At 40.4% G+C, this 72,089-nt stretch overlaps 4 protein-coding genes across 7 annotated transcripts; 2 read left to right on the forward strand and 2 right to left on the reverse strand.

The window, feature by feature from the left end:
- The first annotated feature begins 7,354 nt into the window (after positions 1-7,354).
- LOC122868950 (somatostatin receptor type 2-like) lies at positions 7,355-14,340 on the forward strand. 2 transcript variants are annotated; one of them, XM_044181414.1, is made up of 2 exons: positions 7,355-7,740; positions 9,593-14,340. In XM_044181414.1, exon 2 carries the CDS (start codon positions 9,640-9,642, stop codon positions 10,750-10,752), a length of 1,113 nt encoding a protein of 370 aa, XP_044037349.1. In that variant the 5' UTR covers positions 7,355-7,740; positions 9,593-9,639; the 3' UTR covers positions 10,753-14,340. The 2 variants fall into 2 exon arrangements, with proteins under 2 accessions (XP_044037349.1, XP_044037350.1); XM_044181415.1 differs by lacking the exon at positions 7,355-7,740 and adding an exon at positions 9,163-9,186.
- Positions 14,341-14,528: 188 nt separating this feature from the next.
- LOC122868948 (ubiquitin carboxyl-terminal hydrolase 22-like) lies at positions 14,529-41,530 on the reverse strand. Of its 2 annotated transcripts, XM_044181412.1 has the most exons (14): positions 41,033-41,530; positions 40,118-40,150; positions 27,018-27,150; positions 25,179-25,292; positions 24,976-25,077; positions 23,818-23,984; positions 22,165-22,324; positions 21,503-21,608; positions 19,828-19,986; positions 18,581-18,707; positions 17,714-17,805; positions 17,176-17,238; positions 16,556-16,705; positions 14,529-16,473 (listed from the first exon to the last, which is right to left on the reverse strand). In XM_044181412.1, exons 1-14 carry the CDS (start codon positions 41,150-41,152, stop codon positions 16,431-16,433), a joined length of 1,569 nt encoding a protein of 522 aa, XP_044037347.1. In that variant the 5' UTR covers positions 41,153-41,530; the 3' UTR covers positions 14,529-16,430. The 2 variants fall into 2 exon arrangements, with proteins under 2 accessions (XP_044037347.1, XP_044037348.1); XM_044181413.1 differs by lacking the exon at positions 40,118-40,150 and having other exon boundaries at positions 41,033-41,528.
- A 6,216-nt stretch (positions 41,531-47,746) lies between these two features.
- Positions 47,747-51,667, forward strand: med9 (mediator complex subunit 9). 2 transcript variants are annotated; one of them, XM_044182282.1, is made up of 2 exons: positions 47,747-47,901; positions 51,169-51,667. In XM_044182282.1, exons 1-2 carry the CDS (start codon positions 47,858-47,860, stop codon positions 51,386-51,388), a joined length of 264 nt encoding a protein of 87 aa, XP_044038217.1. In that variant the 5' UTR covers positions 47,747-47,857; the 3' UTR covers positions 51,389-51,667. The 2 variants fall into 2 exon arrangements, with proteins under 2 accessions (XP_044038217.1, XP_044038216.1); XM_044182281.1 differs by lacking the exon at positions 47,747-47,901 and adding an exon at positions 50,811-50,970.
- A 588-nt stretch (positions 51,668-52,255) lies between these two features.
- On the reverse strand, positions 52,256-53,711 carry LOC122869355 (dexamethasone-induced Ras-related protein 1-like). Its single transcript, XM_044182280.1, has 2 exons — positions 53,324-53,711; positions 52,256-53,199 (listed from the first exon to the last, which is right to left on the reverse strand). The coding sequence occupies exons 1-2, from the start codon at positions 53,592-53,594 to the stop codon at positions 52,676-52,678; spliced, it is 795 nt and encodes a 264-aa protein (XP_044038215.1). The 5' UTR covers positions 53,595-53,711; the 3' UTR covers positions 52,256-52,675.
- Positions 53,712-72,089: the final 18,378 nt, after the last annotated feature.

Here is a 72,089-nt window from a genome sequence, read left to right on the forward strand (position 1 = left end):
AAGTAGCTTTCCAACCTTCACTATGTGATACAGTTACAAAAGAATAGGCATTTAATAGTCTGTTTAGGAAGTAAAAGAATGGTAAGTATGGGTGTGAAGGTGCAGCGGCAATTTTCCATTGTCTGAAGGGAGCTCTGCAATCCACATAATGTGCTGTTTAGACTCAGAGGCGCTGGAGATGTAAAATGACAAGTGAAATCAAAACAGAGCCATTGTATGAACAAAGACCCTTTGTTTATCTGCAATAAGTGCTGATTCAAAGATTATAACTCCTGAGGGGGGATGTTGCCAGACACCACACGGTGAGTCACAGACGACCAAGCAAGGTGGTCGGTGCCACTGACAGCTCATTCAGGCATAGCCCACCTGAGAAATCTAAGCTGACGCCTGCCTCCCTCTATGACCTACATTATCTATCATCTCCAGGCTCTGAAAAAAAGACTGAAAACCAATTTTGGCTTCATGGGATTAGAAAGCTGCACATAGAGGCCAGGAGCTCCACTACTTGGCCTGTACTCTCACATGCACTTGTAAAGCGGAAAAGTGCTCCTGTCAGTGTTCTCTTAAGATGAAACAATTGATACCAACACTCATATCTGTCCGTTAATTATGTAGCTACAGCCAGGAGACATGCCGAGAACATAAAGTGACGGATAGTATGCCACTCTTGTTCTGGTGGCATAAGCCAATTCTGAGTGGTACGCTACTTTGACAAGTGGTATGCTACTGGCACACTGGACTATAAGCTGTTGTGTGCCACATGAAAACAGTATGCCACTGTTGTTAAAGAAGAGTGTAGTACACTATAGTAAAGAATCACCATAAGCCGCTGGGGAGTGGTATGTGTCAGTGAAAGAGGAGTGACGTATCGTTTACATGTGCCATATGCAAAGCGAAGAGCAGCAACATACCACTAGTCAAAGTGGCAAACCACTAAGAAACTGACATCTGACATTAAAACAACAATGGCACACCACTGGTATAGCAGTGAAAAGTGATATCTGTCATAGCAACATATCATAATCAGCAGTGGCATTTGTCAATAAGAATGCCAGTGAGAAGTGGTATTTGACAGTGGAACATGAGTGCCATTAGCCAGTAAAACAGTAGCAGAATACCAAAAAAACAATCAACAGTGGTATAGTATACCATCAGCCACTTTTTGATCTCTGCACTGCTGGAACCTGTTAGGTTAGTTTAGCACAAAGACTGGAAACAGGGGAAACAGGCTAGCCTGGCTCTGTCAAATAATAACAAACTACTTCTTGGCTCTTAAAAAACAGAAACATCAAGGCACAAATGGCAAGTCACTAACTGTAGCCCAAACAGAAATAAATGTCTTGCCATTCTAATGATTAATTCCACTGGTTCAAATTTTCTACAGGTTTGTTTTTTCAGGGCCAAATTCACAGGACCTAAGAGGTTTTCTGTTTACCAGAAATATAAATGGTTATTGTCATGTCTCAGCTACAACCAGCAATTAATGTGAGTCACAGTTGTGAGTAAGAATTCAGAAAACTCTGTCTGAAGGCTGACATGAGAAGTGGATGAAAGCTATTTCAAGGCCATTTTAATCTATACCAAGAAGAAAAAAAAATGTTGACTACTTGGAGGGAAAATCTGGTAATGGGTCAACATTCAGTACTCTACACTGTCACTAACCCTGAAGACATACTACAATAAAGAATTTGAGATGCCAACCCACATACATCTGAAAGGTCATGAGCTGGCTGCCAAGCTCAGACATGGCACTAATCTTGAAGTCTGAAAATAGTATTGAGTATTCAACGGCTTCATTTACATTTTAATTAGTATGTTCCACTGGAAATAAAACGTGTATGCATAACCAAAAGGAAAATGAAATTAATATGACTCAAAAAGAAAAACACAAAGTGGCACCCAAAATAGAAATTTGGAGTCCACAAGGCACCAAACAGCACAATAAAAATTTATTTAAAATCGTGGCTTTAGATGTTCTGGTCTCTAATGTGTTGTCTTAGTCATAAAGCACGTTTTCTGTTTTCTGCTTTAATGCTTTGAGAATAAATGTAATGAAAGAGATTTACTGCCTGCGATTGTTTCAAAAATGGGAATTGAACCTGAGAGCCTTAAGAAGTCTTGTGGCACGATCTGTAGCAAACACAATCAATCACCGTTAACAGCCTTGAAACGAGCAGTTCTTTAGCTCCCCTGCAACAGAAACAACAGAAGAGTGAGCAGCGGCTGCTTTGCGTGCCAGATAACAGGTTGAGACAAGCCTCTGAGGCTCTGAGAGCACAGTTACAGCCAGACCAGGAACTGACCAGATGTCAGCTATTATACACAAACAGGTGACAAGAGGTAGAGCAGTGATTGTGTGGACATGCTGCTAAATTCAACTCCCTTCACTGTTCCTGTTATTACGGCGTATGCTCAATTACAAAACAAGTGTTCATTACATTGGAGCTGCAACTGTGACTAAAACCCCATGTTGATGTTTTTGGCTTACATGTACTCTACAGACATAACTGTAAGGCAGTTTCTGCAAAAAATAATATAAAAACTCACCAACCTGTCAATGTTTGATTTAATCCATCACACCACAGGCAACATTAACATTGCTAATTAGCCATTTAGCAGTTTTCACAACACAGAACACACAGGGGTATACATTGGTACTTCCTCCAGCATTCCTACTATTGCAGTATCATCTCAACTTTACCCACAAATTCAATCACAAACTCATTTATAATCCAATTTTACATGAAGCAGTACAACCACGCAGATTAATGTGTAATTAATTTGGATTTTACATGCAGATTTGTCAAGTGGCATATGTACATCTATTGTGGAAAATGTGGAATTAGTTATGTTATCTATTAAGAACCCAGATTTGCAGTAAATCTAGCCTGATTCCTCCTCATCATTCAGATGTTTTGGCTCAGTTTACAGCATAGACACAGACTGTTTGGTCCCAGTTTGGCGATCACGTGCAGTTTCACATCTGTACCTGCTAGAAAGATGAACAGCACAGTATCACACCGTGGTTCATGAAAGCTTATGGGACGTGCCCTAGATATGTCACACTCATAGACAGGAACCTTTTAATTTGAACTCCATTTCCTTCAGGAATCACCCCTGCTCAAGTTCCCAACATATCACATCTGCAGGGGTGTGCAAAATAACAGCTACAAAAAAACAACACGGTCAAAATCACACAAAGATGAATAGCAGTTTGTGCCAGCTTTAAAGTACAGTGGGACAGTCTGTCACTAAATATATTGTATATGTTTATGTATTTTTAAGTGACTTATTGGCAACTAACAGCATTTCAAAGACACCACATAGTAAGCTAAATATCTTAATACAAGGTCCACTTACCAGCTTTTTCAAGAGGTTTCAGCTACATCTCACAGTTGTGAAAGTGCTTATATATGAGGGGGCGATCGTAACTCCGTTCTGTGTTCAAGGGTGGTATTTGGCTGATGAAGACCATGACATGCAGTTGAAAGCTTCAGAAAAACCTAGAGAGTAGACATGGACTTTCACACTCAAGCCAGCAAAATAATTATACGTGGAAAGTAGAATAGTCTTAAAATAGAGAGAAGACAGAACTGGTATTTATGGAGGTTTAATGAGACTTTTTGACTTATTGATTTTTTTGAATAACCACTGTCGTTTATGTCAGAATCTAAGACTGACGGGGCAAAAAAATGTATATAAATGTCAAGAAGAGGTGTGTTGGGACAGTGTTTCAGGGGCAGGTTACAAAAGCAGAGATATGAGGATAAAATTAATTTAACATAAGACTACCATAAGGCATATTTCTGCCTCTCTTATTGCTCGCTTTTTGAACAGAGCAACTGGAAAAACATCAACAGTGGACCAGAATCACCCAGTCACCACAACAGTGTCTCCTAGGAGCTAGAGTTAGCCTCAGCTGGCTTTATCACAGCAGCCAGACTCGTTTTGTGTAAATAAACGGCAATGTGTAAAAAGTACACACAGACTACAAGTTGGCTGAGGCTCATGACTGAGACTGCTTTTTTTGATGAATCACAAAGGAGTAGCAAAATTGTTAATTGTTGTTTTCATACTGTGGCCACAGAAGAAACTCTGGTTGGCTGAAGAATTAACAACAACAATAACATTAATATTAATATCAACATTTAAACTTTATAAAATTTATACTTTTCTAGATCAGTGTGCAAAATACACACAGTTTATTATGTACACCTAGCTAAAACTAATGCAGTCTAATACAATAGTCCTGCAATAAATCCTCCTTCATGAAGGTTGTAATGTTCAGTTTTCGTTGAAACTGTATTATAGAGGAGTCAATACAACTGTCAGTATAATGCAATACAATTCAACAGAACCACAATTAGTACCATTATTTTCCATTTCTTTGTACGTGACTGACCATGCTAAGAAGATGACTATTCCTTTATATGCACAGATGCCAGCATAATAATAATAACACAACATAATGCATGAGATGGAAGAGATTTGAATTCAATCCAAGACTATCTTTAGCTTTCAAACTGTGAAGGGTCACGATGTAGTTGATTGTAGTTGTAGTTGATTAACATTTTGATGACCATTTAGCCCCAAAGGGGCATGTGTCATTGCAATAAATTGGACAGAAAAAATATACAAAGTGACTCACTCAACAGTAATATCACATGAGGTGGATGGAAGGAGCAGCCCATGGGAAAAACATTAACATATAGCATCTCCAAAAAGAGGACAACCACTACATCTATGATAGCATGAAACCTACATTATGGAATGTACAGCACCTATCTGACAAAACACCCACGGTAGTAAAAAAGCAACACCAAGACATAGGGCTTTGATCCATTAAATCAAAATCCAACAACTCTAAGTCGTATACCTGTCTTAATTAATCTGAAAATGAGAAAAGTTTTGCTTGAGGCCACTGAAGAACATAATACCATTGTTCTGTGCTAGCATACTGCAGCAATACCTTTCAGAATACCTGGTTAATTTGTTTCTCTCATAGCAGAATCCTAACAAAAATGCCAAAAGCATCAGTAGCATTCAGTGAATATTTTGCTGTTGCCTCGGGCTACTAATTGTTTGTCAATTTACCCTGGCTGGATGTATGATCAATGCTTTCAATTCAGGGCCTGAACCTGAGAGGTGCTTGTACATGCCTTTGTAATTAGAAAAGACCTGAGTTTCAAGCTCTCACTTGCATTATATCACCCCTATCAGTTAAAGTAACACAGAACTAATCAACCCAGGGAGCCATGAAGATTTCACGCAAGACAGCAGCAAAAATTTATATTGCTTTAGATTACCCATATTGTATTTAGCACAAAATCAAGTTGATGGGTCATTGATTGTTCTGTGTGGCAAGATAACTTCTAATAAATTACTGCTTTCCCTTCTTAATCTGTTTAATTTCCCCTTCGCCTCAACCACGCAGGGTTCATGTCGACACAAAACCTCCACACAGAGAGGCAGAGAAACCACCGCTGACTCCCATCGATTTGCACAATTGTCTCTCTCTGACAGTTAGGTGCTAATTTTCCAGCTCTCATTTAATTATTTTTTTGGCCAAAGAATTATGTGGAATCGCTCAGTGTTCAGTGGGCTCAAGTGAACTATAAAGACAAAGAACAGTAACAAGCATCTATTGAAAATACTGTACTCAAGTACCTTAATTCAGCTGAACTGCTATTTATGAAAGTAAAGTAAAGTATGGGTTTGATGTAAGTGACCCATTATCAACGCTTTTTTTAGTCTGATCTCAAACAAGTGACTGCTTATCTCCATCAACAATTAGGCGAGAGAAATAAGATGTTATCTGACAGATTCTATCACTTGAATCAACTTAATAAGGATCTACAGGTCAGGGATAAAAGACTTCAAAAGAAGCTGACCCTTCTGTCTGCTGATTTACATAAAGGCTTCACTTCCTACACTATAACCCGCTCCTCACCTGTGGTAACTGGAGTGATAGAGACTTCTTGGAGGCACTGAACTTCAGCATCCTTACTGAGGTGATGAGATGTGGGAAGGACCTTTTGACTTTTGATGATGCCTAGGAGTTTGCAGTGACAGCTAAGCAGCTGATTCCATGAGACTTCCAGCTTGAATGATTTGACATTTAGTCACCAGATTTAGATAATAAAAAAGTCACAGCAGCTGCTGGCTCAGTGGCCACAGCTGCTGCGGCAACACATCCACCTCTATGCAGCGTTAAAGAAACTTGGGCAGCATCCCAATCGTATGCCATAATATTGGTCAATGCCCCCATACAGTTGACAGAAACAAAATGCTTAGCAGTTTGAAGTGCCAATAAAACTCCATAAATCTCATATACATATAACAACCTTCTGTCGAGCATTTGCTACTAAAACACATACACTCTCTCACACACACACAGCAAATGTCAAATGCAACTTAGTAGGACAACATGCTACATCACAACTTTCTCTTCACTGTCAAAACTGTTTAATCCATTCATTTGGTCTACAAAACTTGCACTTGCATAATCACAACAACCAATATAGCAGTTTGAGAGATAATGAAATGTAACTTAGCTGTACAGCAAATTGAACTACACTTGTACCAGCACACAGGAATGGATCGCTATTAGAGGGTGAAGGGCTGAAGTGTTGAAAAACATTGACATGGCCTCATTAGAGGCCAAACTTGCTCCGATGGATAGGCCTATGTGGGATTTCCGCGGCGCGTAATTTGAGTGCTGCTCGGCATCTTTGCGCTCAGCGCTGCCTCTGATGGCTGGAAGCTAAATTGAAGGTGATGCTGGAGCGTGGACTTGCAATAGAGCTTCTGGCCACCAGTGGCGTAGGTGTATGTCTTGGGTCAGAGGGATACCTTAACTTTGGAACTTACCAAAGGTCCAGAAGGCCGACAACAGGGTCAAAAACGGATTTTCATCTGTAACTTTGATAAATGAGGGCAAAAGGTGTGACTTTGGCACTAATTGGCTGTTACATTTTGAAAGTGCACATGTTCAAAGGGAATATAATTCTTGATTTCCTGGGTTTTACAACACAGTGTCAATTTTATTCAGCCATTACCACTGACCCTCTTGTGAGAAAAAAGTCAGTGTGAAAACTGCCAAAACACGGACTAAGCATTTGGCTGGATTATTGGAAAAAAAAGAAATACTGAGCCTTGATCCTGACGTGCCAAAAAGGCCTACTATGTTTTCATATTGTTAACGGTTGTCAGTTTAAATTGATATATGTATATATATATACTTCATTTTCACCTCGTAAAAATGTTCAACACGCAATAATTTTTTATCAAGATGCCATTAAAATGTCTTCTCTGTTTAACGTAGCTTAAGGACTGGATATCTGTATCACAGCTGAGACAGCCTCTCTTGCGTTCAGAGGTGAGTCGCTTCAGCACCTCCTCAGCGCTGTTCACGCGCGTCCTTCAGGATATCCGCGCTCTCCGTCTGAAGCAGCGACAGCGCGCATCACATCACGAGCGCATCGGAGCTTTGTGCAGAGCCAAGCAAGTGGCGTTTGAATTTTATTTACTTGTCCTCTTCTCCTCGCCTGTCACGCAGGCTACATTATGAGATTATTAAAAGGAAAATTCACATTGCAGAGATGCTTTTCCACTTCGATGCCGGTGAGACAAACTTGAGGAATATTTGAAGATGAAGATGATGAATCTGTCCTAAAGACTGAAATACTTTCATCCTTACTGAAGTGGCGTAGTTTGTAAATAGTGAAAATCCAGTTGCAGGTAAGACGATACTTGATTTACAGTAGTGATTGGTGAATTGGCAAAGATGCACATGTCAGTAGATGTACGAAGATAACATTGCCAGATTAATGTAATTATTCCATTAAAATTAAGTTGAACAAATTTTCCAAATTGAACATGTTGGACATTTTAAGCATGGTAAAATCATATTGTTCTTGCATGTGTATTGAAACAAATGTGATTTCATGCCACAAACTCCTCAGCTGGGTCTGTACAGAGTTTGCTAACATTGTAAATGAAATTCCTTGACTTGACTTCAGTCTTACTTTATTTTCCATAAGCTGGATTTGCATGATTAACTCCAGCATGTAATAATGTATTCAGCTGAATATCCATCTTCTACCTTTTAGCTGCTAAAAGCTATTTAGTTAGAGCAGAATTCATGGCCTTGAGCAGTGAAGAAGAAAAATACCACATGAAAAAAAGCTAAGAACTTATAGCCAATTTATTAAAATAGCATTTCACCAGTTATTCTGATGGCAAACCACATTTTTCACTTTCTTTGGACTGTGCTGGCTCTCTGTTCTGTTTTTTACAGAAAGAACCTGTTGCACAGTATGCACACTAACTCAAATACAGCAATTTAACAGTTCACAAAATATTAGTCATACCAACAGTGATCAGTGACTTGTGATTTATTGTTCACCTCAGCAGCAGAGCTACAAAGTGCTTGAAGAGGGCATTATGTTTTATTTCAGTGGTCTGTCTCTGTAGGAATAATTAACTATCTTGTTTATCATAGGTAACACAAACAAATTCTGTTACATTACATAATAGTTTGTCCATCCACCTGACTCAGACAACGCTCATTTATAGACAAACAGGCGATGTTTTCACTGAGCTCAAACATCCTCTTTACTAACATTTGGTCGCCTATTCGCCAAAAACAAGACTCCAGGCAGTGTCCACCCTATCCTGCTGCCATGGTGAAAATGATAAACTAGCATAATAAAACCTCTTATGTTATTGGCACCAAACTAAGTTGTCAGACCATGTTTGCCTCCTGTGCTTTGGCAGTGACAAGCACTTCAATCTGACTGTGACGAGGCTACTGACTGTACAGTGATTCCCCTTATTCAATTACTTAGGCTGGGATTAATTTACATCCATGCCCAGCCCCTAATAAATTGAAAAAAATGTGTCAGCAGAGAATTCATTGTAACCCAGTCACAGCTGATAATTTAGCAACATGTGAAGGGCAAGTATTTTCCCAAGGAGAGCTTATGACAATATGGCGTGCAGAGTGATTTCCCTTGGTAGCAGTGCCTGACCAAATAAACACACAAGGAATATCTGGCCTCAGGCACTGATCCTGAGGTTCTCTTCTTTGCACATGCTATCAGTCTGTTCTGTTCTTGAGAAAGAGGACTGGCTGGCCATGAGGATGATTAGAAAAAGGACATTTTCTTTTTTTAAAGGACACAAGTAAATATACATCTAAAAGTGCTGTAAAGAAAAGCTTTTGTTCTGACTGATAACATGGATTTATGTCACAGAGATTATTGTATTGTGTCACTCATGCGCAGTGTTGCAATGCATGTGATAGCTACTCGTTACATTCAGATCAATTGGTTCAACAGACTAACATCTGTCAGCAAGTGGTCTGAATAGAGGAAGGAAGAGAGGTCACATTCAATATCTGATGAAGATAATGACTATGGATCTCACTTTTCTTCTTCTGGAAAGCATGAAATCAATATCAAAATACAGATCAAGTGGAATGATTGTTTTATTCTCTGTCAACTAGCCCATAACTGTCAGGATTGTAAAAAATCATTTATAATAAAAGGGTATTTTACACTGTTACTGACATAAGTCTTTTTGTGTGCAGGTGAGATGCCATAATCCATTTGAGACAGAGAGAGACAGTGAGGTATCATGGACTCCTGGATCTTCCCATCGTCCCCTCCGAACCTGTCGGAGCACCTCATGTATGATAGCTTCATGCAGGGCAATGAGTCCGACCTCCATGGGAACTACACAGACCACAGCTTCAACAGAACCAGCACGGTGGTCATCACCTGCATGTACTTTCTGGTTTGCACCGTGGGGCTCTGCGGAAACGCCCTCGTCATCTACGTCATCCTGCGCTACGCCAAAATGAAGACAGTTACCAACATCTACATCCTCAACCTGGCAGTGGCTGACGTGCTCTTCATGCTGGGCCTGCCATTTATCGCCATCCAGTTGGCGCTGGTCCATTGGCCATTCGGTCCTGTGCTCTGCAGGGTGGTGATGACCGTCGACTCCCTAAACCAGTTCACATCCATCTTCTGCCTGATGGTCATGAGCATCGACCGCTACCTGGCTGTGGTGCATCCCATTAAGTCCACAAAGTGGCGCAAGCCACGCATGGCCAAGACTATCAACTTAACAGTGTGGGGGGTGTCGCTGATGGTTAACCTGCCCATCGTTATCTACAGCGGCGTCATCACAAAGCACGACGGCTGCTTCTGCACCATCGTGTGGCCTGAGCCTCAGGAGGCCTACTACACAGCGTTCATGTTCTACACCTTCATCCTGGGTTTCTTCCTGCCCCTCATGGTCATCTGCCTTTGCTACTTGTTCATCATCATTAAGGTGAAGTCCTCAGGCATCCGTGTGGGCTCCTCCAAGAGGAAGCGCTCAGAGAGGAAGGTGACTCGGATGGTGTCCATCGTGGTGGCAGTGTTTGTCTTCTGCTGGCTGCCTTTCTACGTCTTCAACGTCACCTCGGTGACGGGAACCATCAGCACCACACCCATCCTGAGGAGCACCTTTGCTTTCGTGGTGGTTCTAGGATACGCCAACAGCTGCGCCAATCCCATCCTGTATGCCTTCCTGTCGGAGAACTTCAAGAAGAGTTTCCAGAATGTTCTATGTCTTAAGAAAGTGGGTGGGCTGGATGAGGTTGACCGCAGCGATAGCCGGCAAGATAAGTCTCGCATGATGAATGACCCCACGGAGACCCAAAGTACTCTGCTGAATGGAGACCTGCAGACCAGCATCTGAGAGGAAGGTTATAGGACTCCCATACACACACACACACACACACACACACACACACACACACACACTCATACAGACTGACATCTCTGTGAAACTAATAACAGTCAGCTCTTATCAACATCTGTACGGTCACATCAGAGAGGATGAGGACATGATTAAATATTAAACAAGGAGTTCACAGAGAAACATGTCCCTTGTTGAGGAGGACAAAGCACCTACAGAAATTATGAATAACAACATGTGGAACTGCACTGTTCCTCTATCTGCCTTTGACACATTGTTGGGTTTCCCTGGCTGTAAACAAATCCATTATAACATAATCAGAAGTTCATACAGGTGTTTGCTCTGTGCTGTAAATGAAAATGAAATCTGTTTGACTGTTTGTTCTCAGTATATTGATTCTGAGGTAAGGCAGAAGGGACACCAACACACTTACAAATGGTCCCCTGGGTGACATGAATTTTCCCTGGAGACCCAGGATTATATACATAGTTTACAGCAGAGGGCATGGGCCAAGTTTCCATACTCCTGTATTGTGTAAAAATAACAGCATAACAGTGTGCTCATATGGTGCAAAACAACATACTGTTGTTAAAACTGGCAACCTTATCATTCCTCTACTTTTCTTCCTGTCTTGTTTGCAGGTTATTTTCTCTGGAGGGTGGTTTGACTGTAAATAACTGTACAGAAAATGGGCAAAGAGACAGAGGGGAGACAGAGAGTCAGAAGATTTTATATTTAGTGTTATTTAGTTTCAAAACTCTAAATCTGACTTGTGAATAAGTAATGATTATTTTCAGACACAGTACGTAATGGATGTCAGTGCCATTGATTCTTGTGTTTGGTAGTTTACAGTCTGATTTAATGTGTGACCAGTTTTACTTGTGATAGAAATGTATCAAATGTAAATGTGAATAACAGTGTTCAGCAGGCAAATATTTTGTACTGTGTCACTCGCTGCTTCATTATAGCTACATGCATAATTAATATTGGCTCAGTCAATATACCGAGCCAGCCTCTAACCAAAATGCTGCTAAGATGTATAGAAATTCACACTATTATAAAGTAATTTCACTGTATGCCTGTTTCTACTGGACTGAATTTCTGTTGGGATCTGTTCTTTGTCACAGCTTATTTACCATTATTTATGTATATCATGTAATAATGTTGCTGTCATTGTTTGCAGTTGTTACAGTAATGGCTTTTATCAAAAATGCCAGACTGCATGATTCTAAATGATTCAATATGAATGCTGAGTAGTGGCTCAGCTTCATCTTTTTATGTCATCTGAGAGCATAAAACCTGCTCAGATAATAATGATTTAATAATAATGATTATTTTACTCTGTTACTCTCCCTATATTTGAATAGAGTTATAAGAAGCAGATGGGTTGCTATCCTGGACGTAGTGCAATGGGATTTAAGCTGGATTTAAAATATTTGTGTTTAAACACATGTTCAGTTTATTGTTATTTCACTGTGTTGTACAACAGAAAACACTGTTTGGTAACTGTCTGTTGAATTTTGATGTGCTGTTTCCCTGTTTTCTTTGACTTTGCGAATATAAGAGGCTTAGCATGTCCCATGCTGCCTCCCATTGCGAGCTACTTGTAAACACTTTGTATGCTGAGGCTGAACCATCCTCCTTTTATAATCCGTGGCATTTGGGAGGCCACATTTCAAGTGTGGTTTCTGTCCCCGGGTGTCTGAGAGATGTGAATTTGCGAAGGGCTAGAACACTTATCCTCAAGAGGCTCTGGTGTTCCTTTATTATCATCACCGCGCTGCTCCAGGAGTCCGCAGTTCATCCTGCCATCCTGTGACTCCCTGTCCGTTGCCGTAGTCAGATTACTATCTATATAAGTTATTAAACTTTTACCCTACATGTGCAGGTTCCTTCATACACACCAAAGCCAGTGACAGATTATGATTAATGTGAAAAAGATTCCTGAGTGTGTGTGTGTTGCAAAAATGTGAGGTAAAATATATGTCACTATTGATATTTAAATATATATATTCAATACATACAAACCACTCTAAGCATGTTGTTTTGAGATATATAACTTCTTCATGTGTTAGTCTTGCATGATACACAGAAGCGCGCACACACACACACACACACACACACACACACACACACACAGACACACACATTGTGAACCGCTATATCGAATATTGAATCAAATATCCATATCCAATCTCTGTCTCTGCAGTTCTGCTGAATTTGTTACCTGGACTGTAACGTCTTATTACTGCTGAAAGACATGACACACCTCTAGTGTCCTATATTTCCATAGTAACAGTGACCAAGAGTGTTGGCCCCATGGTTACATTCATTAGCATAATAGAAATAGAGAGATGACTTTGGACATGAATTATGAATGTAGACATTGTTCAGATGCCAGAAAGAAAAAATAAATAAATAAAGGCTGCATCCACCGAGCTGTGAAACCAAACACCTCAGTTACATTAAACCTGATTAAAATGTATAGTTTGTGTCAGTGTGCAGTAGCCTACAAAATGTAAAACCAAACCAAACACCTTGCTTTAGTGTATCATAATAGCAGATATTAGAGAACACAATGGCATACTGGCCACACTGTTAGTTAATGCAGACTGGACATGCATAGGTTGTACAATATCATCCAGCTGTTGTAGAGTTGTTGTAGTAATTATGATTCTGGCAAATACTTTTCTTACAATAATGATTGTAGTTTATTTTTCATCTTTCTTAAACAGCTCCATTTCTTAAGACTATATTGCAGATTTTCTACTTGGTATTTGTTCCATTTGTGTTTTAGTTTAGCATGTTTTTTATGAGTCTTAATTTAATTGCTCAAATGTTATGTTAAAGGTTTTACTGTTTCCGTAGAAAATTTGCATTATTTATGTTCTTCCAGTTCCTGTTCTGTTTGGTTACACTGAAAGACCAAGTTTGATGGAGCAAACTAAGATTATGTGTAGTTGTGCTGAAACTAAATAAAGTAAGAAATAAGTTACATATAGTATTTTTTCTTTTGGTGCAATATTATGAAAAACTAATGCTAAAAGATATGAAATATTTAAATAAAAAGACATTTTTTTTAATGAATGGTAAAATACTGTATGTTTACATTATATTAAAAGTTTGGATTTCCCATGACAATTATTTCCAAAATAATTACAAGTCATTACAAATCACACATGTTGAACAAATTTAAGCTTGTCACATGTAGTCTTTTAGGTAATATTAATGTCTGCTGCTAATTACTGTAGAAACGCACAGCATGTTATAACAAACGTGTGAAAACAATTCTTTTATGACTCTCATGTATACATTCCTTTTCCTTTCATTTTCTCAGTCTGGAATGTGTTTACATACTGCATTGCACACAATCTTAAATGCAGGTTTGAGTTTTATTTTTTTCAGACTGTATCTAAGATTCTTGATTTGACCACAAAGCGGCACCATAATCAAATGTGTAACTAGTGCTGCTCCACAGCCAGAAATCCATCAGAGTTTTAGTAGACAGGTGAGAGTGCATGTTTGCAAATGTGTTTCACTGTATTCAGTCTATCAACTATTGGTTAATAAAAGGTTATGTGTCCTTTACAGTGCTTTCTTGTTCTATCATGAGAGTACACTGGCAGTAATATAAGGTCCTTATATTGCACCACTCAAGGGAATGGTATGGGTCCCACATAGAGACACCACAGCACTTCAATTCTAGGAAATACGTTATATTGTCCTTATGAAGGTAAGGATGGATGGAAAATTAGACAAAAGACAGTACATACACATTCCAGTTTTGTTCTGAGTTTAATCACTGAAACGGATAATGAAGCTCTCCTCTTCCTTTTCGTTTCAGCTGCGTCCCTGAATGTCCTTGGGTGGCCTTAACTGCTCCGTGATACATCAAAACCATAGTGCGACCACTTTACAAGTCTTTGATTTTACTCTTCAGAAACCCTCCGTTGCCCTCTAGCTGAGGTTCTGCAGCAGACCAAAGGATATGCATGTTTGTTTTCAATTACAGAGCAGCTAAACAACCAGGGGTTGTGGTTTTTATGTGGCATTACTTTGTGATAGGTTAGAGCCCTCATCTTATACATGAGTGAATATTTTTTATACATACACAATCAGTGATATTCAAACAAAACAGACCACAACACCCTGATGTGTATGTGCATTATCTAAAGTCTGACTTGACACCATACTGATTGAATAGAGCACTGGGTTTACTGCACTGCAGAGGCAAGACACACCACCAACCACACTGGTCTACACCAGCCACACAGTTGCCATGGAGAAGATGATGGATACAGAACCAGGCTGTGGTCGCACAGTGCCCAGATACGTGCAATGTGTTTTACCCTCTCTCTCTCTCACATGATCGTCTTCCCATCCCCAAACTAGAGAACAAAAATCATGATGGGCAGCAGGCCTTGAGGCATTACTGAGGGCAATTTTTCACATATTATAAGATCATGAGAGCCCAGTCGCATGCAGTGTTGTTAAATGGGCTTTTTTTTTTGCACAGAGCATTCAAGGTGTTAAATGAGGAGAGACCACAGCATTCTCACATATTATAGGACCTCATCTGGAGTTCATGTATGAGTCTTTCTCTTCAGAATGCCATACGAAACCCAAAGCTCACATTCAACATACAATTCATAAACAGCAAAAGTGAGCCAATTTAATCATCACCATCATTATACCAACAATTCCACAAGAATGAAAGTATAATACGTCCAAAAACATTTTCAGTACCAGAACAGCGAGGGACATATGACTGTACTGAAAACTTTTAAAAAAAGACAATGAAAAGAACAGTAAACAAAAACTCAAAATTCAATGAGTTGCTAAAAAAATAGATATTCCCTGCCCTCAACCAGACTTAAAAATAAAACAATCAACACAGTAAATAATGGAACATGAGCACACTCGGGTCCAAATCTGCTTAGTTTCCATGGCAGCACTTCCCCAGCAACTGGCAAAGGCAGCGTCTCTAAGCTCTCCCATGTTTTCTTTGCTCTTAAAAAATAGATATATACTAGATTCATACAGTATTTCATAACTAAAGTCACAAATGATAAGAATCATAACCATACCTTTAAAAATGTTCTTGCAAAGTTCATAATACATTGATTCTATTCTTTTTTTTTTGCGTTCAGTCCCATATGCATATGACAACAAACTGTCCTCCATCATGACTAAGTTAAATGCTTGGTCAGTTGAAACGAGAGCACCATGGGAGATAAATGGAGGCTGTGTGAGGGGGGGTGAAGGGGGGGTCAGAATACTGTAAAAAAAATCCAGATGTGCCCAACCAACATAACGGTCAGTCACGCTCAGACTGTGCCCCTGCAGCAGGAAGGAGAAGGGATAGAGAGGGATGTGGGGCCTCTTCCTTCTGCCCATGCCTGGAACTGACGACGCCAGACGCTTCCTCCTCCTTCTCTCCTCTTCATTCAGTTTTGTCAAGTAGATGCCAAGAAGTAGCTCAGTGCTTGTTTTTGTTTTTTTTCTCTTGAAAGGTTGCATGATTTCACACGTCTTTATTTTTGTCCTCCAGAACTGGAGGTGCAGACTGGTAGTCAGAGAGTTTCAGGTAGGTTTGTGTGTTTGTGTTTCATCCTGTCCCCAGTCCCTTGATTCTCTCATTAGAAGCAGTGGTTCTTCATGCTCCGTGGTCACAAAGACTACTCATACTCAAGGAACTGTTTATGGTAGAATAAGAGATACCTGGGGGGAGAGAAACATTCCATTTAGATTTTATACTCTGTAACATTTTGTAGCAATGCTAATGTCTTGTTTCCATTCTTACCCTTCACTATCAAGTACATCCTTAATGCTGGCCTTGGTGATTATGGCATCATCACATTTGAACCACTGGTCTTTGTGCTGGCGGATGAAGCTGGTGTAGTGGCCACTCTCTAATGTGCCTTGGTGGTTGACCACCGCAAACAAGGAATACCTGGAAATAAAAGAAGATGTGAATTTGTCTTTGTTTTGTTGTCTGACTTCACATTAACACAAGTATCTCATAAAGCCCCATTATCCTCCCCATACATGGGTGCCTTCATTTGTCTTAAACCCCCATACTGTTGCTCTTTCAGGGTCTTTTCTTGTGTATTAGCGGCCTCATCAAGGAGCATACTGACTCTTGTCTCTACTACAAGCAACCTGTCAATGGTATTAAGACAGTTAATTCCCCGTAAATGTCCTGGAAAATTAAAGCTATTGCAACTGCCATGGATGAAGAAAACTAAGCAGCTTTTAATAGGCTTCAAATTGATTTCATTTGGGGAAGTCACAGCCGGATGCTTCAGGTCATTAGCATGTGCTGCTGTGCGAGAGTAGAAATTTATACTATGTCAGTGCTGCTGTGAAGTGACAGTGTTAATAAATCAGTTTGCTGTAATACATGTTTTCCAAGGTACTCACTTATTGTCGTTGTTTATCACATCAACCGTCTGCTGATACTGCCCATTCATTCTGCTCTCTTTACTGCAGGAGAAAAGAATACCAAGATGTTAGCATATATAATGCTGCATGTACACGTAAACATGCTACACTGGCACACAAATCCACTAGATGGCAGAATTATCCTATCTATGAAAGCTGATATCCTCCCTGCCTGCACCTCTAATGATCTTTCTGTCTCTTAACAGGGCTGAATGGATGCTACTGCTAGGGGTGGGGCAAGACTGCTGCTGCATGGTCTACTGACACTAGTATATATTTATAGGGAGCATTTAATAATGCTGTTTTGGCATAGATGCAGATGTGTCCGTACAGAGTATGTATTGTGTATCATACAGTATGTACATGTGCAAACATTAAAATGTAATAAACCAATTAAATAAGCTGCTCCAGGGTTTTTAGAAACTTCTGTGTTCATTTATATCTGGATGTGAACACTGGCAGGACAAGATTCACTATTTGGGGTAGAGAAGCTAAGGGCTGCTAGGTGGAGGCTTACCTGGATGCCATGAAGGGTGTCATGTCCAACTCTAGAGGGAAGGAAACATATGTAGTGATCTTCCTCCGCAGTTTTGCAGAGTGTTCAAACCGCTGGGGATGGCCAGAGATGGAGGATAAGCGGGGGGGGGAATGGAGAGAGAGAGTGGGGAGAGGACACATATTTAGAAATAACAGGCATCATCATTACAACATACAAAAAAAAAAAACAGCTAGCGAAAAGTGAAAATGCATGATTTCCATCCTGGCTGTCACACACTTACGCATTCATAACAAGATAATAACAGGCTTGGATTGATCTAAGACGATCTTCTTGCAGCCTGTTCTTATGAATATCATAAATACATAATGGGCCTCCAATACTGTTATGATAAATAAAACATGGACAGTGGACGACTGTACGAGTCATTAAAATCAGAGGTGTCCTGGGACACTGTGTGAATAGGCTACACAGTAGGAGGTAGTGCACCAACAACTGAATCGAATTATGAACACATCTACGCAGAAGCAATGTACCAGACAGCTAAGTGACTGCAAAATCTGAACTTTGCCTCCATCAGATGTAAGACTGCATACACAGGACAAAATTGATCATATAGTATGGCATGTAAATATATCTATATATTGCAATACGATGCAGATGGATGCAGTTATAAAAACAAATTAAAATTAAATAGGATAAAAAAATAAATAAATAAAGCATTTGGATGACTGTTTGAGCCACATCACAGCTCTATTTAAAAGACACTACTGTATTGGCTGTTTTGGAGTAAAATCTCAATGTACCCTTAAAATAATTCAATTGTCAGACAGTGACTTATAATATAACAAGTGATAACTGGCAGCACGTAGTCACTGGCTGACTCACTTTGAGATGGAAACATGCTACGATGGGGAGCTTCTTCATTGTCAGCTGTTTGGTGGACTCCTGGTAACTATGGCAACCACCACACTTGATTTTGGCACTGCTTCCTAGATGCTCGGGCCGTGTAAACCTGCAGAGACAGGGTTGGAATAAAAGAGAAGAACAGTGGGTGTGTAAGAGCAGAGAACATGTGGACAAACAAGAGAGAGGAAGTGAAAACTGGGGAACAAGAGGAAGAAAACTATTATGGTTATATTTTCCTTTACACCCCACAACACATAGTTCTAGTCCTATGACTGACATGAATTGGATCTGAAGATGTGTGAGGGCTTGGGCATCAAGTCTGCCTGCAGAGTTTTGGTGCAGCCATTGTGTATGTCAGCCCACCCAACCCAGAGCCCTGCTAGTATTGCCAACGCTTCTATCACCACGGCAACAGCAACAACCAGTTCTGTACCTTTAAGAGACTTGCTGCAGCAACTAGGGGTGTGTGAGGAGCTGCAGTAAAAAAAAAAAAAAACAAGGGAAAAAAAAAAGAAAAGTCGGAAGGAAAGGAGGCAAGAGAAAGAGAGGGGGAGGATGAGACAAATGCGAGAGGTAGAGAGTGAGGGCACGGGGGAAAAGGAATTAGATGGAGAGGGGAGGGACTGAAATAAGATAAGGAGAAAGGGAAAAGAAATTGCAAGAATGAAGAAGGAGTAGAGGAGATATGAGAGGTCACACCTGCTCTGCCAACCTGGTGACGGCTGAAGATGAGATCCAGGGATAAAAGGACACCATATGTGACCCCTCGTACAAGTGGAGGCATGAATGAAATTTATTTTACCACAAGTGGAGACGATTGATACCCATGAATTTGGAGAGGTGGAGGAAGGGATAAAGGACAATAAGCCTATTGAAAGAAAATAAGTAGAAATTGGCAGTACCTCGTTTCCTTTCCAAATGTCATGAACATGATTCATTTTTAATCTAACAAAGTTTTAACACTGTCAGTGTTGTGTATCAGCGCAGAGGAACAAAGATAGTAGTACTATACATGAAACACGGCTGACCTCTGTTTTGTTTTTTTTCCAAGAAGCTTCTCTGATTTAGCATATTCTACAACCTAGATAACTGGGAATTTAGTTTAGACAGATGTAAAACAAATAAAAAAAATAAAAAGCATTAATAAAAAAAACACAAAGAGAAAGGAAAACCTGACAGGCAGAAAAAGACAAGCTATCTGGTGTCAGCTGAGACTGAAGCTGTACCTGCGTAGGCAGTCTGTGAGCGTGGTGGATCCTGACAGGTGGCTCTCTCCATTGACTGTGCTGCCATCCCCTCCAGGGCTGAGGGGCCAGAAAGGTGTGGATGAGCCAGGAAGGTCCAGACTGATGTCCCAGAATGGATCTATCGTTGTGGAAACCCCACTAGAAAAAAAGAAAGAGAAGGGAGTCAGTTTACGACGTTTAATAAATAGAGTGTGGTTATGTGTAGGTTTGTTTGTCACTTATTACAGTTCATGATGAAATCATGATGACATAGATGGCAATACATACGCTTAAATTCACACAACCTCTGAAGATTGTGATAATGTTTTTGTGTAAGCCTGCTGGAAGATTGAGTGTGTGAATGTGCATAATTACCACACTGTTCTCCAGGTCCATTTACAATTCAATGAAGCGTTACATCAAATTGGCTTTACATAAGGAATTTGTATTATTACATCCCTATGACTGTGATGACTGCAGCCCGGGCAAAATCGAGGCTTCCAGTGTTGAACGCATGCAGTATACACAAATATATACGCATGGGGGATGGGCTACTGCACATTATCACTGTTAATTAGATGAGTGGTGGTGCTGTAATACCCGGTGGTATCAGCAGGTGGCTATTAAGGCAAATGGGCACGTATTTATGATGGTGAGAGAGCAACCCCGCAGTAATATGGCAATATGGTACCATTTTTGTTCAAAAGACCTTGGGGGATGCATTTTCTGTTGCTTAAGGCCTTACCGATTCTTTTCACTGTGGAGGTAGGTAACATCGCTTGGCGTGTCTTTGTCGTATATGTAGTCTTGACACACAAAACAATATATTCCACCTTATAATAAGTCTATTGCTGGAAGCAGGAAGGTGGAAAAGAGAGGGACAAAGAGAGGCTTGGCTTGCCTGCTAGTTTGGGTGAGGTGCTTTGCAGTTCAGTGCAGCGTGCTAGTGTTAATGTGACAGGACAGCTCTAGGGGGCAGGCAGGCAGGCAATGCTTGGGTTGTGCTGCTGTCTAGACAACCCCCTTACAGCAGCTCTGCAGGGACCGGGTCTTTAAATAAGAGCAGTGGAGAGGACACAACCAGTGGTTCACCCACTCTGGGAGGACGGGTGGTGTCCACATCGATCAGCCCAGCGGTGAGAGGCAACTACGGCATCGAAGGACAACAAGGATAGATGAATGGATGAATAAGTAAATGTAGGAAAAGAGGTAGAAGGGGTATAGGTGGTGATGTGATGCTCCATCAAGATGAATGGACAGCAAACATCTCAGGTGGGAGATGGTGCAGTCCCTCATTCGTCCAGGAGTGTTCCATCGTAGAAAAGGTTTCAGTCGTAGTCATCTGGACACTGTTTTCAAAATCAAGACGTTTCGGCTCCCATCCGGAAGTCATTCTCCATAGTGGAAATGGTCTGAGAACTCAGAAATTTAAGCTAATCTGTGTTGCTTAAGCCCTGCCCTCAGGGAAGAGTCTTCCTGAGTGTCTGCTGTTTACTCTGCCTAGTTTCACCTGAAACTGACCTTCTTTTGTTTCCATGATGGCCCAGTAATCAGGCCTATTGTGACTACGACTGAAACCTTTTCTACGATCTCAGGTAGGACTTTCCACTTTTCCAAATTTCCTTTGCTTCTTTACACTTTTTCACCAAAACACTAGACAGACACACAAACTTACTGGCAAACTTGACAGGTAACATCTGATTGCAGGCCCCCAGTGAAGATTTGGTCAATGATGCAGTTACAGTGGTTTGGATTGTTGGCCTTCTTCCCGTTGTCGTCTCCTGCGAAACACAAAGAGCAGAAAGTATAAATACACACACAGATAACACCAACAACCTCTTTAGCACCTCTGAAGGACTCTGTCTGGCCCTCTTTCTCACTTTAACATTCCCCTGCAGCAGAGCCTCCCTGCCACTTCACAACTCTCTGGATTCCCTATAGCTAATCGAAGCAAGCCTTACTGCAGGGTCTGTGGGTGAGTCAGCCTGTCATTGCACTGCTGCAGGGGCCTATTGACATTCCTCACACTGCTTGCTGTTCCCCTTGGTACACACCATTGTCAGTCTCCTTCAGTATGTTTCCAGTGATGTAAGGCACTGTGCTCTGTGAGTAGATCTAAGGTGCAACCCCACATGCTGGATCAGAGACAGTAGGTGGCCCAGTCCCAGACACACTCCTCTCAATCTGGCCTAACAGAAAATATCAAACGCACATGCAAAAAAAATCTAGAGTAAACCCTTTAAACTTACTGCATTTAAAGACAACATACTATGTTGTTTTTACTCCAAATGCAGTATACACACTGGGAATGATATTTTGATTGGTTATATAGCTTACTGATGGTGTCCCCTTTGCAGTGCCTGTGTAGTACATCCAACGCTGCGATGAGGAACTCGTGGGCGTCTTGCTGCTCATAGCCTGCGAGGTGACGTGCATGAGTCCACACCAGGTGCAGCAGCCGGAAGGGAATGTGGGGCGAACGGTGGCCCGAGTAGAACTGAGAGCATGTAAGAAAGATGGGAGAAGTGGGGGGATAGGGGATAGGGGTTAGCCTATTTTTCCAGGTGTTACTGGGTGCATTATATTTTATCACCTCTTTGCCAGTCTCATAGCTACATTGCTCAACGTGATCTATGATTCATTGTTGAACCCGTAACACAAATGTTCTGTCAGTCAAGGTGATTTTCTGACTCTTTAAACCGCTACTTTCATCAGATTTGACATGTCACCTAACAGCAACAGCTCTAATGACATCTATAGAGAGGAGAGGTGTGAGGTGCAAGACAGAGAAGACATAGTGGCTGGAGAATGGGAGCGTTTGGAGCAAAACCATCTATCTGTGAAGTGTTGCAGAGTCTTTGCCATGGGAATTCGAGTGAGTGACAATCCAGGTCAGGGTCAGGAGATGCTGGTAAGAAAGTAACAGAGCGCAAGAGTTGGCAGGGTGCAAATATCTACAATGAAGTTCCAACCAGAGCTCATTAATGCCACAGAGGGCTCTCATTTCTCGACACGTAGATGTCGCACACGCCTCGCTTTATTCTCCACATCTCTCTGAAATCTGATTGAGCTGTGAGAGGGAAAAACATGCCACGCTGACGTCTCCAGAATCTTACTGCTCAGTTTGAAAGTGGTTGACAAACGAAAAAACGAAATGAAAAAACGCTACAAGAGGAGGAGGAAACGGGGGAGAGAGAGAGGAGAGAGAGTGGCTGATCAAAGCGGGTGGCGCCTCTCACCTTCACATCTAAAAGGCTCTGTTTGTGTATGTGTGTGCGCACGCGTGTCTGCAGAGTCAGAAGACAGCTTCTGATGACAATATGGAGGCGGGTTAAAAAAGAATGAAGGAAGAGGATGGAAGTAAGCAATGAAATTCGAGAATGGGGAGAAGACATGGAAGTACAAAGACGTTGGAATGATACCGTGTATGTTTGTTAGTGCGTTGGGGAGGGGAGGGGAGGGGATGATGACTCAACTCATTATAGCACCACTTGCCATCTGTGGGCCCATATATACTGGGAAGTGAGAGGGTGTAAGAAAAAAGCGAGGCAGTGTGGGAGCAGACCAGGCAGAAATTACATAACATTCAGGGCCGACAAGTTTGTCAGATGTAAAATGCTAAACTTCTGTATCAAAGATCTGGGGTTAAAAAGGCTATAAATGGCTGTGGAACATAATTCGACTCATCATTCATTGACTGATCAGGTTCAATAAAGGTATAATTACTGCGCTCTGCTCATTCATTTGTACGCGGCTCTGTACATTCCTTTCAAGCAGGATTTTTCCCTCCTCCCTCTTTGGACTCGACAAAAGAGCGCAACAGTGACTCAGCCTTCTGCAGTGGGTTACACTGCGAGAGAACATTCTGTATTATATGGTTGTTAAAAAACTCTCAAATTATGGCTCATTTTTAATCACAAGTTCTTCTTTTCTTTGCGGGATTAAACAAACCTATGTAACAAGTTCACACACGCAAACTGTGGATCATACCTCCTGAAAGAGCTGCGACATCTCACACACAAGACAGGAGTTTGATTGCATCTCGCACTTGTGTCTGTCGGAGAGAAAGAAGTCTCGCAGCAGCGGTGTGTGTGTTAGGGCCTGAACAATACAGTTCATGAAACATGTGTTGCCCAGGTTTATTAACCCTCGTAAACCTGCAGGACAAGAGGAGACAAAGAAAAGTGTGAGAACAACATGGCAATGAAGACAAAACATGACATGATTCATACTGCTGGCAATGGAGAGAATGTGAATCACCAAAATTAGAGAGCATACATTTATTGGTAACCAAAAGAACCACACATATAGATAGATATTTTGATAATTAATTAATAATTTAAGTAATTTATGAAGCTAAAATGCCAAATATAACCTAGTTACAGATTCTCAATTGTGAGAATTTGCTGCTTTTCTTTGTCTTATGTGATAGTAGACTGGATATCTTTGGCCCCCGGAGCAGACCCCAAAGCTGTGAATGGATTAATTTAGAGTGAGAAAGTAAAGCTACAGTGCTCCAGTGATGGCCAGTAGAACAGGTGAGACAGAGCAAGGTCTTGGGTCTAATCCATTTGGGCAAAGCTTCGTTCTGGAAGAGAGGACTCAGCAAGAGCTGTAACACTTCAGACTGGTCCTGGTGTGCGCACACACGTAAACACACACAGTCTACTGCCCAATCAGGGCTACTGACCAAGCTCTTTAAAGATACAAGGGAGTGGAGGATGGCAGGAAACAGCAGGCAGAGGGAAAAATACAAACAGCAAAAGGACATGTGCAAAATCAGAAACACAATAGAGATAGCAGGAAAAAAAAACAAAGCAACAGATCACTGAGAAAACAGTACAGAGATAAAACAAGTTCTGAGGAGACACAGAGACAAATTCAGACCCGTTGTGGTGTGCGTCTATCACAGAGGGAACACTGTGTTCTGCCTCTTGCTGTGCACTGCCTGTGGGGCTGCCTGGTCCTGTTGACCTTGGGTATCACACTTAAATGCAAGAATAACCCCAAGTACACTTGCGCCATAGGCACATGTAGAAACACACACACACACACACACACACAGCTATAAAGAATCCCTACAGCACACACACACACAGTCTAAGGATGAAAAGCTGCGCAGACTGAATAGCGCAGTCTATTGCCCACCTATGGTACAGTTTGTAGTGATTTTCCTCCGCTTTGGATTGTGTCGTAATAATTCTAGCTCCCTCTTGGTTGGCTCCCATGCTGTGTATTTCTCCCCTATGCCTGTGGATACAAAGAAACACAAATGTGACGGCACTGAAATATCAGGTGGCCTTGTTTCAAAAGCTGCATTAAGTTCTCTGACAGAAAACAAAATGCTATACCTTGCAATTTCCAGGCTTTCCTCTGTTCCTCTTTGGCAATCTGCTCCATGTCTTTGTCGTATATGTAGTCTTGACACACAAAACAATATATTCCACCGTATAATAAGTCTATTGCTGGAAACACGAAGGAGGAAAAGAGAGGGAGAAAGAGAGATTGAACCATAATTACAAATAGATTTTTCCACCACAGTATCACACAATGGGTTTTATTTTACTGTCCAACCTCACTGGCAGCCAGCCTCAAGACAAGTGCTTTCTCTGCCCTGCATTTTCCACTCACTGCAATATGTCTCATTGCTTGCACTAAACAATTATAAGATATGTGAGGGAAGCAGTGATGGAATAGTTGTATTTGTCTCCCACCCCCACCTGGGCTTTCAACTAACACACCAGCCTCTTCCATTCTAAAACTCCACGGCAACAATACCTCAGCTCTGTTGCCGTGACAACCTATTTTTAGCTTAACCGGACATTTTCTGTTTTTGGTGCTACCCACACTGAGAAAGTGAGCTAATAAATCATGTAGAAAACCTGACTGGTGTATGTTATGTTGTCATCACAGTGCCATGTTTTGTGTGTGTGTGTTTCTTTGTGAGATAAGAGAGCATACAAAGAAAATCATGTGGAAAAAATTAAAGACATTTGAAAAGCATGATCATCTTTCCATGTCATCGTTCTTTTCTCTGGTGAACCATGGCTACATTTGGAAACTTTGCACTGAATAGGATGCTCCTCTCTGGACAGCATCAACAACCCAGTTAAGAGAGAAAAATGAGAGCAACATTAGTGGCAGCGAGAGGAAGAAGATATAGACTATGACTACTGCACAAGACACAGATAAATATTGCTGACTTAAGTGAAGGACGAGAGCAAAAAATGAGAGGACAGGGAGATGGAAGAAAAGAAGATGTGAAAGGTGTCCAGAGAATGAGGTGGCTAGAAAAAAGGACAGGAAGAAGACATGAAAGGAGTCCTGAGGAGTGAGGTTGTTAAGAAAAGGAGATGAAAAAGATGTAAAAGGAGTTCTGAGAAGGGAGCTTGCTATCTAGCAGTCTAGCAGACAGGGGAGTTTGGATTAATTTGATTAGAGGTGGAGAAGTGTCAGAGAGGCTCCTGCGGAAAGCTCAAAGCTAATTAACGCTGTAGCTGTGCACATGAGGTGTGTGTGTGTGTGTGTGTGTGTGTGTGTGTGTGTAACCAAACTGTTGAAATGCATTAAAATCAATTAAAGCCATTCAGACAACTACGAAGCCACCCTACTGTCTCCCGTTTCCATATTTAGTTGTCCTTGTCAGGGTAATATCAAAATCTTGCTCATTAGTGTCATTGTCTTATTTAGACTAATTAGGATGTAAGGATGAAGCTAGGCTTTCTGGTAGCTGTGGATTAGAAATGTCTACCCCTCCCCTGCTGCTGTATGAAGGGGAGTGTACTAACTTAAACCCATGACATTTGACTGGATAAGGCGTTCCCACCAGAATGGTAATATTCTGCGGTTAGAGTGAGGTTCAGCTCCCTGTCTGCTCAGAGGAGGAAGTTGCCCAGAGTAATGCTGTAATCCCTCACTGATAATAGCTGATGCTGCAGTGGGCCACAAGGGTGCATGTGAATGTGAGGACTGACTTGAGAGGACTGAGCCTTTGACATAGGGAGGGACAATATATTGATATTATCATTTGTCAACTAACTATTTTAGCTCTATTTCTTAAGATTTTTGTTTTAATATGGAGAATTATGATACACAATTTGATGTTTTAATTAATACTACAAAGCAATTAGTTAATTCTGATTGGCTCCAGAATCATTTCTTAAAAAGTTATGAGTGAGTGCTTGGCTTACCTAGATTGTGTCTCTTGTTTTTTGCGTGCTCGTGGATGTGTTTCTTCGTAAAACAGCCGAAAAAGACGCAGTAGAGACAAGAGTGGAGTCGGTTCAGGTGGGCGCCACACATGTGACAGATACACGACTTGGCCTGGAGGGAAAGACCCAAGGGAGAAAGGGGGTTGGGGAAGGACAAGGGGATAAAGGAATTGAGAGCAAGAAAGGAGAGGGCAGTCAGTGTGGTGAGAAAATCCTTTGCAGCAGGACAGAGCCCTGAGCTATATAATGTAGAGTGGTGTAGGCAGACAGAGTGGAACTCCCTGCCAGCTGAATTTGATTTCTATCTTCCAGTCAGTCACACAAACACTTCAGAGGACACAGTGTTTGAATAGACCTGATATGAAGACAGACTAAAGATTGCTGGGCCTGTTGACAAATCCAGTGCAGTTGTTCACACAGTCCAGTCGCTCTCTAACACATGCAGGGCATGATGGGATTTAATGTTTGGCAGGCACACTGAAGAAGGCAAGCAGAATCTGTCTGAAGCACACAGTAACAGCGGCTGGAGTTTATTCAATTGGTGTGACTACAGCACCCAGAGGGAACTGGAGAAATTGAAGATTAGAATGCCTGACATCTTCGGCAAACCTGCAAAAATGAGCCCTACAGGGGCTGCACAGGGGCATAGGTCCCCCCGCCTTATGCATAGTTCAAATTACGTTTGGTGGGTATGCTGTATATACGCAGGGCTCGACAGTTTCACTCACCTTTGCGACTAAAACTAGATGTCTGCGAACTGTAAAATGTATTTAGGAGCACATGTGCGAATAAGAAGCATTACAAAATTCAGCCCAAGAAGTCTATTTTTTTTTCAGCAAAACACAACAACGACAATAATAGTAGTCACTGTGCTGAACCAATGTTGCCTGCTGAAAAAAAATCACGTGATCCACTCGTTAGCGCAAAGAGCACTTTTTCCTACAACAACAACAACAAAAAAAAGACATCAAGAATTAAGACGCAGTGAGCTAGATAGATAGCTAAAGTTAGATAGCAACATACTGAAAGTATGAAGCCTATTAGTCATTATTTCAAAAGAGAGTGCAAGAGAAACTGAAGTTTCGGAAGTTTAGACTGAAACAGTCGACAGCGAGGAGGAGATGAAGGAGATGGAAGAGAAAGGTGATGAAGTAACGTTAACTGAAGCCCCCAGGGGCGATACCAGTTCATCCTCCACTGCAGGTAGGAAACAATTTTAACCTGCAGTTTTGGTGTTTAGAACTAAGAACTACTTTATTATAGAGGTGTTCATACCGTTCATACAGTTTATACTGTTTATACCATTTTTAAAGCAGTTTAAAGTAAAAATAATTAAATTATTAAATAAATACAGTTTGAAACAGAAATAATTCAAAACCTAGTGTACTTTTTGTATTCAAATAAATTAAAATCATTTTGCTTGTAAATGTCTCCTTGTATCTCTTTATTAACGAAAAACATTATTTGATACATTTTCATTGCACCCCTAAAGTTTTTATGCGCTCCTAAATTTTTCAACTTTGGAGCATGTGCTCCTTGGGGAAAAAAGTTAGCATCAAGCCTTGATAAGTAAAAAAATGTGCAACAACTGTGAGAATGGGGAGCCCAGAGAAGGGTTGTTAGTCTAGCATGAGTGCCCATGACCAACGAAATGTAAGGGAGAGAAAAGATGAACTGAACAAAGACTGGTAGATAAATATGGACATGGTGAACACTGTCACAAATTTTGGCGAGAAATGTGATACAGATGCTGTGTGTGAGTGCAGGCTCACATGTACATGAGCTTGAGTTTTAACAACTGCATTATGAAGGCATCAAGACCACAGCTGTCTAAGAGTGCTTACATTTAACACACAACCCCCATCCTCTCTAACAGGTTTCACAGAAAAAGCATCCAAAAAACTCTCAAGCTGATAAACACAGCAGCATAGGCCTCACAGACATGCAGGCAATATGGCTGTATAGCTGTGTACAGACTGTTGAACCTGGAGCCTTAATTGTGGTGGAGCTGTCTGAGGTGACACTGTCTGAACACCGCAATGGACAATACGATAGTAGAGAGCTTCAACAGCAGGTCTACTGGAGAGAGAGAGAGGAAAAAAGAAAGATGTGGATGTGATGCCCGGCACAAGGTAGTATTAGGAATAGTCCCAAATCCATTTCATTTTGACCCTCTAAAAAATGTACAGCATGCAGATTGTATACTAAAATGCCACGGTCATTTTAAAAACAATTTGTACATCAGTAAATGCAAAATCTTTTAGCGGTGATTATGCTCAATGCTTTCATTGAACAGTTCTGTTGGTGACGTGAGTGGAAGTACAGCAGAAAGTAGTCTGCAAGCCTGCTTTTTAGAGGGAGAAATTGAGAGGAGTAATAAGAGAGGAAAGACAGAGTGATCGAATCAAAGCCTTTCAGGGTGCAGATCTGCCGCAATGAGTCGCCCACTCATAGAGAGAAGGCAGAGGGAAAGGAGGTGTGAAGCAAAGGTGAAGAACTAAATGAGAAACTATTGGCTGGAGAGATTTTCCAGTTTTCAGTTTCTGGTACACTGTGGGACACTATCTCGTAAGACAGACTCACAGACTCCTACACACCTAACTTAAGCTACTGGACTTGAACTCAAATGCCCTGTACTCTATTGTCTGCCTATTGCTATCTTTTGACTAGAGATACAATAGTATAACCTGACACCATCTGAACAACATTAAAGCGTATTGTTGCAGAGAAATAAAAGAGGCTGTGTTGTCAGTTTCACTTCATCCTCTCTCTCTGTGCAATGGGATGACTAAATAGCTAAAACTAATAAATTATGTGGTATAATAAAGCAATGACTAGCTCATGAAATAACTTAACGGATGACTCAAAACCTCATCATCCAAGACCACAACATTTTAGGTTAATTTTATAAAGAAGCTTTGTTCGAGAGCTAGTGGTTCCCACAAGAACAAACACAAATGTTGCTAACAAAGGATTTGCAGTATATACTCAAATAATGGTTGGAAGTGGTCAGTATAATGAGGCCAATGTTAGGTTATTGGTCTTAACTATGCATAAATGCTTTGTGTTCTAATAAACTGCATGCATCCAAATGCATTGCCAAATAAAATTCTGTATCTATCACTCAAGACATCTGTGACGTAAATTTTTGTTCGAATTTCGAAAAGATTAAACTAACTGTCCATCGCTAATCCACATCATCCTGCCAGTCATGAAGTTTTTAGCCACTATTGATTTCTATTGCCTGGAGCTTACGCTCATTTTTACTTTTTAAAAAAGGTATACAGTGGTGTGAAAAAGTGTTTTTTTGCATGTTTGTCACACTTAAATGTTTCAGATCATGAAACTAATTTAAATATTAGTGAAAGATAACACAAGTAAACACAAAATGCAGTTTTTAAATGAAGGTTGTTATTATTAAGGGAAAACAAAATCCAAACCTACATGGCCCTGTGTGAAATAGTGACTGCCCCCTGTTAAAACATAACTGTGGTTTATCACACCTGAGTTCAATTTCTCTAGCCACACCCAGGCCTGATTACTGCCACACCTGTTCTCAATCAAGAAATCACTTAAATAGGACCTGCCTGACAGAGTGAAGTAGACCAAAAAAAATCTTCATCTAGACATCATGCTGAGATCCAAAGAAATTCAGGAACAAATGAGAAAGAAAGTAATTGAGATCTATCAGTCTGGAAAAGGTTATAAAGCTATTTCTAAAGCTTTGGGACTCCAGCAAACCACAGTGAGAGCCATTATTCACAAATGTCGTAAACATGGAACAGTGGCGAACCTTCCCAGAAGTGGCCGTCTGACCAAAATTACCCCAAGAGCGCAGCAACGACTCATCCAAGAGGTCACAAAAGACCCCACAACAACATCCAAAGAACTGCAGGCCTCACTTGCCTCAGTTAAGGTCAGTGTTCATGACTCCACCATAAGAAAGAGACTGGGCAAAAATGACCTGCATGGCAGAGTTCCAAGACGAAAACCACTGCTGAGCAAAAAGAACATTAAGGCTTGTCTCATTTTTGCCAGAAAACATCTTGATGATCCCCAAGACTTTTGGGAAAATACTCTGTGGACTGACTAGACAAAAGTTGAACTTTTTGGAAGGTGTGTGTGTGTCTCATTACATCTGGCATAAAAGTAACGCTGCATTTCAGAAAAAGAACATCATACCAACAGTAAAATATGATGGTGGTAGTGTGATGGTCTGGGGCTGTTTTGCTGCTTCAGGACCTGGAAGACTTGCTGTGATAAATGGAACCATGAATTCTGCTGTCTACCAAAAACTCCTGAAGGAGAATGTCCGGCCATCTGTTCGTGACCTCAAGCTGAAGCGAACTTGGGTTCTGCAGCAGGACAATGATCCAAAACACACCAGCAAGTCCACCTCTGAATGGCTGAAAAGAACATAATGAAGACTTTGGAGTGGCCTAGTCAAAGTCCTGACCTGAATCCTATTGAGATGCTGTGGCATGACCTTAAAAAGGCAGTTCATGCTCGAAAACCCTCCAATGTGGCTGAATTACAACAATTCTGCAAAGAAGAGTGGGCCAAAATTCCTCCACAGTGCTGTAAAAGACTCATTGTAAGTTTGCAAACGCTTGATTGCAGTTGTTGCTGCTAAGGGTGGCCCAACCAGTTATTAGGTTTAGGGGGCAATCAGGGTTTGGATTTTGTTTTCCCTTAATAATAACAACCTTCATTTAAAAACTGCATTTTGTGTTTACTTGTGATATCTTTGACAAATATTTAAATTAGTTTGATCTGAAACATTTAAGTGTGACAAACATGCAAAAAAAAAAAAAAAAAAAAAAAAAAAAATCAGGAAGGGGGCAAACACTTTCACACCACTATATAATAAAGCTCGTTGTAAGCAATTGTGGAGTAATTATGTTAATTTCTTTAGATTTAAAAAATATATCCATTCTACCTACAGTCTTATTTTTCCCTGGCAGATCTTCAACAAAAAAATTGTTTGTGATGGTACGGATCTGAATCTTGTGTCATGGCATGCTAGGGATATGGGTTTTACATGAAACACCAGACATATGCTACTATGCGCTGCCGCAAAACTCAGTCAGGTCTGTGTTTTGACTGAGCATTAGTAGGTATAGGCTAGATTGTGATGACATTGCAGTAGCAGGGATATTCGGGGTCACAGACCCTAAGCTCTGTTTTTATTCTGTCAGCTCTGAAAGGGGGTGTGTGAGAGAAGAGGTAGCACCAAAATCAGCAAGGGGTGCTTTTCCAAGAGGGATATATGGCAAGTGATGGGAAGAAACAAAGGGATTAATTGTCACTAAAACCAAGATCAAGACAGACATTTACAGGAGACTCTTTGAACTTTTATGGTAGAGGTTTTGTCATTAACATGCAAAGAGAAAAGAAGGGAATAGAAGATAAAAAGAGAGTGAAGCAGAACTTGTGTTTTCAGAGTCTAAATGAAACCCTACATGTGCTAGCAAAAGGTAAAAGACAAGCCACAGGTTACGTGGAAACACAGGTGAGTTCAACTGAATTCTTAAATATATCTCTTGGTTGCCTCTAAGTCTATCCTACCTAAGCAGTGATGTTAGTCCCCACTCCTCCTCCATTGCACCAGGACTCCAAGTCAAAAACAAGTAATCCTGCCAACGCCACGCCTTGCCCTCCTCCTCACTCTACCCTGCCTCAACACCCTATTCCACCCCACCCCCCACCCCAGCTTCTCTGTGCTCTCTTTCTCACCATGGTTCACAGGCTGTCTATTCCTCAGTATCAGCAGTCCTGCTTTTATCTGTGCCCAGGGCTTTTAATGTTCTATTAGATAAGCTATTGATCAGCCACTGGCTCAGATGACTGGAACAAGTGTTGGACAGGTAGCAAGCTCACGTTCGTGCTAGGCTGCATCTCCCATCTGGGATGCGCTCTTTGAGGCAAGTTAGGCTGGGTTCCATGTCCAGAGGAATGACCTGCTAATGTACAAAGCTGTTGATTGATGGAAGAACAGATGCAGAAAGGCATTAGCTGGATGAATAGATCTCCGATACATCTTTAACGTGAAGATAGCATTACACGCTTTGTGGGTCTACTGAGTCTGTGAGTGGCCGTTTGCTAACAATGACCAAGGTCCAACAACTACAGAATGAATCTTCAAATGTTCTAGATCTACCTGCATACATATAAATCTAAATAAAGTAACACCCATACTCAGCTTCATCTCCTCCTGCATTCTTTCAATCTGACTGCATTATTCCTCCCTCAGCATTTAGGTTAATGCATTCATATATTCAAACAGAGCCAGTAATGTGATGAGCTGTAACTGAGGAGGAGAGAGAATGATGACGACAATTATGATGTGGACAAAGGTCTGGCTCTACTGAGCACGCTCCTGCTGCTGCAAAGAACAAACTGGGGAGGGGAGGGGAGAGAGAGTCAATACAGAGTAGAGGGCACAACTATATGAGAGCAGTGACTCACCGTGCTGCCTCACACTCATAAGCCTGTACATTCTTTACACACACACGGCTTGTGGCAGTTCTGCGTGTCTTCTTACATACCGACACACTCAGACATTGTTAGACATTTGCTATGAGTACTCAGACACACTTACATACATCCACCTAGTTCTTTCTGATTCTATATCTTATATGAACAAGCCAAAGGAGGCTGGGGAGGGAGACTAATAGTGATGCTCCAGAACCGTGCTGCTGACTGACCCCGTGGGGCTGCAGCCTGTCAGTGCTTTGGCAAGATGATGTTGTTACCCCCATCCCCCATCCCCCTCACTCCCCACTATCTCCACATGACAATGCCTGGCCTGCAAAATGCAGTCTCACTAAGCAGCCCTAGAGACATACACAATATGAATTTTACTCTCTTCTCTTTTCACTTCCGTCCTCCATGAGCTCATTATAACCTATGTTGACAATGACAAGCTGTGTGGTCCTTGCACGAGAATGTATTCCCACTTCATCCAAATGAATCAGAGTTGTGGGAGAGATGAGGGATTGTTGGGGTGTTTAGTTTGGCCTCATACTGTCACACACTTCTATAAGGACATTATAGCTAAACCCAGAGCCCCAGCCTATGGAGTCTGGCTTCTTGCCGTCTTCAGGAAAATAAATAAAACGGAATAAAATGCAGATGGAGCAGAACTAAATTGATATACTCACGTTGGAGAAGCTTTGATAAAAAATGTAGCCTAATGTTTCTCAAAAGGTTTGTGCAAGCTGTGTAAGTTGATGGGATAAAGCGGGGTTTGCAGCACATGGGATGGCTCTGCATAGGCGTGCATGTGTGAATCTGATTAAGATCACTTGATTAAGGAGAGATAGGTGGTGTTTCTTTCTTGATTTCCAGAGATCAGAGGGTTTAGGAGAAAAAAAGAAGAGGTTTCCACTCCCTAAAGTACAGTGAAAAATTATGGTTTATGCAAAAAATTTGGTGTGGTACTAATATTATGTTGTGAATGATTATTTGGTCCCAGACGGGCGACCTGTATCCATATACACATGTTCAGAGCGGGAACAGAGGAATACACACCAAATACACATGTTTAGAAAACTGCCATACTGCCTCATAAAGGAGTTGTGAAAAGTCACAGAATGTCCGCTCATACAAGAGCACCAAGCCAACATTTATCCAATTCACCAGTGTGTTGACTGACCAAGGCTGAAAAAAATAAATAAATCAAGTACAAACATTGACAAACATGAAGGGCAAGAGTGAAGATCATGCAGACAGCAGTGTGTTTGTGTTTGTCTGCACAGATGGTTAACAGTTAAGCTCCAGCTTAACAAAAGGATGTGTGATCATTTGTCAAACATTGCAGCTACCAGATGTCCACAACCACCCTGCTCCACTGAAAGGAAACACACACATTGAAGAGGGACCACTGATGTGACTGACATCCATAGCATAGAGCTTCTGAATGGTCCCTTTGGACTCAAATCTCATCAGATGACAAGTTGATTTCTTTTTCATCCCCATAGCACCAATCAGGATCCACAGAGCCTTGAACATTGCCTCCAGGAAAATCTATGAGCACTACCTACAGAATAGAGGCACAGTGGAGCTATTAGTGCACTACAGAGTATTTAAAAGTGAGTATATATAGAGCAGACCTAAGTAATAAAATATCTTGCAAAGGACAGAGAACCATTTCCAGACAAAATGTCTAGTCCCAAGAAAAGCTGTCACTTGGGCCCAAGGTTTTAACAACGGGGAATAATTGAGTGTCCACACTAGAAGAGATTGATTGCCTTTTGGTTTTGGGCTTGGCCGGCCCCTGGAGAGTGACTGACAGCTCATTAGCCAGATGGTGGTACTAAGGGAGGGCTGGACAGCAGCCTCATTGGCTGGCTCAGGCCATGACCAGCATGCTTTGTAGCAGTGATGTCTTTCCAGAGCCTGTTGGGCAGTCAAATGAGAAGTACCGTCTCTAGTTGAAGTGAAGGCAAGGAAGAGAAATGGTCAGTGGGAGAGATGGAAGACGGAATCAGTCAAAGTCAACTTGTCTAGATAGGAGGGGCTAAGAGGAGAAATGAATGCAGTTTACACAGAGATGAGCATAATCAAAATGCAAATCATGTTCGTCCCATGTCACACAAATTCTCAAATTTAAAACTAACCCTTACCGAGCCTTATAAGCTTACATGGTCATTGCACATACTAGCTATATTAAGCTATAGCCCCCTGCTGATTTATAGGCCGGGGTATCTCTGTAGCACCACAATGCTTTGTTTTTAATGGTATGTTGTGACACATTGTACCTTTATCAAAGATTGCAGCTCCTGCGATTTGGATAATATTTCGATTAATTAATCAAGTTCAGCCCCAACAACTACAGCGTTAAAATTATGAAAAGATAAACAATACAAGCATTTTTTTGGCATAAATTTAATGGGATGATCAAGAGGCAATGAGACCGTGGGCTGAACTAAGTCTGCAAATAGAAAAAAAGCAAAAGCAAGGAAAAGGAGGAAAACAAAGTGTGGGAGTGAGCGCAGAAGAGGAACAAGCAAGGGCTATGAAGAGGCTGGAGGAATAGATCCTGATGCTACAAACGTATGCTGTTGAGTCAGGGTGCAGGCCTGTGATGTGACGGGAGACAGATCTGACAAAGAGATCTGCTCACAGCACAGGAATCAGCTACTCTCTGGCTTTAGTCGTGCCTCAGTGCATTGTGTGTGTGTGTGTGTGTGTGTGTGTGTGTGTGTGTGTGTGTGTGTGTGTGAAGTGAAAGAACAGAAGGGAGAAGAGAGTGACAGAACGAAGGAAATGTGTCATGCTTCAAAATATATCCGTTTTCCTACCTCTGAAATTCCCAGCAACATCTAGCAAACGGTTTCTTTCTCATGTTCCCTCATCACATGCAGAAGGGGGGTTTGCAGTTGTGGGAAAGGAGGGGGGGGGGAGACGACATAGATCCTCTGATCATATATGATTTATCAAAACTAGAAAATAAAATAAAAAGTTGCGTTCAGTCAGCTATCTGATCACAACCCTTAACCCTTTAATCAAAGTGACAGCAAATTCTTCAAAGCAGTTATGGCTGTAAAATTCTGCCAACCCCACCCTCCCTGCTTTCATCTCGCCCAATTTCCACTCAACCTAAGATAATGGCTCTGGTTTAACTGCATGGGAGATTCCTTCATGGTTACAGTGTTTTAGTAGACATAAAACCTTGTCTTACAGATAGTAAACAGAGCCAATGCTGCTGGATGTAGCAGCACACAAAACAAATAATCATGACCTTCATGAATATTCACACTACCCCTCCACCAGCCAGTCACAAACTTTAAATTATGAAAACGACTGGAGTTGGGCCTAAAGAGTAATGAATTCAACTGTTAAAAGCAAGGGCAGGTTTCTATGTACGAGCTGTGTTGACATCCTTGTGCAAGTCTTCTTAAATGGCACTTGGCAATTTTGTGGAACAAGAATCTCAATTAAGAGAGGAAACATAAGATATCTGTTCAGACAAAGGATCACTAAGGCTCACATGCCATACTCAAGCAATCGCTCATTTAACAGATTAAGAGACAGGGGTCAAAGTAAAGACTCTGGAAAATAGAAGGGGAAGTACATCAGAAAAATAGTTCCTCCTATGCAATCTGAAATGTTGCTGATTTTTGTAACATGACACAAACTGACAGTGGGTGTCACCCCTCTGGCTACATGGTATGGCCAATCAAAACCTTTCTACTGACTGACAGCCCTTGACATGTAGCATACCTCAACCAGAACAGAATATAATGAATATAGATGCACACTCGAAAAATCATGTCAGAGTTATTAGTCTGGATTTAATATCCATTAACACTAAAGATAAAACACTGTATACTTGTTTATTCTTGCCATCTCCCTTAGTGGAACATCTTTAATACACTGCTTAATTTGCATTTAATTGTTTTTTCCATGGAGCATTTGTGTCATATACAATTATAACATTATTTAGATATAGTTAGTGTTTGTGCACACAGGACAATTAAGACATGTTTACGCAAAAGGACATTTGACATCACCAAATTAAATCCATCATTTATGGCTGACACTTGTGTGCCAGTTCCAGAGTACACACTCTCATACATTGTGTTAGTGTAAACCTACATGCTCATCCCAAGCGAATGGGACATTTCATCTAGGACCAACATGCCAAAGAATTATTATCCTAATGTTTACTAATCAAAGATAGCAGATCCCAAGCCTGCTGATGTCTGATGTCATCTCTGCAAACTGCTATCTCTGACATTCATTCTGCCATTTGTTACCCATGTGGGTTATAAGATTGTGTATGCAGAGCAGGTGACAGATTTTCCACTAATGTTCCTGCACATTGCCTGGGAATTGATTTTAGCTTGAGGTAGAGAGGATGACAGCTTGCAGGGAGGCTGCTGAGGACAGACTATAGTAAAGGAAAAAAGCATTGAGGAAACAAAGAGAAGGTGAAAAACAGCAATTCAGGATGAAAGGCACTGGCTAATGACACCAAGCCTGAATACAATGTCAAAACACATCTTGTCTATCTCTCAGTCTCTGAATGGCAACTTCTATGTATAATGTGCCTCTTTTACTACAGCACTTGCCATGTATTTGCCAATATTGTACTAAGACAAATATGCTGTAAGCAGTGCAGTGATAAGCTCTTGTTTTATCAACCATGCGAACATTCAGAGTACCCCTCAAAGCCACTGTCATCTATTCAAATAACCATTTTGACAAAGCAAGGGCAGATGCGGCATTTGTATTGCACAATGTTATCATACCAGGATGTGATGTTAAAGGCACCTCGTCTTCTAGCTCATAATTCTGAACAAAAACCAAGACTGCCTTACCTCAGGAGAGTGCACTCCCTGTGTACTACTGAAGCAGCACTACACCTGCTCTGCATGTCAGATTAGTTAGGTGGTAAAGAGGCTCAGTGAAGGGGGTGTAAGACACAAGACACATACTCCCATATAGCCATCCTGAAGTGCAATTAGACAGTAGAGAGAACACTTCATTCAGGATATATATATATATATATATATATCTCATTTTGTGAGGCAAAACTGACTTTAAAAGCCATTTGGCAGTCAGCTTAATTGGTCAACAACTATTCAGTAATGCAAGAGCATGACCACTTTCTAGGCACAGTCTTTCAAAGCACAGCAAATGGAGAAAATATATACATAGCTGCATTTCTAGCATAAATTAATAAAAACAAAGGCTTTTCCTTCTCTTTTCACGTGCATCATAGCCCAAAATAAACCTGTAAATGTAATTATATATCTAAAATTTCACTATTAGACACAGTGCTGGTATTTTACAGCAATTTTTCAATGACAGAAACATAGCAAGGCCTGTTGTCAGTTATGTAAGATTAATTCAAGATTCCAAGGCCACAAGTGTATTGTGACGCAGTGACATGTGAAACGAACTAGGTGGTGCTCATATGTAAGAACAAAAAATTGATGAAATGGACTGAAGGGCTAACGCAATCCAGTCTAAAAGTACCAATGATAGCTTTTAAGTGTACAGAAACTTGCTAACAACAGCACAACCTAAATGGTTTCAAAGCAATATTGTCTTTTAATGCCATCTAACCTTGAGGACTATGACAGCCAGTGGGCATCAGACATGGTGGACTGTTATTCATGCAGCATGTCCGCAAGTGCATGGCACGGTAGAAAAACAGGGAAGAGAAAATTCACCATTCACCTCATATATTGTCACTGTGTTTCTCTCAACATGGCAGAGACAAAACAGTTTTTGTCAGAGGTAAATCTTAGATGACAAATGGTGGTTGTTGCTAACGCACTGGTTGTGGAAGACATCATCTTGGCAAAAAAGGTAGCAGTGTGAGGTTGGCAGGGATGACACAGAGTGTGAGGCTTTGAAAACTGATACAGAAATAGTTCTCCCAAAAGTAAGCAACAGGCCAGATAACAGATAAACACACCTACGGGGGCTGAGCAGAACATTGTGAATTGCTTAGGAATGAGCAATGACCAGTCTTATTACTTATTATTGACAGACAGACTGAGCTTCCGTTGATTTAATTCCTGTCAGGTAGAGTGTGAGAAAGAAACGAGACAGTCGAAATTAGCATTCAGTAAATGCTGGTAAAATTGTTGCAGTGTCACCCACTGATAACCTTTTACAACTGTCTCGTACATTTTCAGATGCTCTCTTACACTCTCTGATGTGCTTCAGGGTGTAAAAAGCATCAATGAAGACAATGCGAACACTGTGCTCAAACCAAAGCATGTCAATACAACACTGTATAAACAAAAGGGTCAACCATCTTGCACTAGCTATTTGCTTTGACATGCCCGCAACGTAACTGAGCTATGCTTTTGGCTGTTTTGCTCATTGTCCACCCTCCCACCTAGTAATCTTACTGGCTGTAAGAGTGTATCACAGCAGATATGCGGATGGGGCTGAATTCTTCCGCTACGTAGGTTTACATCTAATATTCAGCCCATTAAATGAAAAGGCACTGAGGCACACAGATAGGTGAGCAAGAGGAGAGAAAGCAAGCCAGCTAGCTCTTATTCCTCTTAAGTATGTCAGTGAAGATGAGGAGGGGATTAGCATCAACTCACCAGCTCTGTCCATCCTGCATTACTCGGAAGCACCTATTTTATCATAATGACATAAAAACGTATGGCATAAGAGAAGCATGGATTTCTTGTGACAATAGTCAACCTACTAATTGTTCCTAATCCACAGTGAAATTGAAGCTTCTAGGTTTTTTAAAATGAACAGCATTGCACAAAAACAAAACAAAAAAACAAAACAAGTTTATGTTGACAAACAAAAAGCAAGAGAACGGGTTGGAAAGTGAAAGAAACTGCAACACAGTCCAGTGATGACATCATATTGTAGAGGGCTATTCCGAGCTGTGTAGGCCGAGCAGGTGTGTGATGAGCCCGAAAAGAAATTGGCAATAAAGTAATCTGCTGACGTCCCAGCATCCAAACTCGTGAGTGGATGAAGAAAAGTGCAGAAAAAATCCCTGACCTGGATGCCCAAGAGAGAATCGCTAATCTGTGGACCCAGTGTGTGCGTGCGGAGAGACACAATGGGTCAATTTGGTGTGGTAATGTTAGCCCATGGCCACAACTCTCCTCAAACCCAAGTTTAGCCATCCAGCTAACTGTTCAGCATCTACCAAACTGAACCGGTCAGCTAACCTAGCCGATTCACTCGCGACAAAAAGGTAGAATAAGCACTGCTTGAGCTAATAAAGAGAAATTAAGTGTTGCAGTTAGGACTGCAAAGAAGCAACCAGTCTTGCTAGCTAATTTACCGGTGATAACCTAGCTGGCTAACCTTTGCACTAGCAACAGTACTGCTGCAAGAGTAGTTTCACTAAGACCGTAATTTTGTTCAACCCGTTCAGTGAGTGTGCTTCATGTGGGACATCATTTGCACCCCAGTTCTGTGTCTGTCTGTGCAACATTAAAATTATTTCACTTTTGTTTCTGAGGCTAACGTTGAAGTTCCTGTGTTTTTACCTTGCGTCTCCTCGTCTCAGCAGTACCACTCCAAACAAAGCATTGGTATATGACTCGAAGATTTTGTTTCCAATTATCCACCTTATAACCGTTCACATGGGAGCACCCGGCCGGACTCATGACAGACAAAACATTCAGTTTGGGTTTATAGGTGACAATGAAAAGTCTCCTGGATGATTCACTTAGCTAGCTAGCTAGCACGAACTGTCTGTCCAGAAATGGTTTCCGTTTGGAAATGGGACAATCGATGTAGTATCCAAAATGCTCCTCGGGCATCTGACAAACACGGTCTTTGACTGACTAACTACAAATCTGTTCATGTAGTCATCTATCAGAATTATCACTTCACTAAAAATTCTGCTCCTCTTGTTGTTTTGACAGTTGCCTTTTCCTTTAACGTTAGCTCCACTTCCACTCTCACGATTAGTTAGCTTTCTTTCTCTAGTTAGCCTGCTAACACTCAACTACAGCTTCACAATGCCCGCCCAGCGTACACCGTGATTTGCCAACACAAAGACGTTACGTCACTACGTTGGTTTTAGAGCACGTTGGGTGCGCTCGGTTTGGAACCCAGTATGTTCCGTATAGGTCACGTAAAATCAAGTCAATTTTATTTATGTAGCCCAATATCACAAATCACAATTTGCCTCAATGGGCTTTACAATCTGTACAGCACACAACAACGTCTGTTCTTAGACACTCGATTCGAGTGAAACCCCAAAAAACCTTTTTACAGGGAAAAAGAATGAAAGAAACCTCAGAAAGAGCAACAGAGGAGAGATCCCTGACAGACATGCAATAGATGTAGAATAGTATAGAATAGAATAGTGTACAGAATAGATTCACAACAGAAAGTCATAGTACTGTAAAGGTGAATTTAGTATTTTAACCATGTGATGCATCGATGACGTTGCCTTGACAAAAACACCTCCATTCAGGGTTGTATGGAATCTACCATAACCGACCCCAAAATGTACATCGATGTTATTCTGAATGGCGCAAAGCTGTGCTTTTTATGAAATAGGCGTCTTTGTCGACCAGAACCCAATTGTTACTACCCTTACTTTATGTCAATCATTGTTGATTGCTGTTTATGACAGATGCTTCCTCTGTCTCGTGGATGCCAGTATTTGATAGTCACTCATCACGCAGCCTATGCAGAAGTGTCAGTTCATGATTGCAATTTAGTTGCATATGTGACATCTAAAGAGTATAAACTAAATAGTTTAATTTGAACATCTGCTAAAAAAAACCCGTACTTATTTGAAGGTAGCCTATAGTGAGCCCAACCCTTTTAGTATCATCAATTAAAGCCTACCACCTAGTGGTTATAAAGTGTATGTATGTAGTCACTTATATAAAGCAAGACTCAACTTCAAAGTCAACTTGGTTCCATGAATATATGTGGTAGCGTGGATGGTGGGTACGAAGCATACTGGGGCCCATGCAGGCTTCTCTGACCATAGGGGCCTCATGTCTCTATTGGGACCTCACCTTTGATTGACATGAAGGCAAGACCCTTGGTGTTAAGAATCCTCTGGCACAGGGCTGAATATTACGAATCTAAATCTGTATGATTAAATGTAGCAGTTGAATCAGTCTAAATAAATTATACCACAATGACTAACTCAATCAGATTTGGCAAGACGTTTCATCATCTAATAAGTTTTGTAACTTGCATTTTTCACAAATGAAAAAAAAGAACTGTTCTACTAATATATACTATGTTTTTGAAGTATTTTACATTCTCAATGAATGCAGTCTACACTACAAGGGTCAGACCTTAAGAACACAACCATAATGAGGCATAGGGGTGCTGTATGGCCTTTAACACATTTATTTTGTGTTAGAAAGTAACACTAATGAATCATTTCCCACTGAAGATGCACAGATGTGTACAATTACTCACTTGTGTCAGGGTTGTATTATGGCCAATGGACTATGCATTCAAGTGGGAATGTTAAATGATAGTTTCAGATTTGACTTGGGGTGGATTTTACTTTTGGTAACAGACAAAAATAGCAAAAGAGTAGTATATATTGTGAGATGTAACACTGTTCCCAGGGGTCTCCTCATACTCATCTTTGGCCGGTAGTGGGAAAGGTGGTGGACAGTGGTGGAAGAAAAAGTAGCAATATCATGGTGTAGGAATACTTTATTACAATAAAAGTCATCTATTTAAAATTTTACTTAAGTAAAAGGTATAAGCATCAAAATATATTTAAAGCTCTAAAAGTAAAAGTACTCACTATGCAGAATGGTCAATTTCAGAATAATCTTCTATTATTATTATAATTACTGATGCATTAATGTGTAAGCCATAATTTTTATGCTGCAGCTGGTAAAGGTGGGGCTAATTTGATATACTTTCGGGTAGCTTAATCTATAAAAATACATCATAATTTATTTGTTGATTATATTTTGTATTAATAATCTGAATCTGCAAAGTAACTAGTAATTAAAACTTACAAATAAATACAGAGGAGTAAAAGTATAAAGTATCTGAAAATGGAATTACTCTAGTAAAAAACAAGTACCTTAGAATTGTACTTATATGATATGCACCTGAGTGGAATATGACCCAGGGGAAGCAGCTGGCCTGAGTTTATTCTTCATTTTCTTCTCAGGTATGTCCCTACTCAATCACAACTTCATACTAATTACCGCCATTACATATTCTGAACTAGGCTGACTTCCAGGTATCTGCGTCTGGCTAGCATGATTTACAGCCCTAATTTTGCTTTCAAGGTGTGGCTATTAAATGGCTATTTGGCCTTGTTTGTGAAATTGAGAAAAAAAGTGTTACTTCCCTCGATTATTCACTTGGGGGCAGTGCAGGTCTACGTATCTTCACAGTAAAAATGTGTATCTCTTAGGAGGAAATTTTGCTTTAATTCATAGTTCTGTATAGTTCTAATACAACTACTACTAACAATTTGTATCTTCCTTGCTTCTCCATCCCTTAAGATTAATAATTTGTCATTTTTAAATCTTAAAATAAACACATTTATATAGAGTTGCATATGAGTATATCATATCATTTTCATTTCTTATATTTGGCACAACAGGCCAGTATGCCTCTGAGTTTTAAGCTTCAGTCAGCTGCCGTCTTAACAAAAGATTGAAAATGTCTCAGATGACTCTGTTTATCATGGACTGAATGAACACATGCTATTGTCTTAGACAGTTGGAGAGGTTTTAGGGACAGGCTCTCGGCATATTGGTGGATAGCTCACACAAGATCCTCCCAGGAAGGGAACAGCATGTTCACATTTCATCATCTATGGAGTCAGTTCACAGTTAGGTATTAATCAACACAATGATGTTCAGAAAAATCTTCTCAAAATGACTTATAACTATGATATTACTTAATTTTTAATTGTCCAAGGCATGTAGGAATAAGTAAAGACATAGATAAAGGGTACGGGCGGTATTGCTTCATGTATAGCTGGGAGATGAACAGCATTGCTTTATAAATGGCTGGGAGCTAAACTGCAGTGCTGGCTTAGCTTTGAATGAAGGAGCTGCTGAAGGAGTAAGACGAGTTGAAATAATAGAAAAGGGATGAAGAGGGCAAAATATAGTGTAAGCAATGAAAGGTGTTGAAATGAGAGTTATAGTGTAAGGACTTATATGAACTTACAGAGTTGAGTTGTCATTCAAGTGTCTTAGATGGAATATGGGTAAACCATCATCTTAGGTCTAAGCCTTATGAGCACTGTCGTATACTAGAAAGAGTTGTGTGTGTGTGTGTGTGCTTGAACTTGCTACATAGTGAGGACTGAAACATGTTATTTATCTACAGAGTGAGAACATTTTTGGAAAGTGAGGATATTTTGGCCGGTCCTCACAACTTAAAAAGGGCTGTTTGAAGGTTAAGACTTAGTTTTAAGGGTTAGGTTAGAATTATGTTATGGTTAGGGTAAGGGTTGGGGTTAGGCATTTAGTTGTGATGGTTAAAGTTAGGCTAAGGAGCTAGGGAATGTGTGTGTGTGTGTGTGTGTGTGTGTGTTTCATGTTCTTATATCCCGGTGGGGACTTTAATCTGAATGCACACTAACCCATGAGGACTTGTGTCACCATGGGGACAAAAATTGATGTCCCCACAGGTAGAGACTGCTTTTTGATGGTTAACAATTGGTTTTAGGGTACAGGTTACAATTAGGTTAGGGTTAGGGTAAAAGTTATGGTTAGGCATTTAGTTGTGATGGTTAAGGTTAGGGTCTTTTATTTTGAAAATCATGCATACTCCAGAGCCCCCTCATAAGCTCCTGTTATCATCTGGAGGCTTTTATTTTTATATTTTATGTACAGCCTACTCCAGAGACCCCGGTGAGCTCCATTTACCTGGTTGCGACTTATTTTCAAAGTTCAGCCATCTTATGCTCTCTCAGTGTTTAATGTGCATCTCAACTCAGCAAGTTAAAGCAGTTGGCACTAAACTAAACTAATCCACCAACTGCAGTTAACTGTTGAGGGACTCCTGCATCAGACTGGTTCCTTACTGGAGTCAGGAAGCAATGAAAGGAGTTGAAATGACAGTTACAGTTAAAAATGTTAAAATGTTTGTAAATAACACCCGTGTTTATCTGTAATAAAGCTACTGTGATCACCACAGAGATCAGAAAAGCAGTCTGATTAGTGTGTCCACATGCAATAAATGGTTGCCATGATGATGGTAACTGCTGAGTGACTCCTGGGTCAGACAGTTCATTTGATAGAGATTAAGCTGAGAGGCACTATTCAAAGTCTAGCTTATTACTTAAAGAGCGTAATTCTTATTGCCTAGATTTTTACAGTGCGAGAGAGAGTAGACTCTGCTGTAATGTAATTATGGCACCAAAGAGGCTTGCTAAAAACCAGGAGATTATCCAGACTCCATGGAACTGAGCCTCTGCTTTCTAGGAAATCTGAGTGCCCTAACAGACACTGATGAGTATGAGCTAGTTCTATTGTAATATTCCAGTAGTGCCAGAGCCAGCAAAGTGCATGCAATCATTCAGTTATACAATTTATTTATTTAATGTGGTTTTGGATAAAAGGGAGCTCTTCACTTTTTGAATAAAAAGATGACAAAAAAGACAAAATGTTGCTGCACTAAAGTGTCAAATTGTGCCTGAGCTGACTAAATAGATGGTAAAAGGTCATGTACAAGCACACTGCACAGGAAAGTGGACCTTGCTGTGACTCTTGATCCATTTTCCACTCACACTGACCGAATGACCTGAAATATGCATGACTAGGAAGTATTGTTTATAAAATTAAATGTGACTAACTACTTTATTTTTGGTACTCAACAAGACTCAGGACTCACATGATGGGAAAACATTTCCTGTTAAATGAAGCTTATATTTTGCACAAACAATTTGACCGTAATTGTCCTTTATTCTCAGTAATTTTTTTTAAAAACCAGGAAGTCCCTTTCTCAGTATTAATTAGGTTTAATAAACTCGCAGTATCTAATTAAGAAAAGTTGTTCAAAAAAAAAAAAAAAAAAAAACAGTTTGAATACATACAGCTTCAGTGACTGACTGTTTGGTTCTCTTTCATATGGAGAAGCATGCTAAGATTAGACCACAGATCAGCAGACAGAACATCTGCATCCTGCCAGCTCTCTGCCAGGGATGCTGGGAGGTGACATCTGTTGGAAGCTGTCAGCAGCCCTTTCACGTCATCACAGAGGCTGGGTGTGGTAAGGCAAGCCACTTGGGGAGTGCTATGCAGGGGATCAACTGGTAGTGACCTAAAGTCACCCAGGCCCAAGTTATCCAGAACTCCCTTGTTAGTCATAAAGTCATAAGTTTACTCTGAGCTGCACATGAAATGTTTTCCAGAAAGGCTAGTGTTCACTTCTGGAGTTGCATACATGGGAACTTCTGTTAGGAGCCAGAATTTATACAAACCACTGTACCTTTGGCCTCTCTCATGGATTTTACTTCTGCTTGACTTCATCTTTACGATAAGTGATCTTCACTTTAAAGAAAAGTGTTTTTTTATGAGGAGTATGATGAAAACATTTTTTCATTTAAATTTGTTAGAAGCGTAGAAGGATTAGACTAATTTGCTCAGATGACTATTTTCCAGACAGGTAATGTCATGCAGGCTTTGTGTAAATCCAGGCAGATTGATTTTGATATTAACACACATAAATGAACAATATGTCTCTAAAATGTCTCTTAAAAACTGGAGAACCAATTCACACAGAAATAAAAGATACTACTGTACCGTGCACATTTTTTGTGCATGGCTTACCATGACACTGTAGAAGAAAGAAATACTAATGAATTTATAATTAATTCAATGGTACTTCAATATAAATAGAAATTGGGTAGGATGAACTGCAGATCTCACAGAACGTAGTAGTAAATACTAAACCTCAGTCAACCCTATACATGTTACGGACAGAGGAGACACCAAGATAAGACAGGAGGTTTTATTATTCACAAAGCAAACTGACAGTGTAGGATAGGTACTGATACCGTCCTTTGGGTAGCTGAACTGGAGATCTGAGGCTGAAGGAAACACAGTCCCGGGAGGACGTTTCGATGAAGCGAGGTAGGAGTCTTGTGACGTTGAATAAGGTGGCTGCAAAGATCTGTCCTATTTCCAACAAGACCGGACACTGACTGAGGTGAGGGATGGTGTTTTATAGGGGAGTGGAGTGCTGATTAAGTGCAGGTGTGTGACAGGTGACAGGTGTCTTGGATTAGTACTCAGGTGAGGAAGTGCGATGTGTGTGTGGTGTTGTGGAGCCTGGCGTGTCTGTGACAATACAAGGAAAAACTATTTTCTTCCTTCTTCCACCTATTGTTGCTGAGATGAGAGATGGGTATGAGAACTGCAGGAACACCAGGGAGTGTGAATAGAAGGTGTGTGTTGACTGAATGTAAATTCATAAAGATTCAAGATCATGTTGACGTTCTCTCATTTGAAACAGCTTTTGGATACTATTAGGTAATAATTGATTTTTTGCTTTGTACATGATTTGACCCATTTTGAAGTCCAAATCTTTAAATCTTAGTGATTTTAATTTGATAAAAAATGGTTTTGTTTACAATTCTTATGGCTCATTTTTGAAGGATGAAGATTGGATTAGTGTTTGTTTGTGTTTCCCCTCCCTTCTTCCACACTGTAGGTCATATATGGGAGAATAAAGGAACAGTATAAGGTGTATAACAAAGTTTGATTTAGAAAATCTTTGACTTTATATAATATTACAATTGATTTTGATATTAACACACATATAATCATTAAATGAACTATATGTCTCAAAGTGTGGATAACGTGGATCAATATCACAAGATCAACAGCATCACATTTACTTATCTATCTGAGCAATAATAAGGTTTTGTTATTTTTTTCTTTTCTTTTTTTCATTTGTGAAATAGTTTGCTTGCTAATTAGCTTTCCTTCCAAAGGATCAAAGAGACAACACAGTAAATGAGATATCAGTGATTCTGATCAACATGACAGTGAGTTAACAAGCTTCTTCCTGTCTTGTGGCCAATTCCCCAGCTGTAAATGGGTCAAAGTAACCAGAATGTATCAGGATGAAACAAATATCACAATGAAAACTTTATCTTAACCTAATCTTACCTAGACAGGAAATGTTACTACCTTTACTATTGCCACACACATCATTTTACTCTATGACACAGCTGTTATGGTCTAATATCAGTCCAACTACAGTAACAATGTGCATGTTAAGCCAGTCGAATATGTTAAATTGTTTGTGTGGGATGAGATTGTTGGGTCACGAAATGGCCCACTTTTCAGAACACATAAATGTGAGGTGGCAGAGCATTCCCCTTGACCTAAATGGTAAAACACTCTGGCTGCATAATGCCCTACAAACTCAAATCTGGGACACACATGCTGAACTCTAAGTTTTAGCAGTATGTAACGCTCAAAGTCATACTGGAAATTAGCGTCTGATAAGTTCATCAACACTACCCCTCAAAGGAGGCATGACCAAAGAAAATGTTCAATAAGCCTCACATCTAAGCGTGAAGTTAAGTCTCACTAAAACTGCTCTTAATTAGGTCTTCACTGGCTGTGTCAGGCAGTGACACTCTGATGTGGTGGCTAATGAGAATTTGTCCCTGCACTGTTGACCAGGTGTGGGTAATGTGTGTGTGTGTGGGGGGGGGGATTAAGTGCTGAATCTATCCTCTAATGAAAACATATAGCAGTGAAAATATATAGGTCAGTGAGGTTTAGAAGAGAAAAACAAATCACTTAAAAGAAAAGACCATATACAATTCCAACAGCTACAGCAAAGACCAGCATAAGACAACCCTGCTACTGCATGTGGTTTTGTGGTTTTAAAAGACAATACACCTCTGATACTTCACAGAATGTAATCTGTGATGTTGTTCATTATTGGTGCTTACATAATCCCTCCATTTGCAGGAAGACGATAAGAAACTCAATAAATACTACACATTGACATTACCAATATTAACTCACTCTGACTTATCAGTAGTCTAACACTAATTGAGCCTGTTGTGAAATAAGTGAAGTTGCCAGGCTAATGAGGCATACAACTGGCCTGATATCACAGGAATATGGGTCAATGGAGGGGGAGAAAAAGACCGGGGTAGGTTTTCATATGCAGAGCTCTGTGTATCTCATGCCTATGCCTATACACGGTAGACCGCTAACACAAGTGATGCTTACCCCTGTCCGTATTTTGTTTGATAAAAGTCTTCCCTTTTATCCCGTATCATTAATCTAATGTCAGCACGAAGCAGCCATGTGCAGACAAGGAAGAGAGATGGATACCCAGATAGAAATGCATGACCTGAATACAACTCTTCACTGATCCATAGAATAGACATGTACTATGACTGATTGCAGTCATTAGACCATATGTTTGCCCATCATGCACACTAATGTTTACACAGTTTGCCATGTTTCACTCTACATGCACACGTGTCGTGTCACACTTGTAGACATAGGAGATTGAATTTAGGTATAGGTGCTTAAGGTTGCTAGGTGGCATGTGAAGCAATTATTCCAGGCCATCGCAGGTTAGGTTTGTTTATCTGTGGCCTATTTCGGGGGAAATATAGGCTATCAGGAGTTTCACTCAAAAGAGAACCCATTTGGGCAACAGTCTTCAATCAACAGCAGGATAACTAAAACCTAACTAAACTGGGCAGACATTAATATTAGGCCTCTCAAAAATATATTTTTATGACACAATGGACCCCTTGAAAAAAACAGAAAATCTTTGTCCTCTGGTGCCCCGTCAGAATATATTGTGATTAGATGTGACTTTTGAATCCTATAAGGGGGTAAAACTTGAGGCACTATATTGTCATCATTCCACGTATTTTTGGGTGTGTGAAAGAAGTGAAATATAGTGTAAGAGTGAAATCCTCTCAGTTTAGCCTATCTGAGAACCTCCTGGCATCACCATATTTGGGCACAGCTTTACAGTAATATAAATTAGAATAAAGAACCCAGCACTTCTGTTTCTTTAATATTTTTTGATGACCCAGCACCCAAATCATTTAAAAAAAGAATAAGGCTGTAGCATGTTGTGTCATAACTTACTAAACTATTTTATCTGCTTTATTTGTTAAAATATTTACGTATGCATATAAGAACTTGGGGCCATTTGGTTTTTCGATACACTTTGAAACAGTTAAAGCTAAAGTAGCCTATTTGAAGCAGTGCCATTCAAAGCTTTCAAGTATTTGTGCCAAATGAAAACGTAATTCCACCTTGGTATTTTGGAGGTGATAAGTGACTTTTTCAGTGTAGTCTACAAGTTCAAAATGTGTTTTTATGGCGTGACGTCATCATGTGAGGCATGACGTAAACATTCTGCGCCGCGAAGCAGGGATCGTAATGGCGGTGGCTCAACCAAAGCAAGAGACAGAGAGCGACGATTGCTCTTTGCTGCCTTTAGTTCATGATATTATCAAATGGTAAGACTACCGGCAGGTTCATGTGTGTTATATGTGTATTCACGACTCTGTGGAAACCTCTTCACCTGTCGTAAACTATCGTTTTGGTGGAGTTGCTAAGCTTGTTGTTAGCTAAAGCTATGCTAGCTAGAAAACGTAAGTCCAAAATAACATAACGTCAAAATAACGTTTTCCCTTATTCATCTCACTCTCTTTAAGCATGGACAAGGACAGTCAGGATGTCCACCAAGAACTGGCCAAGCTGAAGGCAAAGATCCAGGAAGCTCGGGAGCAGATATCCAACATGCCCGGGATAGACAGCAGTCCGCTGGAGCAGCAGCAGCAGCTGGACACGCTGCGCGAGCAGGTCCGCACCAAGAACCAGCTGCTGCAGAAATACAAAAGTCTGTGCATGTTTGACGTGCCAAAAGCATCATGAAACTGAAGACTGGATTAATGCATTGACTGGAGGAAGCTCACAGACCGTCGAGGTACGGGAAGGACTTCTTCTTCTTCGTCCTCAGCCATGGAGCAGATAAATGTGGGATTCAAGAATACGGGATGGACGTTTAAATGAACAGTTGCATCCTGTTTTATACAGTCTACGGTTGCATCGCATTGCAAGATGTTTCTGAACGTCACACAATGTGTATAATTTTCTTATCTTGTTTCCTATTTCCTATATTCCTATTTTGTAATAAAATGAAATGATTAAGAACTGATTGGCTCAAAGCCTTTTTTAAATGAGCCTAGTACTCATTAATTAAGCATATTTTTGCCACAATTAAGCTGCTATCAGTATGCAAAGCAATCATTCAGTCAGAGACTGAAGCACACTGATTGATTTGCAGCCTTTAATTGTGCAAACAGTCTAACGTTTCAACACTACTGTGTCTTCATCAGAGTCAAAATTAATGACGAGATCATTCATTTTGTTTGATTTCAGACTTTAAGAGGGAATTTAGGATTATTCGGGATCCAATGATTTAATAGTGGAATGTATGGACATCCACATTTAGCCAAATAGCTGGTTGCACAGGGCTGAAAGAATAATTCTGTGTGAAAGTGCTTGAAACAGTGTGGGGACCCTAAACAGTTGTCCCTAATGGACCCTCGGTTCAGTATGCTGCAGTTTTAACATAGTTGACTGCCTGTGTATGAAGTGACAGGATGAGCTATCGGGCAACGACGTATTTTAGCAAATGGAGGACATTTTCTACTAGAGGGAAATGTGCAGAACAGTGTGCAGTGTTTAATGTAACTTCATTGTGTTTTACTTGAAAGGAAAGAGCAGAGGAAGACTGACTATAAAAGTAAAGTAGTTTTATTTTCTCTTATGCAAAAGTTGACGTGGACACAATAAATACACATTCAGATTTGAATTTGTTCATAATGCAACAAACATTCAAGTTCCACCAAGTCTGGGAAAAAAAGCTAAATGTAAACATTTTTTTCTCAAGTGCCTTTCTGGGCAAGCTAATGTAGAGGCAGATTTTACAGCATTTTCAGAGCATCTACTGCATCACTACACAGGGGTTAGGCCTATGAGCTGAGCCACTCGTGCCCCGTGTGTCTCAGCACAGCCTGGGTCACAATGTGTCACTGTCGCCTCAGAGACTGACGTCTACAGTATTTGGGCTTATGTGTCCTGTATGCAGAACGGCTGGCCTCCGCTTCAGCTCTGGAAAGTCACAGAAAGTCTCTTTCACACAGACAAAGAAAAGTGTCAGCATATGACGCAGCCTTTCTCTTTGGTCTGGCTGCCTCCTACAGCTTTCTCCTTTATGTACATCAAGTCACTGTGCACGCTGGGTCTCCGCGCAAACGGCGCCACAATCCCATATGCGTTCCCATCTTTGCACTTCTTGTTTCTGAAGGACTTTCTGTGAAGAACCTCGCAATACTGAAGGGAAACTTTGCAGTGTCGATCGGGGCTCATTTCGTTTGGCAGCTTGGCCATGTTAAAGAGAGTCTGAAACATTTGGTCTACGTTGGTGTTCTTCTTTGCTGAGATTTCAAAGTAAGCGCAGTGCTCGTCTCCACCAACCAGCTGCTCGATCTCGTCCTCCTGCACCTCGCGATAAAAGTCCCTGTCACACTTGTTACCGCAGATGACCAGTGGGACGTCCACGTTCTCCTTGGTTTTGTTTCGCAGGCAGGACTTGGTCTCATAAATCTGGCGCTTCAGGCGCTGCACCTCCTGGAAGGAGTCTCTGTTGTCGAGGCTAAATACTAAGATGAACACATCACCTGGAAAACACAAGAGAAGACAGGTTCAATGCAAAATAATAATAAAAACATTTTAGCAGTAGCCAATGAACTCTGCAAACAACAGCACGCTATGAGCTTGAAGTGGTTTTAAAGCTCAGCTCACCGGTAAGAATTGAAAGCCTCCTCATTGCAGGGAAGGGATGATTTCCAGATGTGTCCAAAATGTCCAGCTGGTAAACGTCTCCCCTGATGCTGTACAATTTCCTATGAAAGTCTTCAATAGTGGGCGTGTACTGGTCGTCAAACCTCTCGTTCAGAAACCGAGAGATGATGGCTGTCTTCCCAACTTTAGTGGAGCCCAGAATCACCATCCTGTGGCAGTTCTTGGCCGGTATGTCGAACTCATTCTCGGATGGTGACATTTTCTTAATCATACTTGCAGCAGCAGGTCGATGGCGGTGTAGCAAGAGATGGTTTAAAATCCTTTCAGCGATGTGAGGGGTCTAACCTCTCTCTCTCTGTGTGTCTCTCTGAATCCAGAGGAGAGCAGGCTGGGAATTTATGGGGGATGTTTGCCGCGCCTCCCCAATGCGTCATGCGTCACGCTACAGATTGGGGAGCTGGAGCAAGACCCAGAGAAATTACATTGTTACTATGGCTGTTTTTGTGCGTCAGCCCTGTCCACCCCTCATGAACAGAAAACGGGAAAGATATGAGCTTGTTTTCAGATTGTAATAATTGTTCAAATATTTTCACGAGTAACTACCAAAAATGAACTGTCTTTGAAATGGCGATAATGTCATAAAATGACAGACACAGTATGCACACAATTGCTTGTAGTGTGTGCATCATATTAAACCAAACAGTTTTAATGCATTAATGCATACACTATATCACGTTAACATCTTATGTGCATGCACCTAAGCAGCCTTGACGGTGTTTTATTTATTTATTTTTCGTTGTAGAAGTACATGCAACAGTCAAATTACTTGCGAACATCCGCTCATCTGTTTCCTCATTCGCCAGTAATTCGTCGACAGACTTTCCCTCAGGGTAAAGCAGCTGGAATATGTGAGGTTTGGAGGATGGAGGGGGCGCACAAAGAGCATGTTAAAGGGGGAAAAGTGCTTTTTGCTCTTATAATCCTCATACTGCCAGTATATTTTCCAGCATGCACGACTCTACGTGTCAGCCTAGTAAGACGCTGTATAACCTTAGCTGAAGGTTGATATATGTATTTATCATACCTTCTGTAGCAGTTTCATTATGTACATATATTGTATTCATTTTTTTAAATGCTTTTATGTCCTCTTATCAATTTTATTTGTAATTGTCCTCTGTCCATTTTACTGGGTTTTAATCAAATTTACTTTACTGGTTTTATTATTTCATTAATTTCTCTGGTGCATTAATCTCAAATAGTTTTACTGTTTATGTTTGTCTCTTTATCATCTTTAAGCACTTTGAAATGTCCTAAGGTGCTATACAGATAGTTTTATTTGATTGAATATCAAATACTGACCATTATAGGCTACTCTAGGTCACAGTCCTCATCAGTAGTCACAGGACAGCTGAGAGTCTCATAGAATTTCCTAATAGCAAGTAAATTACATTTTCGTTTATTTAAGGTAAAAAGTTTCATTAGGATTAAAATCTATTTTTCAAGAGCAACTGCCAAAAGGGCAGCATTAAAACATTGTTACAACAATAAATACAATACAAATAACACAAACAGGCTATGACAACTGTCACATGCTATTAGAATGAAAACAAACTTAAGATGAATAAACAGGCAAAATGTCAGATCATCATGAATGCAAGCAACAATGTCACAATGAGAGGAAAAAAACAGAAACCTACAACTGAAGAACAGCTGGCGTAACTTGTGCCTGGAAGCCATCCAATCCAATTTGTATCGACTTTCTCCTATGTGTTAATTGAAGTACCCAACAGATTGTCTAAAGATAGAGCCCACTGGTTGTGACTCAAACTCTACTCATCCACTTTTCCACCTTAACCACTTATCACCTTTGACTTATCTTCTCACCTGTGAATCAGTGTAGAAAGAGAAGAAGAGAAATTTACTCCTAAAAGCGAAAGTCTTGTCAATGTCAGCATTTATTACTTCTGTAACTTTGCCCTTGTCATTCGATAAGCTATATGAGTTTCATTTTACTTCCTGCATTTGCTGTTGTTTTATCATTCCTGTGCTTTGTTTTTATGTGTACAATAACAGTTTAAAAACATGTAAACAGATAATATATACATAACATCCATCACATGTCCATTTAAAGGGCAGATAAAGAGCATAAGCCAAACCACACAATTATGAAACATTCTGGAAAGGCTATTATGATCATAAAACTGCATCTCATTTTGAGATAATTCTCAGGACATTTTTTTCATTTAATTTCTGTCCTGTGCTATTTAATTGCCATTTTGACAGCAGCTGGTACTTGATTGCTGTCAGTGTGTCAGGATTCGCTGAGTTTACAAACTTGCATCATCACTGGATTAAGTTGAAGCAAGACAGCTGTCGGCAAGGTTCAGAAGGTTGACATTTCAATTATTCATTGCTCCCTGTGTCTCTACTTACCTCGTTCCCTATATGCTCTGACTATGCTTGGAATAAAAAAATAATCATATTTCATGCAACATTCACAACAGGTCTAAGACAAACTTGGTCATAAGCCTTGGTATTTACCTTGATTTCATGTGAAACCTAAAACTTGCCAGCACTGATGACCTTTTTTAGCCCTCTGTGGGGCATTGGGGATGAAATCAGATAGGTGTACTTAAGCCTGGTTGTTCAAGGCTTGAGCGATGGGTTTGTGCAACACGGGTGGAGTGGACCAGTGCTACACCCTTGACTATTGGTCAGTAATTAAGCCAGTGTGTTCCCAACGATGTATATAACAGTACACGTGCAGAATGGCTTGTTCAGCAAGGCACTGCCATAGTGCTGCCTGCACAAAAACATAATGGAGGGAATACCATGTATATGCCCAGAGAGGTTATATAATGAATAATGCAGAAAAATATCCAAAAATCAGCTTCATAAAAAATGAAATGGCTGATTAGATTAGATTAAAATGGACATTTGACAAACGATTCCATTTCTTAGTAACAGCTGACATAGAACAGGTCATGGCAAGAACGTCGGCAGAGTTTCTTTATTTGTTTGGTCAGAGAAAGGGAAACAGCAACATTTTCACTCTGAAGTCTCTTGAATCTCAATGACAAATACACAGACCCTGGCTGCTCACCTGAGAACCAGCTCAGGGTCAGTCCTAGAAACACAAACGTACTGTACAGTATAATGTGACTCTTGTCTTTAGTCTTGAACCGCTTTTGTGTCCCAGCCTGTTTGCAGTCTGTTCTGTTACATAGCTGGACCTCGACACATGCACTGTCCTGGCAACGTGGCCCTCAAGCAGAGTAAACACACCAGCTGCAGCCCACAGAGGCCATGGCCAATCATACGCATTAGACTAATTTCCTTCTCAGCCATGTTTGCCTTCATCAATGAGTAAAGAGGACAGAGGGCAAAAAAAAGATGCCACGGTCCTCTGTGAGGACACAGCGCTTCACAGCTGATGTGAAAAAAAAAAGAGTTTTTTGATTTGGTGAAGTGATTGAATCAGTGGCAAAACAGTAGAAGAAACACGGTGACTGATAGCAGTGACATATTCGGTAGATTGAGACCTAGCTGCAGATTCAAATTTCAATTTTTAATGATACCATAGATGGTCACAAAGTAGTTGATGCACATCCCTATGTTCTATCAGGTGCGTTGGCAAAAAACAGACATAGACTTCATCTGATTCAGCAGGTGTGGCTCCCAGAATGAGCTATTTTTGTGTCCATGTGATCTGTTTGCATGCCCCAGTTTGCTTGCAACTAACTAAATACAAAAATGTAATAAAGGAAACTTTAGCACCCTGGTTCAAACCAAATACAAAACACTATATGTGTAATAAAGAGATGTCTGGCCTGCTAGTCTAGTCAGCTGTGTATATTGGAACAACCAAGAAAAGAACATTCTAAGAAGTTAAATTTTTTATGTGCCATGGGTGGATAATCTTTTTTTTTTCTCTGCAGCATCGCTACCGTTCAGTTTAATTTAGTGAGATAAAACCTGCCCACTATGGAGAGATCAAACTGGATGAATTCAGTCTTCCTGGTGCAGGAGAGGCCACTTGATCTTGTATGCTGAGGCAAGGAGGGGTCATTCTGTATTTACATGGCGTGACACGGGGCTGTTGCGTGTCAGGCCAGGCCATCGTGCAGAGAAACTGTTGAATGAAGCATGAGCCTGCGGTTTCCAATACAAAGGCTTCAGGTTTCGGAGCCAATTGGAGTTCTGGCCTCAGTTCAGGTTTAGAATGCCGACCACCTGTATGTTTTGATAAACCAACAATCTGTCAACTGTGTTATTATCTGTGACATGCAACCTGATGTCACATGCATGAAAACCTGCATGACGTACAACATAAGGTTGTAAATATGTGAAGCAAAACATCACTCTGTATGATTATAAGGTAGCCATGCACAAGTAGGGTGACACCTGTGTTTTTAGTACTTTATTGAGTATTTCTATATAGAACTCTTTTTAAGTGTTTTTAAATGTCTTTTTATATTGCCCTATGTTGCTTTTATGTTTTATGTAAAGCACTTTGAATTGCCTTGTTGTTGAAATGTGTTATACAAATTAACTTGACTTGCCTTGACTATTTTAGTATTTTATGTTCCTGACCTGAGAGAGTGTGTTGGGCACCAATTTCATTTCACTCTGAGGGAAACAGAACCAAAAAAGATCATGTTTGATCCATCAATGTAAGGAACTCTTATGAAGACAGAACAGGTTGTTAGAACTATCAGCAGTGTATCTTCAGATTTCCAGTTACGTGAGTTATCAGAAATGATTTGGCATTGGTTGATAACCTCACATACACCCAACAGACGGTGGTTCAGAGGGTTCTCCTTGTCTGACCTGGAATTCTTCTGAACTGGTGGTTATTTTCCTAATGGACTGACGAGCAGTGAACATACAGACAAACACATCTGATCACGTGGACCGGGAGACCTGAACTCACCTCACGGAAGGATGTCAATCAGATCAATATACATGCTCGCTTCATGAAACAACCGAAGGACAGGCTGATCTGCAAGACTATCAACCAGCATTCAAGCCTCCCCTCAGCTCTACGAAGCTTTATAGTGTGTTTCAGCTTATATGCAACTTTTGTTGATTTGGTTCACTCTCACCGCTCTCATCCAGATAGCTGTAGCAGGCACCTGCTCTCAGTGAAAAAAGCTCTGAGAAACTGACCGTGTACAACTCAGCACCAAATAGCAGACAGACAAAGTTACAAGCTACAAGTAGTGTAGCATTTAGTAGCTAAAGATTTGTCAGGTGGCCAGAAACATAACTCTAAATGAATGTCGATGTTGCTCTGTGTCTGCTGGATGTGTAAATAAGCAATTGTTTGCTAACACGTTCACCATATCAGCTTTATAAGGCCATAATACAGTATGTCAACATAGCTAGTTGTGTACCCAAGTGCCCCAAAATAAATTCATGCAGGTTTAATAACACTTCCTGGTTTAGTTGTAGCATGCACCAGTTACTTAATTGGGATGAGTTTCAAAATATCAAGTACTATCAAGTGCGAGTATTTCATTTCAAGACAACGAAGAGAATAACTAATACAAAACGATATGTCAGATAATAATATAATAATAATAATATTTTGTTTTATTATTATCCAGTCATAATGGAACTTAATTTAAAAAGGTTGTAACTTCATTAACCACTGTAACTTAAATTTGTTTTGTCTTTTTTTGTCAAATCTGCATATTCTTCTAAAATGCTTCAGAAAAACAAACAATCCTCAAATCATATGTATAAGGTGAAAAAAAAACCTCATTGACAAAATATGTAAAAATCCTTAATTAATCATTATGTTTGGTTGCTATTTGTACAGCTTTTAAAATGTTTTACATACAGAATATTATGTTGTATAAAGAAATTGTCCACTCAGGTTCATTATTCTGTGAACTGTGAACATGACAGTTCCTCCCAAACTTACTTACTTAAGTACATGTTATTTTAAGGTGGATATCCAGCCTGTTATTCAGAGCTGTATGTTATAGATGTAATTTGTGCCCTTGTGAGTCCGCAGACAAAGGAGCTCAGTGAAAAGCACTTTTGGAAAATTGGCCATAGGTGCTTTACCGTTTCCATGAGGCATTCTGCAGACTTGTATCAGAGGTAATGGTCGATTCCAAACCTGTATTACTTCACCACGCAGTGCAGTTGGCAAATGTGACTACCACTGAGTGATCTTATAAATGCTTAACCTTAGACGTCAGTGAGCTGCTGCCCTTTGCAGCACTGTTTACGTAACTCTAATAGCTTCACGTAGAGACAAAAAGGACAGGGAGGGAGGAAGAAAGGAAAGAGAGAAAGGTAGGTAAAGTCTTCGGCAAGGATTGATATATTTAATTTCACCTCACACACAAACACACGTACACACACCATTAATACCAAATAATAATAACCACAGTTGAACCACCCTCCAGGCAGTCGACAAATATTACATAAACTCCCCACCAGGTACCTGAGCTGGTGTATGAAACATCTAAGTTACCTGGGCTGTGTGTATACTGTATTAAACTATGACTCGAGACTCAAGTAATCTCAGCAAAAACTAGGACAGATGCAGTTTCTTTAAAGAATTCTTTGTATGAATAAAAATTTCAGCAAAGTCTAAGTGTGGTTCTGAAGTGCTGACTGCGATGACACCTAATTGACACCCAAAATGCTCTCCCTCTAACGCTGCAGCAGCTGATAGCAGGTCTCCAATCGTTGTGCGTCACGGCTGCATCACACAGTTCATCACGGTTTAATGCACACCTTGTCGTGATTAATCCTGCTAAAAGCCTACTCATTACCCACTGTATCCAACAGGCATTTTTTGAAGTCATACGATGAGTTTTTTAAGCAATTTTTATATTGACCCCAGGACAAATTTTGACAACATTATTGTCATAGCACTTTTTAAAATGTCACATTCAATCCCTTCATGAGAGAATATCTCTCCAGGTGCTGCGACTCAAATCAGCAAAGCAGGATTTCATAACAGAAGATGAGCCACAGTAAATCATATGCACACACATGGCCTGGACTGCCCATTTTCTACACTGGGTAACAGTAACAGTGTGACACATGGCCGGCACGGACATTCAACTGTTCGACTAATAAGGTATATATGCGTGCTCTTTTCAAGTAATTACATAGGCAGCATGGACAGGCATGCTTACTGCGCCAGTACAGTGGGTTCAAGTTGGACACATGATGGCCCTCTTAATAAACTCTGATCTGTGTGTGTGTGTGTGTGTGTGTCTTTGTACTGATCTGCTTTGAAAATGTCTGTCCTCTTTTGGAATTTGATCAGATATGTGAACAGGAAGCTATCACATGGATCACAAACCACGCACACACCCCACATACACGCTAATTTAAAAACAGTGAATGGCATTTATTTTCTAAGAAATGCCATTCACGGTGTTTTCACTCCATTATGATTGACTTATTTTGGTCAAATGAACAATCAGTAAAAGTCTTACATCACGGAAACTGCTTGAAAGGCTGCTCCTGAACTAGAACTAATCCTAGTGGATTGTGAGAGGTACTGTACATCAGCTTGATTTCTTAAGCCCCTTCAGGAGGTTTTGATCTGAGTGGGCTAATACAAAGCTGATGGGTACACAGTCTCAGGTAATTTTACCTTTATGTACTGCATGCCCCACTGTTTATGTAATTAGTATAACAAATTTATCCTGCAAGGTTACTGTGATGACAAGACTCTAAAATGATCAAAGATCTCTATAAAAAAACATGTAATGTATAAACTAATAAATAGTAAATTATTCAGGTCACTCAGTGCTGGTACAAGAGGCTTTTGTGCTTTCTTCATAGGTAGAGAGTGTTTTTTATATAGTTAATATGGAATATGGATGCAAGCATGCAAGTGCATATGTCCAAATAAAATTATCTTTCGATGTTTATAATTAAACCTTTCAATACCTTGAAGCCATTCATGCAGCAAAACTATGTAACATATGATCTGTCATATTTTATGTAGCTTGAAAGCAGCACATGTTAGTGTGTTAGTGTGTGTGTGTAAAACAAGAGTCAAATTCAAAATATGACTCTTTAAGAGTAAAACATGTGGTATTACATTAATCCTACTAATCTCACTAACACAAGAATCAAAAAGTTAAGTAAATAATTTTCTATTGGAGAGAAATTTTGACTGATATGTCACTTTCACAGGGTCAAAAAACACAACATTTAATTTGAATAGGAATCTGCTGTAAAATCAAGGTAATCAACCTTTATTTTCTCAAGAAATGCACCAACATTACTTCACCTACATCATTTAGCATTTTCACCTTTAAAGACTGTCAGTGGCTGATGATGGTGAGCAGAGAAGTACAGGCTAACAGGAACACCCTCAGCTCTCGGTTGCTAGCCAGCTAATTAGTCCACAGCGAAAAAAGCTTGTCTCCTGCTGTTCACAGCCAGACTCTTCACCTTTGTACCTCCCTTTGCACCACCAGCAGTGGAAGGTCTCTGGTGAGGTAATATTGCTTCCTTATCCGATTCATTCTTTTCCCCATCCAGCCACTAGGTTCTTGCCAAATGTCATTCAAAAAATCATTTCATGTTCATTCTTTTTGTGTGACCTGAGTCCCCCCAGTTCCAATGTTAAACTTAAACTTCAGTTGTTGTGTATAAAATCTCATATTTTCTATCAAGGATAACTGTCAAAGGTGCACAAGGTCCTAAAATACTCAAACTCCTTCAGCTGGAGCAACCTGTAGAGTCAATCATATGAGCTCCCTCTGTATTCTATTTTTAAAAGACACTACTGTTATTTTGTTTTCTTGTTTCTTGATCTAAAATGTCCAGATGATTTTATCACATTTCAAACAAAAAAACATTAAAATATCAACCATGAAAATATACAGTATATAAATGGTTATAATAAGACCACTTCCTTGCCAGCATGACCGCCTTTCCTTCCACACAACGTGCATCGTGTATGCACCGAGTAGCTTCCAAGTACAGGGCACACAGTGAACTGCACATGGCAGCTTAATTATATTTTGCCCAGCAGTCTCTTGGTTACTACCTGGCCCCAATTTTGCTGTGTCAATTAGACTGTGGTAATGTCACAATTCAGAAACGTTAAATCATGCAGACACACAGGAATAATAAAGTTTTTGATGTCACTGAGTAGGGATGGTGAGGTAACATATTGTACTAGAGAATAAGGAGGGGGAACAGTTATCTATTTATAGTAAGGTGCTAATGACTAAACTAAGAACAGCTGTGCAGAAAGATGGCAATGGGTCATGTGAGTAATGGCAGATACCTGAGGGGGTAGGAGACAGCACAGGTGTAACCATAACAGATACTGTAATTTAGAGATCAAGTTCAAGTTTCAAGTTTAGTTTAGTGTCATTCCTCTCCTTACAGGTTATGCAAAAAACAAGAATGAAACATAGTGCCCCTGGGGCCATAGTGCAATACATAAAACCAGAAAATAAATCAATGAAAACAAGCATAGGATAAAAGGACATGAAAACAGTAAATTAAAATGCAGCAATGCAGATAACATTATTGTGGAATATTAACCATGTAAATAATTAAGGTCTTGAAATAGATTTTGACACAGGTCCTCTCTGGAAAGACAGGACTTCACCACCTTTGCTTGTCTTTTGGTTGACATTGTGCTTTAGTTTACATACTGTATGCCCAAACAAATACACATATTTCCTCTTACCTGTAGTGCTCTTTATCCATCTAGATTGTTTTGGTGTGAATTGCCGGGTTTTGAAGACATCGGCCATATAGATGTCTGCCTTTTTTGATGTTGTGAGCAGTTTCATGTGGGAACTATCAGTAAAAAGAAAATAGTTCCCACATGAAACTGCTCACAGAAAAATATGGATTTTTGATTTTGGGGTAAACTGTCCCTTTAACAATGGCTCTGTTCTATTCAAGCATCCCAGTAAGTCATGACAATGTGACAGTGAGCCAGCATGCACAATACCAGGATTCAAACTGAAGCAGCTAAATAGAATTCAGCCATCATTAATTTTATTTTACACCTGAGGTTTTGTTACTGGCACATGTCAAAATGTCTTCTGTGAAAAAGGCTTATGCTATCTGGCAGCAGACAAAAGTGGAGACTTGGTAGATCAGAACATAGTTACACAAACACTGTTGCAAAAGTTATTAGAGATTTTTAATTTTCAGTTTTTGAAATGCTTGATGTTGATCTCCTATTCTATTACCCACCTAATGATCCCTGCTTTTTTCTTCCAAATTAAAATGATTCTTCGACCAGTTACCCAACCAATACATTTTACAACCAAAAACAATTCTTCAGAAACAGACCCTGCAACCCTGATTCCAAAATGTGTAGTGAATGAATTAAAGCTTGTATGTAAAGAACAGAAAAGTAGAGATCAATCACTGAGAGGGCTGACTGAAGTGTTCTTATATGCCCTCAGCATCATTTAGAAAATAGAAAGACAAGCTGTTAATGTCACAGATATGCCAGGCCTCACCAGCCAGTAATCACCCGCACCTGCTCCCAATTACACTCCTGCTCCCCATTAGTTCCAATCACAGCCAGTACAAAAGCACACCACTCACCTCAGTCAGTGTCTGACCTCGTTTGAATTTAGGACTCTCTATGTCACGCAGTATTTTACCTAGTTCCCTCATCGCCAGCGTTTCCCTTGTCTGTCTCCAATGATCTCCCTCCTCCTACAGACTTTCCTCTCTCCATATCCTCTATCTCAGGCTATCATTCAATAAAGAACATTCTGGTCCATCTCGGTGTCCCCTGCCTGTCTGTGTACGAAACAGTTAATGGGTGGGCAGACATGATGGGAATAGGCTATCTATTGTGGTTTATGTTGTAAAAGTCGCAACTATGATCACATTAACTTTATTATCTTTATTTATTACCAGGGGGGACTGAGTACAAAGGACATTTTCAGGTCACAGTTCACAGAGTATAACAATTACATAGGCTACTGTTTCTACGACATAGCCTGTCAGGGTGAAGGCAGGAAAACCTTAATAGTTGTGAGTGCACATAAATAACAGTTTTTATTGATTAGATAAGTGATATGTTGCACTGCAATTGAGGATTCCATTCAGCTTGGCACAGTAACCCTGTGGACTAGTTAATTTAAAAGCTGTTTGTTTCACCTACTGATATTTTGCACCAAATACCAGCAGGTCAGACTAATGTTGGGTGCAGGATGCTAAAGGTAGGGGAGGATAAGAGTGAGCGGTGGTAAGCTAAGTGATAAGAAGACAAGGTCATCTCTGCTTGTCTGCCCTTCTACTGGCATACTTCACTCAGTGTGCTGATAAATGCAAGGACAACTCACTGGAAACACCAATGAGTGCACACATCAAGGCATATTTAGGGAGGAAGATGGAGGGATTGCAGTGAGAGTATGTGTGCTTGAATGGGTTAGGAGGTGTGGGAGGTCAACATTTCAACGTGGAAATTACCAAAATAGAATTTCCTCTCATGTTCCTGTTGCTAAATGTGGCAGGCGGTAATGTCTGACGGTTCTTGGACCATGTGACAAGATGAGGGAACACAAGGCCATATATCCTACAGTCTATGTGTCACTGCCTAACTGGAACTTTTGGGTCCCAAACAGTCATTACCAACAGCGGGAGCACACAGTGAGCTGACTAAATGGCAGGCTGGGTCAATACTGGCTGGCTGTTAGCCTAGCCACTGCACCAAACTAATTATGTATAATTGTTCTTAGTTGCTCTGAGTGCATTAGTAGTGCATCAGAGTCCACCATCTCTTGGGATGAACCTCAGGGAGCAACTGATCTTCGGTAATGTGAGTATGGACGCAGAGGTGAACAGGTGCAAACACATACAGCAGATGTACATAACACATGCACACATGCCCATACAGATCTGTATAAACTTATTCACACATGCAAATACTGAACCTCAGCGCACTCTCTTACCTGAGCTCTCACCTGAACCCACAAGCTCGCTCTGCGTAATGGCAGCTTTTGTGTTCAGACTTCCTTCATATCATAATTTGACCAACCATGTTTATGCAGCGTGATAGTGATCAACATCACAGATGAACAACCCTGCGCACCCAGTGTTTCTCTGACCTCAGGGAACCTGGCTACTTAAGCCTTATTAAGTACAAAGTGTACTGGTGTGTATCGGACTACATTGTGTATCACCTGGAAATACCTTGCTGTTGCTGCCAAGAGGATTTAATTGCTTGGGGAAATAAAAATAAAGTTCTTGCTAGTGAAAAGTTGCAGGGATCAATTAAACCAGTGTTTCTCAACCATTTTAGTTTCCAAAGTTCTCATGACCCCAGCAAATTATAAACATTGTAAGGACAGGAATACAACAACAACTTTAAAAAAAAATGTAGTAAGAACACAGCATAAAGTAAACATCTTGAGAAGAAACAATGACATACAGACATATGCAGTGTGGTGTGGCCATTGACAATAGTGAGGAGCTGAATACCTTGGAGGCAGTATGGGCGACTTTTTGCAAAAACATGTGTTATCTTCATGTTTACAAGTACGTGACGTATTCAATAACTCTAAAGTGGCCACTTATTTCACTGAGCAGATTTCCTGAGGTCAGTATCTCTTTGAGCGCCCGGGTCAACAATCACAGTGGGTGATTGAATGCCGGACTACAAAAAAATATACACATGGGTCCTCGATTTTCACTGGCACACTCAGTAACACTATAGTAATCAGAAAGTGACTATTGTAAGCCACTATCATTTTGCATCTTGTAGAAGACTTGTGTTTCTCTCAAAGCCACTCATACACTCTCATACAGATATTATATATATATATATATACACACAACTCACCAAGAATGATCCTTACCGTTAACCTTTTAATTTTTTTTATCCTTACTGTTGACCTGTTTATATTTTTGGCATTGTGCATCTTTTGTATGTATTTGCACCTTATTGATATTTATATTTTATATTTGCAATCTATATACAGTACCTGCACTCCTCCTACTTTGTACTGCAACTGCTGCACAACAGTTACCTGCAGGATAAATATCTTATTTTATCTTAAGCACACATATTCTTGCTACCTTCACAATTTTCATCTCAGTTGTGAAATAGAAGTTATATAGCCCACAGAATAACTAGTTTAGTTTGTTGCTAATTAGCACTAAGGTGACCTTCTGAACAAGACTATCACTTACAATACACAGCGTCAATCTGCTTGCTTTGCAGAACATCTATAGAACTTGTCAAAGTAATTTGTTAAATATTTAATCTGAGAGAAAGAAGTTATTTTTTAATGTTGTTTTCTTGTGGAAAAAAACTACTTAGAGAATCACTCACTGAGCTCCACTCCCTATTTTTTAAATTGGGATGTTCTTACATGGAAAATATATTTCTCAAGAAAAACGTTTTCACACCATATGTTCTGCAAAGTTACATGATCTTCACCCTTCGTTACAAACACACTGGATACAGACAGTGGCAGGCAGCCAGGTGATGTAAGACAGATGGTGAATTTTGAATAATCCAATGTTCCCTCACTGCATTGAGTGTGGCCCCCTTGTTGACACATTTACATGCAGTATGTATGCATGGTCATATGGTTGATTTTATGGTTAAGAGCTATTAGTATGTACAGCAAAAATGGACAGGAGCCTAAATGCATATGGCAAAGAATTGGCCTCCCACAGTCACTCTGGAGCCTGCTCCCAAATTTAATGGCTTAATAACATCTGTCAGTCCTCTTATAATATGGCAGATGTTGTAATCGAACTCGAGAAGAGGTGGCAGGAGCTACATTCAGCATTTTACAGTGGCAACAGTTGGTTTGTGTTGCTTAGTAACATCGGGAAAAGAATATTTGTGGATTAGAAGGGAAATAGAGACAGTGACAGAGAGAAAGAGTGTGTTTGATGTTACACTTAAATGTGATTAGCGTGGCTAACGGATTTCCTTGGAGCCTTTGAAGATCAAAATATACATCTAAAACATTTATTAGTGACCAGGTGAAAAGAAGATTACATAACTATTCAAGAACAGCCGCTAATGCTGCATTATACTACAAAATTGAATAGCACTCCCAGTGAGCATGATGAAAACATTTTTATTTTTACTGTTGAGCTGCATAAGTCAATACTCTTTGTTGGTGTGTGTGTTAATAATATCTCTTCTGGGAGTGTGGTTTAGTGTATGCATGCTTGTGTACGTACTGTACCCATTTATTCACAGTCTTGCAAGCATAAAAGATCAACGCACACTGCACTGTATATTACTGTATGTGTCCCTGGTAGCTTAGCTCTCATAGTTATAACAATTTGTTGTTCTGACCCTGAGTGGAAACTATTTGCAGGGACAGACTGGAATTGAAAACAGCCCTGGAAATGGCTTTTAACTGTCTCGCTCACTTACCCGTTACTCACTCTTAGCAGGCTACAGATTCTCCATCGGTCCGTCGTGTCGGGTGCTACAGCGGATTCCCCACTGAAGCTTCCCCACACATAGTAGCTAACCAAGCGAACAGCGAGTCAAGCCTCCCACACAATCTTTGCTTTATCAGTAAATCATTTAAACGTATCCCGTTGATGGTGTGGTCCTTTATAGGACGAAATCATTTGTCAGTGCCTTCCAAGGTTTAGGTTAAAATTAATACTTCATTAAGGTTAGGGGAGCTTTGTTGTCATAGTTACAGGAATAACCTTAACCTGGTTAAGGTTAGGGAACAATCATGGTCATGCAAAAAAAACAAAAACAATGGTAGGATGATAGGTCTCCCATGTTGAAGTTTAATGTTTTGTTGAGCCATCCCTGACCTTTGTCGCTCTATAATACCATTACCTGACTTCCTCCTTTGCCTCCTTCATTGTAGAGAGCTTTGTCACTTGAACGTAATGGAGCATTTGCAGCAAGGATTGATGCTGTCATTCTTCTGGGGAGGACAGTCTAATTTTTTGGGTGGGGGTATGTATTCAGAGTTAAAGTCAGTATTGTGAGAAAAATGGCATAGTTTTGAGAGTGACGTCAAAATTTAGACTCTATATTTTCTGTCAAAACAGAAATTTGGTTGAAAGTACACACCAGAATTTCTTTTCTTAATGTGCAAGCCATCTATTAGAGAATTTTTTTCTTTCAGAGGTTCTAATTTTGTCCCGTTTACATCATGAACTGATGCTCACCGTCCAAGCTATTTATATGGGCAAGAACACAACATTTTGGAGTTGTTATTAACATTAACAAGGACTAAGTAGGATAATGCAGTGGCTGGAACATACGCAGGAAGAGAATAGCCCTGAACACAGAGTTTCAGGCACGACAGGAGGAGCAGCTGGGAGGGAGGGCCGTTATCCAAGACATGTACTCTCTCAGTACAGCAAGAGACAAGGACACACTTGCCCTCATATAGACCTCCACTGGTATATTTGTTATTGTTGGACCCAATGACCCATAACAACTGCCTATAGAAAAGTGAGAAAAGTGTAAGAGGATTACTAGTGGTTGTCTGCACATTCTAGATTAAAGCCAGAAACGTTATGTGTACCACGCTACATTACAAAAGCTTGATAAGTGCAGAAAGAATGTTTGCCTCAGCTGCTAACAGCTGGCTGGATTTACTCATATCATTTAACATGAACCCTATATTCCAATAAAAACAGAACAGAAGCAGAAGTTTAATTTTAGTGCACTGTATATCTGTGAGATGCTTGCATGTGTCTGTCAAAGTTGAAGAGAAGTGTGAAGAGACAAACTTTAACTCCCTTTATGCATGAACAGCTGTGAATCAGCACTCATAAGGAATCTCTTTTCATAGCAAATGCAAAAGAGAGAAAGATCCAATGCAAATTACCTTAGTCACCTTGGCCATAACACTCTGTTCTTTCAATAGGATGCAGAATAAAGTATAGAAAGATGCGGACAAATGAGAAAAGTGCTGACTTTCATAAGCTTGTATCACAAGACCTTCATGTTAAGGCCATCGCAGTCAAAGCACAATTAAAAAGGGTAAGAGGAGAGGACGCCCAGATCTGTCTCATTAACATACACACACACACACACACACACAAACACACTGGACAAGCTGTTCTCTCTCCTCCTGACTCAGTAGGCCAAACACAGCCTGACCTGTGTGTGTGTGTGTGTGTGTGTGTGCACATCTTTACACCTTGCTGATTCCTGTTTCCAAACGAGTATTTTTTTTCCCTCTTGTGTCTCCCTATCAGAACAGCTGAGCCCCCCCACACACAGACACACACACACAACATACACATACTGTTCATGCTTGCATTTAGCACAGGAAGAATCTCATGTTCCATTATTTAGACAAAAAGGAAAAATCTGATCTCACCACTTAGGACACCCACCTCCCCAGACAGCACAGTCAGATCTCTTTTAATCCCCGTCAGTAATATGCAAGGACAGGTAACGTTGTTTCTGTCATTCCCATTAGGGAGAGGAAGAGAGTTTGATGGAACAGATAATAAAACCTTACGTGTATGTATGAGAACATGCTATTCCTCTGCTGCAGTGTCGGACGCATTGGCTAATCCTGTTGAAGTGTAGATGAGTTAGTGGTGGGTCGCGTGGAATAGAAAAACAGCTCATTTCAGAAAATGCACAGGCATTGTTCCTCGCACAGCCGGCCTTCGTGTTACATATATCAAAAAAATTATATCTTATGGTCATTGTCTGAGCACCCTTGCTTGGACGACTCCCGTATTCAAACTTGGTCTTCATTCAACTACACACCTGTAAAGTTTTGTGACTGCTTGCACAGTTGTGATGCTATCGCGTTGACAAAATCTGTCCACAGACAGACAGACAAATATATAAACACCCAGCAAAGTACTCAAAACTGCTTCTGTGGTAGTTCCCGCTACAGTAGGTGTTTCCAGGATTACATTTTGCCATGATGACGCACACACACACACATAGAGAGACTCACAAGGTGAAAACAATAATAGCCACAGTATCGCGGCTGGTAAATATTCCAGGTGGTCCAGGTGGTGGTTACCTCATCATACAGTTGGTAGTTTTAATACATATTTATGAGCCTCCCTCATGTTAAATGCAAACTCTTGAAGGTAAACCCCCTGAATTTGATTTCTAACATCTAATAGTGCCCTTATATTCCAAAGGTCACAACCTGCTCACTGTTTCTATTTTGAAAACTCAGCACAGATCAAATTGAGACTCATAACATTGAGCTGGGGATCTGGGAGCACTACAGGAATCAGGGAGTATAACTTTAATCTGTTGCAGCCAACAAACACATGTAATGAAGTAAAACGTTCATGTATCTGAAATGCAGTGGAGTATATAAAGTCCAATAAAACAGAAATACTAGAGTTAAGTAAAACAAGTCCAAGACAAGTATAGAACTTGTGTAAACAGAAGTGAGTTCTTCCCTTCTCTGGTAAATAAATTTACTACACAGATCTAAATCACATCCCTTACATAATCATGGAATTGGTACTGAAATATTTAAACACTTCTTTTTCTTTGAAGAAGTTTCTCTCGTTATATCTTGATTAGACCATGTGGACATGATATACTTTGCTGTAACATCAAGTTTAAAATGATTTTCTCCAGTACACCAAATGTTTTCAGCTATCTTGCCTCCATCGCCGTCCTGAAGGAGATGTGCGAGGTGATTTTGATGGTCTGGCATTGAAGTTCATAATGGTCTGCACCTGTGTGTGCTTTCTCAAAGTATTCAGTTGTCGAGTCAAAGTGTGCCTCTAAATCAAATTCTGCCAATGAAAGAGTAGAGCTGACCCTGCTTACAATGACAACTCAGAGCAGACAGTTAGCACGCAGTCACAGAAAATCAGTTACCAAAGGATCAGAACAAATGACGTGTTTCTCTAACTGTGGCCAGTTTCTCTGTACGCATGGGTGACAAGAAGTGGGGAGTTGTGCTGATTATTTTATGAACAATCAGCACATCTGATCGACTGAGACTGCATTGAAACTAATACCTCAAACTGGCTGATGGTTGTTGGTTCAAATCCCCTGACGAATTAGAAAAACAAAAGAACAAAAATATTTGGATTCAGTGTTCCTGTTACGGTTTACAGACAGGCAGGAGACACTGAGAGTGACAGGGATGAACTTTATTTAAGAAGCCACAGGAAACCGGAGACACACTGGAAACAGGGGAAGACACTTGAAACTAACACAATGATCGCTTGTGTTATGAGGGCGGTACAGTCCTGTACGCGAACAAGGTCAGACGCTGAGTGAGGTGAGTGGAGTGACTTTATACTGGCTGTGATTGGGGCTAATTGAGGGCAGGAGTGTAACTGGGAGCATGTGTGGGTGATTACAGGCTGGTGAGGCCATGACAGGCTGTAACAGTTCCCTCAGTTTGTGACTAACTACCACCAACATACATTGCCTATTGTTAGCTTTAAACTGACAAACATGGCAGTGTAACAGGTGATAGCAATTATTTTCCTAATGAGACCAAAACAATCATGCAGAGTTGGCTTTGACTGAAGATATAGACTTTTACAAGATTTATGTTGCAACATATTCCCACATAACCAACAACATAACACACACTGTATATTCATACTGCAAATATCGTCATTATTTAGGCATTCACCAGAAAATACAAAGATACAGTTTGCATGTTTTGCTCATTTCTTTTAGTCAGTTTTCATGCTTATTTAGCTGCTAACTGTTATGTTACAGAAATATTGATCACATCAGACTAAATGACCCAGCCAAATGCAGAATGTCAACAAGGCCATGTGCTGAAAGAGTAGGATTTACACTGAAAACTGGCCACATTCTTAA

This window comes from Siniperca chuatsi, linkage group LG21 (genome assembly GCF_020085105.1).
Source record: "Siniperca chuatsi isolate FFG_IHB_CAS linkage group LG21, ASM2008510v1, whole genome shotgun sequence".
Taxonomy (NCBI): Eukaryota; Metazoa; Chordata; class Actinopteri; order Centrarchiformes; family Sinipercidae; genus Siniperca; species Siniperca chuatsi.

Excerpts from the sequence above, each read along its gene's own strand:
- LOC122868950 (XM_044181414.1), top strand. The coding sequence starts at position 9,640 with ATGGACTCCTGGATCTTCCCATCGTCCCCTCCGAACCTGTCGGAGCAC.
- LOC122868948 (XM_044181412.1), bottom strand. The coding sequence starts at position 41,152 with ATGAGTCCGGCCGGGTGCTCCCATGTGAACGGTTATAAGGTGGATAAT. Across the intron at positions 21,609-22,164 it reads CTGCAAAGGGGACACCATCA|GAGACGACAACGGGAAGAAG; the intron begins GTAAGCTATATA and ends TGTGTTTCGCAG. Across the intron at positions 16,706-17,175 it reads GTGATAAACAACGACAATAA|GTATTCCTTGTTTGCGGTGG; the intron begins GTGAGTACCTTG and ends TTTTATTTCCAG.
- med9 (XM_044182281.1), top strand. The coding sequence starts at position 50,891 with ATGGCGGTGGCTCAACCAAAGCAAGAGACAGAGAGCGACGATTGCTCT. Across the intron at positions 50,971-51,168 it reads GTTCATGATATTATCAAATG|CATGGACAAGGACAGTCAGG; the intron begins GTAAGACTACCG and ends ACTCTCTTTAAG.
- LOC122869355 (XM_044182280.1), bottom strand. The coding sequence starts at position 53,594 with ATGATTAAGAAAATGTCACCATCCGAGAATGAGTTCGACATACCGGCC. Across the intron at positions 53,200-53,323 it reads GAGGCTTTCAATTCTTACCG|GTGATGTGTTCATCTTAGTA; the intron begins GTGAGCTGAGCT and ends TGTGTTTTCCAG.